At 45.6% G+C, this 72,089-nt stretch overlaps 1 protein-coding gene and 2 pseudogenes across 1 annotated transcript; 1 reads left to right on the forward strand and 2 right to left on the reverse strand.

Moving 5' to 3' along the window:
* Window positions 1-27,928: 27,928 nt before the first annotated feature.
* Window positions 27,929-30,190, forward strand: LOC125537630 (subtilisin-like protease pseudogene; annotated as a pseudogene).
* Window positions 30,191-32,077: 1,887 nt separating this feature from the next.
* LOC125539368 (myricetin 3-O-rhamnoside 1,2-glucosyltransferase UGT709G2 pseudogene) lies at window positions 32,078-34,210 on the reverse strand (annotated as a pseudogene).
* A 138-nt stretch (window positions 34,211-34,348) lies between these two features.
* On the reverse strand, window positions 34,349-38,384 carry LOC125539370 (F-box/LRR-repeat protein At3g48880). Its single transcript, XM_048702811.2, has 2 exons — window positions 37,946-38,384; window positions 34,349-35,046 (listed from the first exon to the last, which is right to left on the reverse strand). Exons 1-2 carry the CDS (start codon window positions 38,299-38,301, stop codon window positions 34,509-34,511), a joined length of 894 nt encoding a protein of 297 aa, XP_048558768.1. The 5' UTR covers window positions 38,302-38,384; the 3' UTR covers window positions 34,349-34,508.
* Window positions 38,385-72,089: the final 33,705 nt, after the last annotated feature.

Raw genomic sequence — 72,089 nt, forward strand, 5'->3', positions numbered from 1 at the left:
TGAGCTCATTATGATGATGCATTACCGAGTGGGCCCAGTGATACCTCTCCGTCATACGGAGTGACAAATCCCAGTCTTGATCCGTGTCAACCCAACAGACACTTTCGGAGATACCCGTAGTATACCTTTATAGTCACCCAGTTACGTTGTGACGTTTGGTACACCCAAAGCACTCCTACGGTATCCGGGAGTTACACGATCTCATGGTCTAAGGAAAAGATACTTGACATTGGAAAAACTCTAGCAAACGAACTATACGATCTTGTGCTATGTTTAGGATTGGGTCTTGTCCATCACATCATTCTCCTAATGATGTGATCTCATTATCAATGACATCCAATGTCCATAGTCAGGAAACCATGACTATCTGTTGATCAACGAGCTAGTCAACTAGAGGCTTACTAGGGACATGTTGGTGCCTATGTATTCACACATGTATTACGATTTCCGGATAACACAATTATACCATCAATAAAAGACAATTATCATGAACAAGGAAATATAATAATAATCCTTTTATTATTGCCCTAATTATCATGAACAAGGAAATATAATAATAATCCTTTTATTATTGCCTCTAGGGCATATTCCCAACATCGGCGCGGCTTCCGGGGAAGGAATCTGAGCCGCATCCTCGGGAGGGTGAGCGTGTTCTTCTTGCCACCCACGTCGACCGTGGATTTTCTCTGCCCCCTCACCCCTTCTTCCAAGGGTTTCTGAACTTCTTTGGGGCACAACTCCACCATTTTACCCCCAACTCAATCGTTTATCTCGCCGCTTTCATCTCTTTGTGTGAGAACTTCCTGGGTTGTCGGCCTCACTGGGGTCTCTTCAAACATATTTTCACTTGTCGCTCCCAGACAATGAAAAAGGCCAATCCGAGTGACGAGAGGACCCAAGTGATCCAGATGTGTGGGGGTCTGGGCATCCAGACGACAGGGAAAAGCTCCTTTCCGGCCATGATTCTTCCCGATTCAGTTCGCGGATGGTAGTCGACTTGGTTTTACTGTAAAGACCAGTCGATGCCAGGGCAATCGACTGGCCTCCCTCCCTTTACCATGGACCGAGTGGAAAAACCCTCCCCTTTGAAGGTGCTCCCGGAGGAGAAGGCGCAGGTGAAGGTGCTGGTAGAGCGAGTGGTCCGGCTTACCCGTGACGGGGTCACCGGTATGGATCTCTTGGAGGTCTTCCTTCAGCGTCGCATCCAGCCCCTTCAAGCTTGAGACCATCCGATGTGGATGTATTCGGGTCTTGAGGACTCCACTCGGATTCATCCAGAGGAGGTCGATGACGACACACTGGAGAAGTGGTTGTCGGGCATGACCGAAAACAAGGACAACCCCAGGGGAGCCAGGAGAGTCCCTCCATTCGACCAGTCTCACGCACCAGAGCAGGTTTGATTCTGAGTTTTACTTGTAATCCGAATTCACTCGCATGGCTGCATGTATCGCGTCGACTGACTTTGATCTACCTGCTTTCTTTCAGGCCATTATTGAGATGTATTCAATGCCTAACGGGGAGTAAGAGCGAGTTCTGGAAGGCGAGGCGAGTGGCGGCAATAGTGGCGAGTGGACTTCTGATGGTGAAGGGGGTGGAGGAAGCAATGACTCAAGTGATGGAGAAGAAGTCGAGTCGCCTCCTCGCAGGGAGAGGCGATCCAAGCTCAACCAAGAACGGCCGAGTGCCTGTGACAAGGCGACTGCTCCGGTTGGTCAGTCTTCGAAGCGTCCTCGGATCTCTTCGCCAACCCCGACTGAGAAGGCGTCAAAGCACCCCAAAGTTGCAGAGCCGAAGACTCAGAAGGCGTTGCCGAAGATCAATATTGATATCCCCGTTGCTTCCGCGTGAGTGTCTCTCTTTGTATTCACTCGACGCTCCGCACTGTTTGTTTTTCTTGTTTTAACTGGACGAACTTTGGAATTGTCAGCGCTGCCACTTCTGGGACCTCAGCTTACAGGGATGATGATGAGGTGATGGAGGATGCGGTCACTTCTCACCCGGGTATGATTTCTGCCATACTATCTTTATTCGGTCGATTCAACTGCAACGTGCATTATTGGGTGACGTGATTTTGACAATTGAACTTTGTACAGCTCCCCACATTATTGACCTCCCTGATGATGAAGAAGAGCCCGAGAGGCCTTTGACGAGGAAGAACAGGCGAGCTCCTGCAAGCGAGGCGCTACAGGCGACGCCGAGGGCGGAACCAGTTGTTCAGGACACTGGCGACGTCAATCGGGGTTCTGTTACCTTCGCTGAGCCGCTGTCGAGTGCCTTGCCTTCTTCGTCGACTGCTCAGGCCCCTGTCGACCCGCCTTCAGTTTTTGCGACCCATCATGTCCCATAGGACGAGGTGAATGCTGCTAGGGAAGCCATACGCCAGGCGGGCATTATGATGGAGAAGATGAAGACGATGCGGAACGCCAGCCAAGCCGCCTATGATGCCAGCTCGGCTCTCCAGAGCAACGTTCAGGTTAGTTGGTCACCGCTTGTTCTGTTAGGATATGCTGACTAAAGATTCTTTCCGAATATCTTTGCATCTGTACACCCACTAGGTGCGTCGATTGAATTTTTGGACTAGTGGGGGCACGCTGAGTGCACCCGCTGGGTGTAGTCCCTGAGACTACGATGGACTGCTGGCAGTCGACTGTAGTCTTTGTATTTTGCCGAATGTATAGTTTGTCTCTTCCACTCGGTCGGGTCGAGTGGGATCAGAACCGGTGGGGGCACGCTGAGTGCACCCACTGGGTGTAGTCCCAGAGACTACGGTGGACTGCTGGCAGTCGACTGTAGTCTGAGTTCTACTTTCTCTCTTCCTTCCTGCCCTTTTTTTGAACTCGACTTCGGCGGGCCGGTCAAGTGGGATCAGAACCGGTGGGGGCACGCAAAGTGCACCCACTGGGTGTAGTCCCCGAGACTATGGTGGACTGCGGGCAGTCGACCATAGTCTTAGTATTTATTGCCTTTGTTGTTTTTCCCTGTAAAATAACTTCTCCCCTTTGACTTCAGAAATCTTGTGATCTTGGAGCTTGCTTTGCTGACTTGGAGAGGCAGCAGATTCAACTGAACCTTGACTTGGAGCTGGCCAGGACGGAACTGCAAAAGGTTAGAGACGGTGCCGCTGGTAAGACGAGTTTGTCGACTGGTCAGTTTTAGGCTCGAGTACTCTTCTGCTATTTCTGAGTCAATCGTTACTTCTTTGCAGAAAAACTGAGAGAAGCTCTAGCGAAGAGGGATGAGGATTTGGCTGCTGCTCGTAAGGAGGCCGACGACCAGACCGCTCTGGCCGAACAGAAGCTGGCTTCGGTCGGCCAGTTGGAAGAAGAGAACACCAGGCTGAAGACCGCTCTGAATGATTCCAACAGGGAGTGCTCGCGCTGGAAGAAGGCGAATCTTGACCAGGGCAAGAAAATGGAAGGCATTGCTCGCAGAAGGGATGATCTGGAGAGCTATCTGAGAAGTCTTGCCAAGAAGTTGTTCATCAAGCTTGAAGGTGCATATTCTGTTCCGACTGATTTTTTGTGTCGACTCAGTGTACGAAAATTAACTTATCCTTGGATCGTGAATGCAGAGTTTTGCCAGAACTTTGAAGAGGAGACTGGGCGGATCGAACTAGGTTTGGATCCAATCAACTCTCATGTGAAAGATGAAACTGCCATAAATCTGCTCCGTCTGGAATCTCACATCGACAGTGCCGTGGACTACTTGGCTCGACTGAAGGTCGCCATGTCTCGGATTGACCCGGCACTTTGGCCAGAGGCTGTGCTCCAAAATGATCTTGAGTCCCTAATGACTCAACTCAATGAAATCCCAGACCGAGTGCAGGAGTGGAAGAAGTCTGCTACTCGGTGTGGCACTGATGTGGCTCTGTCTTTGGTCCGTGTCCACTGCAAGGAGGTGCGATAGGACAAACTGGCAGCAATCAAGGTCGCCAACACCCAGAAACATGACTTCCGAAACTTCATGGAGACTTTCATCACTGCAACCACTCGGATAGCCGACGGCGTCGACCTGGATGAGTTCGTCGAGCCTGCCAGCCCTCCTCCCGCGGAGTGAACAAACTCTTATGTCCCACCTTAAATTTGTCTCGGAATGCCGAGTGGTTTTTGTAACCGTTAAACTTTTTCGGGCTGCGTGCCCGAGTACTTCGATCTGCGATCTGGAACCTTTAGAACTTTCCTGAACTTGGTTTACCGTTGAATATGTTTATGAATCTCCTGCTGAGTGAACCCATTCTTCATTCAAGACAACTTTTGTATTCGCAGTGCAGCTCCGAAGGAGAGAGAATATGTCTTGTATTTGTGGCAAAGCTCCCCAGGAGAAGGTGGCGGCCGACCCACACCCTGTTACTGCAGAGTGGGACGGAGCGCACATTGTATTTGTGGCGAAGCTCTCCAGGAGAAGGTGGCAGCCGATCCACACTTTGTTGCTGTAGAGCGGGATGAATAGCGCATTGTATTTGTGGCGAAGCTCCCTAGGAGAAGATGGCAGCCGACCTGCCCCTCGTCGTCCTTGGGTATTGAGATGTGTTTCGTACTTAGGCGAGTACTGGACTGCAGCTAAGCCCCCGAGTGGGGGGATTGCTCTCCACTCGGTAGGATTTTTTCAAACTTAGGCGAGTGCCGGACTGCAGCCAAGTCTCTAAGTGAGAGAACTTAGGTGAGTACTGGACTGCAGCTAAGCCCCCGAGTGGGAGGATTGCTCTCCACTCGGTAGGATTTTTTCAAACTTAGGCGAGCGCCGGACTGCAGCTAAGTCTCTAAGTGAGAGAACTTAGGCAAGTACTGGACTGCAGCTAAGCCCCCGAGTGGGAGGATTGCTCTCCACTCGGTAGGATTTTTTCAAACTTAGGCGAGTGCCGGACTGCAGCTAAGTCTCTAAGTGAGAGAACTTAGGCGAGTACTGGACTGCAGCTAAGCCCCCGAGTGGGAGGATTGCTCTCCACTCGGTGGGATTTTTTCAAACTTAGGCGAGTGCCGGACTGCAACTAAGTCTCTAAGTGAGAAACTTAGGCGAGTACTGGACTGCAGCTAAGCTCCCGAGTGGGAGGATTGCTCTCCACTCGGTAGGATTTTTTCAAACTTAGGCGAGTGCCGGACTGCAGCTAAGTCTCTAAGTGAGAGAACTTAGGCGAGTACTGGACTGCAGCTAAGCTCCCGAGTGGGAGGATTTCTCTCCACTCGGTAGGATTTTTTCAAACTTAGGCGAGTGCCGGACTGCAGCTAAGTCTCTAAGTGAGAGAACTTAGGCGAGTATTGGACTGCAGCTAAGCCCCCGAGTGGGAGGATTGCTCTCCACTCGGTAGGATTTTTTCAAACTTAGGCGAGTGCCGGACTGCAGCTAAGTCTCTAAGTGAGAGAACTTAGGCGAGTATTGGACTGCAGCTAAGCCCCCGAGTGGGAGGATTGCTCTCCACTCGGTAGGATTTTTTTCAAACTTAGGTGAGTGCCGGACTGCAGCTAAGTCCCTAAGTGAGAGAACTTAGGCGAGTACTGGACTGCAGCTAAGCCCCCGAGTGGGAGGATTGCTCTCCACTCGGTAGGATTTTTTTCAAACTTAGGCGAGTGCCGGACTACAACTAAGTCTCTAAGTGAGAAAACTTAGGCGAGTACTGGAGTGCAGCTAAGCCCCCGAGTGGGAGGATTGCTCTCCACTCGGTAGGATTTTTTCAAACTTAGGTGAGTGCCGGACTGCAGCTAAGTCTCTAAGTGAGAGAACTTAGGTGAGTACTGGACTGCAGCTAAGCCCCCGATTGGGAGGATTGCTCTCCACTCGGTAGGATTTTTTCAAACTTAGGCGAGTGCCGGACTGCAGCTAAGTCTCAAAGTGAGAGAACTTAGGCGAGTACTGGACTGCAGCTAAGCCCCCGAGTGGGAGGCTGGCTCGCCACTCACGTTTCTGGCATGGAATCGATGCAAGCCTTGCTGATAGATGGTCGATCAAATCAAGGCCATTTCTCTTTCTTCTTCTAGGAGGTCGACTGCGTCCTGCCGGGCTTGTTCTGCTTCATCTTCTGAGTAGAGCTCAACTCTGGGAGCGTTGTGAAGCAGGTCGCTCGGTAAGACTGCCTCGGCTCCATAGACCAGAAAGAATGGGGTTCTTCTGGTCGATTGATTTGGGGTTGTCCTTAATCCCCAAAGGACTGATGGAAGCTCGTCGACCCATGCACCTGTCGCGTGCTTGAGATCGCGCATCAATCGGGGTTTCAGTCCTTTGAGGATTAGGCCGTTTGCCCTTTCTGCTTGCCCATTCGACTGGGGATGAGCGACCGAAGCATAGTCGACCCGAGTGCCCTGAGAGGCGCAAAAGGCCCTGAATTTGTCGGAATCGAAGTTTGACCCGTTGTCGGTGATGATGCTGTGTGGAACTCCATATCTGAATATCAACTCTCTGATGAAACTGATAGCGGTGCAAGCATCAAGATTCTTGATAGGCTTGGCTTCAATCCATTTGGTGAACTTGTCGACTGCTACCAGCACATGAGTGAAGCCGCTCCTGCCTGTTCTCAGTGGTCCAACCATGTCCAACCCCCAAACAACGAAAGGCCAGACGAGTGGAATGGTTTTCAGGGCTGACGCGGGCTTGTGCGGCATATTGGAGTAATACTGACATCCTTCACATTTGTCGACTATCTCTTTGGCCATCTCATTAGCTCTTGGCCAGTAGAACCCCACTCGGTATGCTTTAGCCACAATGGTCCGAGAGGACGCATGATGACCACAGGTCCCCGAGTGGATATCGTTAAGGATCATCTAACCTTCTTCTGGTGTAATACACTTCTGGCCGACCCCAGTCGCGCTTTCTCTATATAACTGTCCTTTTATGACTGTAAAGGCCTTGGATCGACGGACGATCTGTCGAGCCTCTTCTTCGTCTTCTGGGAGTTCTTTCCTTAGGATGTACGCGATGTACGGTTCTATCCAGACGGGAGTGATAACCAAGACTTCCATGATCAGGTCGACCACAGCCGGAACTTCAACTTCAGTTGGATCTGTGGCATTTTTTGGCTGCGGGGCCTCCTCAGTGAAGGGATCCTCCTGGACCGATGGTGTGTGGATGTGTTCCAAAAACACATCGCTAGGAATGGCTTCTCTTTTGGAACCTATTTTTGCGAGATCATCAGCTGCTTGATTTTTCAGTCGGGGTATGTGATGAAGCTCTAACCCCTCGAATTTCTTCTCCAGCTTTCTCACTGCATTGCAATAACCAGTCATGGCTGGACTTCTGACGTCCCATTCCTTCATCACTTGATTGACCACAAAATCTGAGTCGCCATAGACCAGGAGGCGACGGACACCGAGTAAAATGGCCATGCGCAACCCATATAAAAGTGCTTCGTATTCTGCCTCATTGTTAGAGGCATCAAAGTGGATTTGAAGAACATATCTGAGTTTATCTCCTCTGGGGGAGACTAGCACCACTCCGGCTCTGGAACCATTTAGCATCTTGGAACCGTCAAAGAACATGGTCCAATGCTCCGAGTGAACCTGAGTCGGCAGTTGCTGTTCGATCCACTCGGCGACGAAATCCGCGATTGCCTGGGACTTGATAGCTTTCTTTGCCTCAAACTTGATATCTAGAGGAAGAAGTTCAATCGCCCATTTTGCCACTCGACCAGTTGCGTCCCTGTTATGCAAGATCTCTAACAACGGAGCGTCGTTGACGACTGTAATGGAATGATCAGAGAAATAGTGGGCAACTTTCTTTGTAGTCATGTAAATCCCATATACGAGCTTCTGATAATGAGGGTATCTTTGCTTCGACGGGGTCAAGACTTCAGAAATATAATACACTGGGCGCTGAACTTTGAAGGTTTTCCCTTCTTCTTCCCGCTCGACCGTAAGTACCGTACTGACGACTTGTCCTGTGGCTGCAATGTAAAGCAGCAAAGGCTCCTTGCTGATTGGGGCAGCAAGCACCAGCTGGGTGGAGAGCAAAGTTTTGAGTTCTGCAAATGCTGCATCAGCTTCAGGAGTCCACTCGAACTTGTCAGACTTCTTCATCAATCGGTAAAGAGGCAATGCCTTTTCACCGAAGTGAGATATGAATCGACTTAGGGCGGCCAAGCAACCAGTAAGCTTCTGAACATCGTGCACTCGCACAGGACTTTTCATTCGGAGTATAGTACCGACTTTTTCTGGATTGGCGTCGGTTCCCCCGTTCGGAAACGAGAAAACCGAGTAACTTTCCGCCAGGAACTCCGAATGTGCATTTTGATGGATTAAGCTTGATATCAAACCTTCTGAGGTTGGCAAAGGTTTCAGCAAGGTCAGTCAGCAGGTCGGAACCCTTCCGTGACTTGACCACAATATCATCCATGTATGTCTCCACATTCCGACTGATTTGGGTGAGTAAACACTTCTGAATCATCCTCATGAACGTGGCTCCGGCATTCTTGAGGCCGAATGGCATGGTAACATAGCAGAAGCACACGAATGGGGTGATGAAAGCTGTTTTGATCTCATCAGGTCCATACAGACGGATCTGATGGTACCCGGAATAGGCGTCTAGAAAAGACAGTCGCTCACATCCCGCAGTCGAGTCGACTATCTGGTCGATGCGGGGGAGAAGAAAATGATCTTTCGGGCAGGCCCGATTGATATTTTTAAAGTCAATGCACATGCGAAGTGACTTGTCCTTCTTGGGGACCATGACAACATTGGCGAGCCACTCTGAGTGGTAGATTTCTCGGATAAACTTCGCCGCTAAGAGCCGAGCTACCTCTTCACCAATGGCCTTTCTCTTCTGGACGACGGACCGTCGGAGATGTTCCTTGACAGGTTTTACTTTTGAGTCGACTCTTAGGCGGTGCTCAGCCAGCTCCCTGGGAACACCCGGCATGTCAGAGGACTTCCATGCGAAGATGACCCAGTTCTCATGGAGGAACTGGATGAGCGCTTCTTCCTATTTGGAGTCGAGTGTTGTCGAGATATGAGTTGGAGCAGTGCTGGGGTCGGTCGGGTGGATATGAGCTGTCTTTGTATCGCTAGTCGACTGAAAAGCTGACTCCGTAGCGGGCTTCTTGGCTCGCAACAAATCACTCGGGTATGCAGTCTTCTGGTATTCCTGCAACTCCACCACTGCCATCTGAGCATCGGCGATCTTCGAACCTTTCTAAAAACATTCTTCCGCTTTCTTCCGATTGCCCATGACAGTAATCACACCTTTGGGACCAGGCATCTTCAATTTGAGATACACATAACACGGTCGGGCCATGAAGCATGCATAAGCCGGCCTGCCCAAAATAGCGTGATAGGCACTCTGGAAGTCTACAACTTCAAATGTCAACTTCTCCTTGCGGTAATTCTTGGAATCACCGAAAACCACATCAAGAGCAATCTGGCCGAGTGATTCGGCCTTCTTCCCAGGAATGAATCCATGGAAACTCATGTTGCTGGCACTGAGTCTGGACATCAGAATGCCCATCCCTTTCAATGTCTCAGCATACAATATGTTCAATCCACTGCCACCATCCATCAGGACTTTGGTCAGTCGAGTGCCTTCAACCACTGGGTCGACCACCAGAGCTTGCCTCCCCGGGGTGGCAATATGCGTTCGGTGATCGGACTGGTCGAATGTGATGGCAGTCTGGGACCATTTCAAATAACTTGGTGTCGCCAGAGCAACCATATTCACCTCTCGGTTAATGTCTTTCAGTCAACTTTTGCTCTCAACATCAACAAAAATCATCAAGGTGGAATTGACTTGAGGGCATCCGTCGTCACTGTCCTCTTTGTCCTCGACTTTGTCCGACTCCTTTTCTTTACCTCTAGGTTGCTTTCCCTGGAACTGCTGGATCAAGAGTCGACACTGTCGAGTGGTATGTTTCGGGTAAATGAAATTACCCTCTTCATCATTCTTCGTGTGGACGAGACATGGCAAGTCCAACACATCATTTCCGTCCTGGTCTTTAACCTTTTTGGGGTTCCAAGGCCCTTTAGGTTTCCCTTTGAACTTTCCCTGAGTTACAGCCAAGGCTTCCCCGGGAGCAGCTGGCTTGGCTTTCCGCTTCTGTTTCCGATTGGAATTTCCTCCGGTTTCTTGGGCGACTGACTTCAGCTTGCCACTCCGGAGTCGATCCTCATCTTCAACATTAGCGTACGATTTCAAACTCAGTTCTCTGTACTTGAGGCCTTCCTTGAAGGCACAAACTGCTTGGTGGTTAGGCACATTTTGTTGGGGAACGTTGCAGAAAACAAAAAATTTCCTACGGTTTCACCAAGATCCATCTATGAGTTCATCTAGCAACGAGTAATCGGATGCATCTACATACCTTTGTAGATCGCGAGCGGAAGCGTTCAAAGAACGGGGATGAGGTAGTCGAACACGACGTGATCCAAAACACCGGAGATCCTAGCACCGAACGGACGGCACCTCCGCGTTCAACACACGTACGGTCAGCGTAACATCTCCTTCTTCTTGATCCAGCAAGAGGGAAGGAGAGGTTGAGGGAGATGGCTCCAGCAGTAGCACGACGGCGTGGTGGTGATGGAGCTGCAGTACTCCGTCAGGGCTTCGCCAAGCGCTATGGAGGAGGAGGTGTTGGAGAGGGAGAAGGAGGCAACCAAAGGCGTGAATCAAAAAGCCCTCCTTCCCCACTATATATAGGAGGGCCAAGGGGGGGAGGCCGGCCTAGGAGATCCAATCTCCTAGGGGGCGGCGGCCAAGGGAGGTTTCCCTCCCCCCCAAGGCACCTAGGGGGTGCCTTCCACTTGTGGGACTCTTCCCCTTTTGGAACCCTAGGCGCATGGGCCTCTTGGGGCTGGTGCCCTTGGCCCATGTAGGCCAAGGCGCACCCCCTACAGCCCATGTGGCCACCGGGGGCAGGTGGCCCCACCCGGTGGGCCCCCGGGACCCTTCCAGTGGTCCCGGTACAATACCGATGACCCCGAAACTTGTCCCGATGGCCGAAATAGCACTTCCTATATATATAATTCTTTACCCCCGAACCATTCCGGAACTCCTCGTGACGTCTGGGATCTCATCCGGGACTCCGAACAACATTCGGGTTACTGCATATACATATCCCTACAACCCTAGCGTCACCGAACCTTAAGTGTGTAGACCCTACGGGTTCGGGAGATATGTAGACATGACCGAGACGACTCTCCGGTCAATAACCAACAGCGGGATCTGGATACCCATGTTGGCTCCCACATACTCCATGATGATCTCATCGGATGAACCACGATGTCGAGGATTCAAGCAACCCCGTATACAATTCCCTTTGTCAATCGATATGTTACTTGCCCGAGATTCGATCGTCGGTATCCCAATACCTCGTTCAATCTCGTTACCGGCAAGTCACTTTACTCGTACCGTAATGCATGATCCCGTGACCAGACACTTGGTCACTTTGAGCTCATTATGATGATGCATTACCGAGTGGGCCCAGTGATACCTCTCCGTCATACGGAGTGACAAATCCCAGTCTTGATCCGTGTCAACCCAACAGACACTTTCAGAGATACCCGTAGTATACCTTTATAGTCACCCAGTTACGTTGTGACGTTTGGCACACCCAAAGAACTCCTACGGTATCCGGGAGTTACACGATCTCATGGTCTAAGGAAAAGATACTTGACATTGGAAAACTCTAGCAAACGAACTATACGATCTTGTGCTATGTTTAGGATTGGGTCTTGTCCATCACATCATTCTCCTAATGATGTGATCTCGTTATCAATGACATCCAATGTCCATAGTCAGGAAACCATGACTATCCGTTGATCAACGAGCTAGTCAACTAGAGGCTTACTAGGGACATGTTGGTGTGTATTATTCACACATGTATTACGATTTCCGGATAACACAATTATAGCATGAATAAAGACAATTATCATGAACAAGGAAATATAATAATAATGCCTTTATTATTGCCTCTAGGGCATATTTCCAACACATTTTCCATCGAGTGATGTAAGGTGATCCACCTCTGGATGTAATCCCTCAAAGTTTCGTTTGGCTTCTGTACACAAGACTGCAGTTTCGTCAGCCCTGCCGGTCGCTTGCACGTGCCTTCGAATGTGGTGATGAACACTCGAGAGAGATCCTCCCAAGTGTAAATGCTGCTAGGCGCTAACTGGTTCAGCCACGCTCTGGCCGAGCCCTCCAACATGAGAGGCGGGTGCTTCATGGCCACTTCATCATTGCCGCCGCCGATATGGACGGCCACTCGGTAATCTTCAAGCCAAGTATCGGGCTTGGACTCGCCAGTGAACTTACTGACTCCAGTCGCCAACCCGAAGTTGGGAGGAATCACAGAGGCCGTGATGGCTCTACTAAAGCACTCTGGCCCCGAAACATGTACTCTGCTGCTGGTAGGTGCATCTCTGTCGTGACCTTCTCAGTGAGCCCTGTTCCTGTCGACCAAACCTTGGACGAGAATGGATCTCACGTCAAAGCCTGGCCCTCTGGGGTCGACTGGAATCCTTCGCCCACCACTATGAGGGCGCCTGTCATCCTGCTGGCGAGGCACATACGACTCGCTCCTCGGGGGAGGCGTGGGCACTCGACGTCGACCGTCACGATCGACTCGGTGTTCAAACTGCTCATGGTTCCCATACTGGTCACGCCGGTCCCCACGTCCCTCATGCCTCGGGGGCGATCTCGGGCTGTGAGCCGACTGGACCGTGTTGCGGCAATGGATCTACTGTGAATCCTGTTCCGCGACTGAGAAACAGCGGAATTCTGATCTCCTGCTGCCTGGAGTAATGCTCTGATCTGCAGCAAGCCTCTGCCAGCCTCCGACTGGGAAGGCTGAATCGACTCCGCTATACGGGCCGCAGCTGCTAAATTCTGAATCGGAGTTCGATATACCTGCGGGGGCGGGAAGAGCTGACGTCGACTGGATTCGGGAACCCGTTGTCGCGCACGCTCGTCGAGTGCTCGCTAGAGGTTTTCCAGTCGAGTGCCCTCGGCTAAGTTCGCCAGGCGCGCGTCCTCCAAGGCGCGAGCCTCGGGGGTTTCTCCAATGATAGGAGTGTGCAGTGCGTCCATGTTCCGGCGGTGAAGTTCTTCTCTCTACGGCGACGTGAGAGGCTCGGGAAGATACTCCTCATGGGGACGTGACGGGTCGCCTCCACCCGCGCCTCCGTCGGTGCGGGGAAAACCGGGAGGACTGGGTGGTCCATCGGCCATCAGAACCTCCGCCGCCGAATCGCTACTGTCGCACTCGGATGCGGTCTCTGTTGGAAATATGCCCTAGAGGCAATAATAAAAGCATTATTATTATATTTCCTTGTTCATGATAATTGTCTTTATTCATGCTATAATTGTGTTATCCGGAAATCGTAATACATGTGTGAATAATAGACACCAACATGTCCCTAGTAAGCCTCTAGTTGACTAGCTCGTTGATCAACGGATAGTCATGGTTTCCTGACTATGGACATTGGATGTCATTGATAACGAGATCACATCATTAGGAGAATGATGTGATGGACAAGACCCAATCCTAAACATAGCATAAGATCGTATAGTTCGTTTGCTAGAGTTTTCCAATGTCAAGTATCTTTTCCTTAGACCATGAGATCGTGTAACTCCCGGATACCGTAGGAGTGCTTTGGGTGTGCCAAACGTCACAACGTAACTGGGTGACTATAAAGGTATACTACGGGTATCTCCGAAAGTGTCTGTTGGGTTGACACGGATCAAGACTGGGATTTGTCACTCCGTATGACGGAGAGGTATCACTGGGCCCACTCGGTAACGCATCATCATAATGAGCTCAAAGTGACCAAGTGTCTGGTCACGGGATCATGCATTACGGTACGAGTAAAGTGACTTGCCGGTAACGAGATTGAACGAGGTATTGGGATACCGACGATCGGATCTCGGGCAAGTAACATACCGATTGACGAAGGGAATTGTATGCGGGGTTGCTTGAATCCTCGACATCGTGGTTCATCCGATGAGATCATCAAGGAGCATGTGGGATCCAACATGGGTATCCAGATCCCGCTGTTGGTTATTGGCCGGAGAGTCGTCTCGATCATGTCTACATATCTCCCGAACCCGTAGGGTCTACACACTTAAGGTTCGGTGATGCTAGGGTTGTAGGGATATGTATATGCAGTAACCCGAATGTTTTTCGGAGTCCCGGATGAGATCCCGGACGTCACGAGGAGTTCCAGAATGGTCCGAAGGTAAAGAATTATATATAGGAAGTGCTATTTCGGTCATCGGGACAAGTTTCGGGGTCACCGGTATTGTACCGGGACCACCGGAAGGGTCCCGAGGGGTCCACCGGGTGGGGCCACCTGCCCCGGGGGGCCACATGGGCTGTAGGGGGTGCGCCTTGGCCTATATGGGCCAAGGGCACCAGCCCCAAGAGGCCCATGCACCTAGGGTTCAAGGAAGGGAAGAGTCCCAAAGGGGGAAGGCACCTCCTAGGTGCCTTGGGGAGGAGGGATTCCTCCCTTGGCCGCACCCCCCTAGGAGATTGGATCTCCTAGGGCTGGCGCCCCCCCCCTTGGACTCCCTATATATAGTGGGGAAAGGAGGGCCTCTCACAACACGCCTTTGGTGCCTCCCTCTCGCTCTCCAACACATCCTCCTCCTCCATAGTGCTTAGCGAAGCCCTGCCGGAGTACTGCAGCTCCATCACCACCACGCCATCGTGCTGCTGCTGGAGCCATCTCCCTCAACCTCTCCTCCCCCCTTGCTAGATCAAGAAGAAGAAGTCGTTACGCTGACCGTACGTGTGTTGAACGCGGAGGTGCCGTCCGTTCGGCGCTAGGATCTCCGGTGATTTGGATCACGTCGAGTACGACTTCCTCATCCCCGTTCTTTGAACGCTTCCGCGCGTGATCTACAAAGGTATGTAGATGCAATCCAATCACTTGTTGCTAGATGAACTCATAGATGGATCTTGGTGAAACCGTAGGAAAATTTTTGTTTTCTCCAACGTTCCCCAACAGTGGCATCATGAGCTAGGTCTATGCGTAGTTCTCTTGCACGAGTAGAACACAATTTGTTGTGGGCGTTGATGTTGTCAACTTTCTTGCCGCTACTAGTCTTATCTTGCTTCAACGGTATTGTGGGATGAAGCGGCCTGGACCAACCTTACACGTACGCTTACGTTAGACCGGTTCCACCGACTAACATGCACAAGTTGCATAAGGTGGCTGGCGGGTGTCTGTCTCTCCCACTTTAGTTGGAGAGGATTCGATGAAAAGGGTCCTTATGAAGGGTAAATAGAAGTTGACAAATCACGTTGTGGCTTTCACGTAGGTAAGAAAACGTTCTTGCTAGAACCCTATTTCAGCCACGTAAAACTTGCAACAACAATTAGAGGACGTCTAACTTGTTTTTGCAGCAAGTGTTCTGTGATGTGATATGGCCAAAGTTGTGATGAATGATGAATGATATATATGTGATGTATGAGATGTTCATGCTATTGTAATAGGAATCACGACTTGCATGTCGATGAGTATGACAACCGGCAGGAGCCATAGGAGTTGTCTTTATTTTTTGTATGACCTGCGTGTCATTGACAAACGCCATGTAAATTACTTTACTTTATTGCTAAACGCATTAGCCATAGTAGTAGAAGTAATAGTTGGCGAGCAACTTCATGGAGACACGATGATGGAGATCATGATGATGGAGATCATGGTGTCATGCCGGTGACAAGATGATCATGGAGCTCCAAGATGGAGAACAAAGGAGCTATGTGATATTGGCCATATCATGTCACTATTATTATTTGATTGCATGTGATGTTTATCATGTTTTTGCATCTTGTTTTCTTAGAACGACGGTAGTAAATAAGATGATCCCTCATAATAATTTCAAGAAAGTGTTCCCCCTAACTGTGCACCGTTGCGACAGTTCGTTGTTTCGAAGCACCACGTGATGATCGGGTGTGATAGATTCCAACGTTCACATACAACGAGTGTAAGACAGATTTACACATGCAAACACTTAGGTTGACTTGACGAGCCTAGCATGTACAGACATGGCCTCGGAACACAGAAGACCGAAAGGCCGAGCATGAGTCGTATAGAAGATACGATCAACATGAAGATGTTCACCGACGTTGACTAGTCCGTCTCATGTGATGATCGGACACGGCCTAGTTAACTCGGATCATGTTATACTTAGATTACAGGAGGGATGTCTATCTAAGTGGGAGTTCATTGAATAATTTGATTAGATGAACTTAATTATCATGAACTTAGTCTAAAATATTTACAATATGTCTTGTAGATCAAATGGCCAACGTAGTCCTCAACTTCAACGCGTTCCTAGAGAAAACCAAGCTGAAAGACGATGGCAGCAACTACACGGACTGGGTCCGGAACCTGAGGATCATCCTCATAGCTGCCAAGAAAGATTATGTCCTACAAGCACCGCTAGGTGACGCACCTGTTCTCCCTGCAGAACAAGACATTATGAACGCTTGGCAGGCACGTACCGATGACTACTCCCTCGTTCAGTGCGGCATGCTTTACAGCTTAGAGCCGGGGCTCCAAAAGCGTTTTGAGAGACACAGAGCATATGAGATGTTCAAAGAGCTGAAAATGGTTTTCCAAGCTCATGCCCGGGTCGAGAGATATGAAGTCTCCGACAAGTTCTTCAGCTGTAAGATGGAGGAAAACAGTTCTGTCAGTGAGCACATACTCACTATGTCTGGGTTGCATAACCGCTTGACTCAGCTGGGAGTTAATCTCCCGGATGACGCGGTCATTGACAGAATCCTTCAGTCGCTTCCACCAAGCTACAAGAGCTTTGTGATGAACTTCAATATGCAGGGGATGGAAAAGACCATTCCTGAAGTATTTGCAATGCTGAAATCAGCAGAGGTAGAAGTCAAAAAGGAACATCAAGTGTTGATGGTGAATAAAACCACTAAGTTCAAGAAAGGCAAGGGTAAGAAAACCTTCAAGAAGGACGGCAAGGGAGTTGCCGCGCCCGGCAAGCAAGCTGCCGGGAAGAAGCCAAAGAATGGACCCAAGCCCGAGACTGAGTGCTTTTATTGCAAGGAAAGTGGTCACTGGAAGCGGAACTACCCCAAATACTTAGCGGACAAGAAGGCTGGCAAAACGAAAGGTATATGTGATATACATGTAATTGATGTGTACCTTACCAGTACTCGTAGTAGCTCCTGGGTATTTGATACCGGTGCAGTTGCTCACATTTGTAACTCAAAGCAGGAGCTGCGGAATAAGTGGAGACTGGCGAAGGACGAGGTGACGATGCGCGTCGGGAATGGTTCCAAGGTCGATGTGATCGCCGTCGGCACGCTACCTCTTCATTTACCTACGGGATTAGTTTTAAACCTCAATAATTGTTATTTAGTACCAGCTTTGAGCGTGAACATTGTATCAGGATCTCGTTTAATACGAGATGGCTACTCATTTAAATCCGAGAATAATGGTTGTTCTATTTATATGAGAGATATGTTTTATGGTCATGCTCCGATGGTGAATGGTTTATTCTTAATGAATCTCGAGCGTAATGCTACACATGTTCATAGTGTGAGTACCAAAAGATATAAGATTGATAATGATAGTCTCACATACTTGTGGCACTGCCGCCTTGGTCACATAGGTGTCAAACGCATGAAGAAGCTCCATGCTGATGGACTTTTAGAGTCACTTGATTACGAATCATTTGACACATGCGAACCATGCCTCATGGGTGAAATGACCAAGACTCCGTTCTCAGGAACAATGGAGCGAGCAACCAACTTATTGGAAATCATACATACTGATGTGTGCGGTCCAATGAGTGTTGAGGCTCGCAGTGGCTATCGTTATGTTCTCACCCTCACTGATGACTTGAGTAGATATGGGTATATCTACTTAATGAAACACAAGTCTGAGACCTTTGAAAAGTTCAAGGAATTTCAGAGTGAGGTTGAGAATCAACGTGACAGGAAAATCAAGTTCCTGCGATCAGATCGTGGAGGAGAATACTTGAGTCACGAGTTTGGCACACACTTAAGAAAATGTGGAATAGTTTCACAACTCACGCCGCCTGGAACACCTCAGCGTAATGGTGTGTCCGAACGTCGTAATCGCACTCTATTAGATATGGTGCGATCTATGATGTCTCTTGCCGATTTACCGCTATCTTTTTGGGGCTATGCTTTAGAGACTGCCGCATTAACTTTAAATAGGGCTCCGTCGAAATCCGTTGAGACGACACCGTATGAATTATGGTTTGGGAAGAAACCTAAGCTGTCGTTTCTAAAAGTTTGGGGATGCGATGCTTATGTCAAGAAACTTCAACTTGAAAAACTCGAACCCAAATCGGAAAAATGCGTCTTCATAGGATACCCTAAAGAAACTATTGGGTATACCTTCTACCTCAGATCCGAAGGCAAGATCTTTGTTGCCAAGATTGGGTCCTTTCTAGAGAAAGAGTTTCTCTCGAAAGAAGTAAGTGGGAGGAAAGTAGACCTTGATGAAGTATTACCTCTTGAACCGGAAAATGGCGCAACTCAAGAAAATGTTTCTGAGGTTCCTGCACCGACAAGAGAGGAAGTTAATGATGATGATCAAGATACTTCTAATCAAGCTCCTACTGAAATTCGAAGGTCCACAAGGACACGTTCCGCACCAGAGTGGTACGGCAACCCTGTCTTGGAAATCATGTTGTTAGACAACGGTGAACCTTCGAACTACGAAGAAGCGATGGTGGGCCCGGATTCCGACAAATGGCTAGAAGCCATGAAATCCGAGATAGGATCCATGTATGAAAACAAAGTATGGACTTTGACTGACTTGCCATTGAGTGGCGAGCCATAGAAAATAAATGGATCTTTAAGAAGAAGACAGACGCGGATGGTAATGTGACCATCTATAAAGCTCGGCTTGTCGCTAAGGGTTATCGACAAGTTCAAGGGGTTGACTACGATGAGACTTTCTCACCGGTAGCGAAGCTAAAGTCCGTCCGTATCATGTTAGCAATTGCCGCATTCTATGATTATGAAATATGGCAAATGGACGTCAAAACGGCATTCCTTAATGGTTTCCTTAAGGAAAAATTGTATATGATGCATCCGGAAGGTTTTGTCGATCCTAATAATGCTGACAAGGTGTGCAAGCTCCAACGCTCGATTTATGGGCTGGTGCAAGCATCTCGGAGTTGGAACATTCGCTTTGATGAGATGATCAAAGCGTTTGGGTTTATGCAGACTTATGGAGAAGCCTGCGTTTACAAGAAAGTGAGTGGGAGCTCTGTAGCATTTCTCATATTATATGTAGATGACATACTTTTGATGGGAAATGATATAGAACTCTTGGACAGCATTAAGGCCTACTTGAATAAGAGTTTTTCAATGAAGGACCTTGGAGGAGCTGCTTATATATTAGGCATCAAGATCTACAGAGATAGATCAAGACGCCTCATAGGTCTTTCACAAAGCACATACCTTGATAAGATATTGAAGAAGTTCAATATGGATCAGTCTAAGAAGGGGTTCTTGCCTGTGTTTCAAGGTGCGAAATTGAGCTCAGCTCAATGTCCGACCACGGCAGAAGATATAGAAGAGATGAGTGTCATCCCCTATGCCTCAGCCATAGGTTCTATTATGTATGCCATGATGTGTACCAGACTTGATGTAAACCTTGCCGTAAGTTTGGTAGGAAGGTACCAAAGTAATCCCGGCAAGGAACACTGGACAGCGGTCAAGAATATCCTGAAGTACCTGAAAAGGACTAAGGAAATATTTCTCGTTTATGGAGGTGATGAAGAGCTCGTCGTAAAAGGTTACGTCGACGCTAGCTTCGACACAGATCTGGATGACTCTAAGTCACAAACCGGATACGTGTATATTTTGAATGGTGGGGCAGTAAGCTGGTGCAGTTGCAAGCAGAGCGTCGTGGCGGGATCTACATGTGAAGTGGAGTACATGGCAGCCTCGGAGGCAACACATGAAGCAATTTGGGTGAAGGAGTTCATCACCGACCTAGGAGTCATACCCAATGCGTCGGGGCCAATCAAACTCTTCTGTGACAACACTGGAGCTATTGCACTTGCCAAGGAGCCCAGGTTTCACAAGAAGACCAGGCACATCAAGCGTCGCTTCAACTCCATTCGTGAAAATGTTAAAGATGGAGACATAGATATTTGTAAAGTACATACGGACCTGAATATAGCAGATCCGTTGACTAAACCTCTCCCTAGAGCAAAACATGATCAACACCAGAATTCCATGGGTGTTCGATTCATCACATGTAACTAGATTATTGACTCTAGTGCAAGTGGGAGACTGTTGGAAATATGCCCTAGAGGCAATAATAAAAGCATTATTATTATATTTCCTTGTTCATGATAATTGTCTTTATTCATGCTATAGTTGTGTTATCCGGAAATCGTAATACATGTGTGAATAACAGACACCAACATGTCCCTAGTAAGCCTCTAGTTGACTAGCTCGTTGATCAACAGATAGTCATGGTTTCCTGACTATGGACATTGGATGTCATTGATAACGAGATCACATCATTAGGAGAATGATGTGATGGACAAGACCCAATCCTAAACATAGCATAAGATCGTATAGTTCGTTTGCTAGAGTTTTCCAATGTCAAGTATCTTTTCCTTAGACCATGAGATCGTGTAACTCCCGGATACCGTAGGAGTGCTTTGGGTGTGCCAAACGTCATAACGTAACTGGGTGACTATAAAGGTATACTACGGGTATCTCCGAAAGTGTCTGTTGGGTTGACACGGATCAAGACTGGGATTTGTCACTCCGTATGACGGAGAGGTATCACTGGGCCCACTCGGTAATGCATCATCATAATGAGCTCAAAGTGACCAAGTGTCTGGTCACGGGATCATGCATTACGGTACGAGTAAAGTGACTTGCCGGTAACGAGATTGAACGAGGTATTGGGATACCGACGATCGGATCTCGGGCAAGTAACATACCGATTGACGAAGGGAATTGTATGCGGGGTTGCTTGAATCCTCGACATCGTGGTTCATCCGATGAGATCATCGAGGAGCATGTGGGAGCCAACATGGGTATCCAGATCCCGCTGTTGGTTATTGGCCGGAGAGTCGTCTCGGTCATGTCTACATGTCTCCCGAACCCGTAGGGTCTACACACTTAAGGTTCGGTGACGCTAGGGTTGTAGGGATATGTATATGCAGTAACCCGAGTGTTGTTTGGAGTCCCGGATGAGATCCCGGACGTCACGAGGAGTTCCGAAATGGTCCGGAGTTAAAGAATTATATATAGGAAGTGCTATTTCGGGCATCGGGACAAGTTTCGGGGTCACCGGTATTGTACCGGGACCACCGGAGGGGTCCCGGGGGTCCACCGGGTGGGGCCACCTGCCCCGGGGGGCCGCATGGGCTGTAGGGGATGCTCCTTGGCCTATATGGGCCAAGGGCACCAGCCCCAAGAGGCCCATGCGCCTAGGGTTCAAGGAAGGGAAGAGTCCCAAAGGGGGAAGGCACCTCCTAGGTGCCTTGGGGAGGAGGGATTCCTCCCTTGGCCGCACCCCCCCTAGGAGATTGGATCTCCTAGGGCCGGCGCCCCCCCCCCCCTTGGACTCCCTATATATAGTGGGGAAAGGAGGGCCTCTCACAACACGCCTTTGGTGCCTCCCTCTCCCTCTCCGACACATCCTCCTCCTCCATAGTGCTTAGCGAAGCCCTGCCGGAGTACTGCAGCTCCATCACCACCACGCCGTCGTGCTGCTGCTGGAGCCATCTCCCTCAACCTCTCCTTCCCCCTTGCTGGATCAAGAAGAAGGAGACGTTACGCTGACCGTATGTGTGTTGAACGCGGAGGTGCCGTCCGTTCGGCGCTAGGATCTCCGGTGATTTGGATCACGTCGAGTACGACTTCCTCATCCTCGTTCTTTGAACGCTTCCGTGCGTGATCTACAAAGGTATGTAGATGCAATCCAATCACTCGTTGCTAGATGAACTCATAGATGGATCTTGGTGAAACCGTAGGAAAATTTTTGTTTTCTGCAACGTTCCCCAACAGTCTCTGCGGAGCCAGTCGACAGATCGAACATGCCGTAGAGGGATTCATCGGGCTCGATCGCCGCGACTTGAGGGGTGGCTGACTGACGTGCCACCGCATGCCTCACCCACCGCTGAAGTCTCGACCGACCGGAGCGCTTGCGCCGGCGGGAAACAGGGAGGGAGGATGACACAGGAGCCGACCGGTAGGGGGTCGACGGTTGCCGCAGGAGAACGCCGCGGACGCACACGCTAAAGTGCGTTGCCCCGCGAGCAGGGAGTGCGTCCACGTCGAGCGAAGCCTCCCGGAGCCAAGCAGAGTCATCGACGATGAACGTGAGCGCGCCGAGACGGATCTCGCGGCTCTCCACCGAAACTCCGCCGAGAACCATGATGATTCGGGTCGGAAAAAAGTCGCAACTTCTCCAACAAACGCTAAAACACTTGCTCCACGGTTGGCGCCAACTGTCGTGGTTCTAAGTCTGACAGTAGTGTAGGGGGGTACGTATGGAGAGGCTAGATCCTAGCTATGGAGAAGTTGTAAGCACACAAGGTTTACGAGTTCAGGCCCTTCTCGGAGGAAGTAATAGCCCTACGTCTCGGAGCCCGGAGGCGGTCGACTGGATTATGTGTGTATGAGTTACAGAGGTGCGAACCCCTGTCTCGGAGGAGGGGGTGGCTTATATAGAGTGCGCCAGGACCCCGGCCAGCCCACGTTACCAAGGGTTCAATGTACATTAAGGCGGGGCGTTACTGGTAACGCTGGTAATAAAGTGCTATGATGACCATAAAAGCTATTTAATGACCGACCGTTAGCGTGCGGAGTGACTTTAGGTCTCCTGGCCGTCGAGTGGTTTGGCCTTGGTCGAGTGATTGCTTCTTGGTCAAGTGTCTTCGAGTCTGTCGAGTGGGACACCTTCAAGCCGATTGAAAGGTGATTTCTTCTAGAGATGTCCTTGGGTAGGGTAGGTAGGACAGGTCCATGACCCTACCCTAGGTACATAGCTTCATCACAAGCTGTCCCAAAATATCTATCCACCTAACGGTCATATCATTGAAGGGCATTTATGTCTTATCATGTCGGGCTGCTCCCTAGGCTATAAATAGTCGCCCCCTACAACCACTAGTCGGTTGGCTGCTCCAAGAGAAACTGACACTTGTCATTTGAGAGCAACCCATCCTCTGAGGACTTTGAGCAAAAATTATCGAGTGAGGAAAAACCCAAAACCCAAACACCTACAAATCCCAAGTGATTGAGCATCACTGAAGAGATTGATTCTACGTGGATCCGACGCTTGTTACCTTTGAAGAATGTGCTTCTTTCAGACGGTTAGGCGTCATGGTCTAGAGCATCCAAGAGGAATTGTGGATCGCCGAGTGACCAAGTTTGTGAAGGTTTGGAAGTCGCCTGAAGACTTACCACGAGTGATTGGGCGAGGTCTGTGTGACCTTAGCTCAAGGAGAATACGGTGAGGACTGGGTGTCCTGAGCTGCGTGTTCAGGACTAGGTGTCCAGGACTGTGTGTCCTCGAGTTTAAATACTCAGCCGCTCCAACCAGACGTACAATTGAGACAGCAGTTGAAACTGGTCTACCAAATCATTGTCTTCACCAAGATTACTGGTTCTATTTTCTCAACTCTTTCATTTCCTCATAACTGTGTTGTGTGCCTGTTCATATCTGTGTTTGAAGACTTTGACTGAAGACTTTCTCAATTTCCTCAGTTCAATTTCTTCAGTCTGTTTGTCTTCATCCTGTGTTATCCGGTGCTTACGCTTCATGTACTCTGTGCCTGTCTTCATTTCATTATGATGACTATGCTTGTATTCTGTTATGTTTACGTTTGAGTACTTATTCCACTGCTAGTAGTTCTTCACTAAGGAATTTCCTCACCGGCAAATTCCTCGGTGAAGAATTTCATAAAAATCGCCTATTCACCCCCCTCTAGTCGATATAACGCACTTTCAATTGGTATCAGAGCAAGGTACTCCCTTGTTCTGTGTGATTTTGGTTTAACCGCCTGGAGTTTTAGTTATGTCGACCGCAGGTATGACGAAAGTGACATGCCCCATCTTTGACGGTCACGAGTATCCCAAGTGGAAGGCCATGATGAAGAAATGCCTCATGGCGATGAACAGCGAGCTGTGGACCGTCACTGAGATTGGTCTGATCGATCTGTGCAAGATGGCAGAAGCTGATGACATTTGCAAGTACACTCTTCTCAACCTCACGGCGAAGGATGTCATCTGCTCCAGTCTGTCACAAAATCAGTTCAAGAATATCATGCATCTCAATCATGCGAAGCTCATCTGGGACCGTCTCTCTGAGGTCTATGAAGGTCATCGAACCTGTCATGATCCTTGGTTTGAGGACTTCAAGGAATCTCTCAAAGCTATGACATTCGAAGCAGAATTATCATCTTCTACATCATGCCTTATGGCAAAAGATGCTGAGGTAGCCGATTGCTACCTATCCGAGTCTAATGATGATGAATCTGGTGATGAATTTGGACCCAGCTATGTCAAACTTGCTTCCCTTGCCACTAAACAACAAAGAGCTTTGGAAAAAGTTCACTACATGCTAAACAAGAGCGATGATATGTTGCGTGAAGAAATGAACCAGTCAAAAGCTTTGGCTGAAAGTCTTCAGAGACTTCATACTAAGTATGACACCCTTCAAGATCAACATAACACTCTCTTATCCGATCATGAGAAGCTTTCTTATGAATTTCTTCAAAGAAAGTAAGACCTTGAAAAGCTAAGGGTGAGTTATGAAGATCTTAAGAAGGAGCGCAATTCATTACTTGCTCAACAAATCAGCGCTTCTCAGGAAGAATTTGTTCCTCCATGCTTGAAGTGCATTGAACGTGAATCTGCTAATTCTTCACCTGAATGTTCAAATGCTGCTAATGTTTCAAATTCTTCACATGCCTCTGCTATCACTAATTCCTCATCTGAGGACATTGCTAGTATCATTGACGATGCAGGGCTGAAGGAATTATACATGACAGGCATGTACAAAATCCTCAAAGGGCATCAGACTCTTTGTGATGTGCTTAAAAAGTAGATCCTCAACAGAAACCCTAGGGAAGAGGGTATTGCCTTTGAGAGGAAACTCAACGCTAATGGTACATATTGGAAGCCTGAGCAGTACCCCAAAACTACATGGGTTGCTGCAAAGGGACCTCTAGTTGATCCATCTAACCTATCTGGATATGCATGTGAATCTCCTCATTCTGATGATGAGTCATTTGCCTCCAACTACAAACTGTTCAAAAATCAGAATGGTGAAGTATTTGCTAGATATGTTGGCACTAACTGCAGAAACGGTCCCCCTATGAAGAAAATCTAGGTTCCCAAAAGATGCCTTGAAAATTTTCAGGTGAATGTCATCATGACGCCACCTGTGAAGAATAGGAACCCCAGATCAAATTCTTCATATGGATCCAAGTCCTCATACGGACCAAACTCCTCACATGGATCAAATTCCTCAAAAGGATCAAAGTCCTCAAATGAACATCATCATGCTAACCCGTCTGTTTCGCAGGGAAGATCTAAGGATTATGGATATGTGCATTATTCTTCAAATTATTATGTCCATAAGTCCTCAAAGAATTTCTCTGCTTACTCTTATGCTTATTCTAACCCCTCTTATGTGAAACGAAATGGACTGGCTTCTATACCATCCTTCTGTATGGAGCTCGTAGAATGATGAACTCTTTGCCACCCCTTCAGATGTGGGTGGTGAAGAAAAAGAACTAATCTTTTCTGCAGGGTCAGGTCTCCAGACGTACGTAATCGTCTAAAGAATTTACTGGAGACCTGAGCATGCCTGACAGGACGCAGGCTAATCATGAAGAAATAAACTTTCATGTCTCACGTCCTCATATTGCTTTATCTGTTCTTTTGCTTCATGAAATTGATCTGATGAATTGATATCATATTCTTCACTGATGAAGTATATGAGTTTGTAAGCTGCACTAATTCATCTGCAGGATGATCAACCCAAAGCCACTGAGTGGGTCCTCGATAGTGGATGTACAAATCACATGACTGGTGACAAGAATCTATTGATGGATGCTCCATTATCTCCGTCGCATCTAAAGCATATCATCTTTGCTGACAAAGGCAAAAGTCAGGTATTGGGTCTAGGTAAGGTTGCAATCACAAATGATCGACACATGGACAAAGTCATGCTTGTTGAGTCCCTAGGATACAACCTTATGTCTGTCTCAATGCTTTGTGATCTTGATATGGACACGGGGGAGAGTCTTCTATCTTGTATCTTCACGGCCCACCAGTCCGGCCCATGCCACGTAGCCCGGATGCCTGGGGACCCCCTAATCCAGGACTCCCTCAACCACCACAATAGCCACCGAAGAAAAGAATGACGGATCACCTCCTCACCCGAGCTCAGCGCGGCTCCATCGCCGATATGCAGCTTTGAGGGCCTACAATGTGGCTCAGCAAAAGTGAAACCATTGCCATTTAACGAATCAAACCGGGGCAACACCTCGAGCACGCCATCGAACTCCAGATCTGACACCCCACCACAACTAAGACGCCGAATGAGGAAACCATACCTACCATCCATGAACCATGAACCCATCACACGTTTCACCTTCCAGATGTCGTCGATGCAGACCACAATCTGCATCCGCTCCTGGATTACCTCCCAAGCTCAACGCTGACGCTGGAGCAAACGTCATTGCAACGGCGGAGCCCGAGGACACAGGTCCATCACGAGGAAGCGGCCGCCACCACGCCATCCTTATTTGAACAGACTAATTTCCAAATCGATCCCCAACCATAGGACCGATGGCCTCTCGTCGGGGAAGGATCTGAAGAATCTTTATTCAGCATTGTCATCGTCGCTTTGAAGCGAAAACGATGAACAGCCTAAAAGCCTAGACTACACGGGAGTAAAAATGATCCACACGCATAGATCCGGCGACCCCACAAAGAATTTGTTTGTTTGTTTTTTCACATATCGCTTGTAACATGTACGCATCCTTTCCTTCATAAAAACCGTACGCCTGCATCATCTACGCGCATGTATGCTCGATTTCTAGAAAAACAAATAGCTATGCCACGTCATCGTCGAATCGAACTGCATGTTATACACATCATCTCATCAAAAGAAAAACAAAAAAAAGATCGATGCATGCAGCAAATTTGTTTCTACAAACTGCTGAGTTTAACAAATTTGCTCCGCCGAATCAAAGGGCCATAGGCAGCAACGAGCTTTGCTCATGGCAGCCGTTAATTTTTTAAAACAATGTCAGTGCTCGCAGTTCTTTTTTCCCCGGGAAAGTCCCCATAGTTCTCTGAACATGCACTTATTTCACAAGCCAAAGCTCACCCCATCTAAACGTGGTCTTGTACAATATCCAGCCATGGCAAAAATACTACTACTCCACTAGGCCAGTTGAAGGAGTCAGCCTGCTGCCTGCACAAGTAGCTTATATGCGAATTAATCAGTCAAGTGTGCCGCACTATGCTGGCGCACATACGTACATCGCCATGTCAGTGCTGGTTCTGGCTGTCGACGTCTAAGTGGAGGCCATGGTAACTTGTCCGCGACGAAGAAGAACCGATGAGCCATAGCTCACGGTGGATGTTTCCTGTTGCCATCTATCTAGCAATAGCAATAGCGATAGCGAAACAGGCGGCTGCCGCGCCGCTCCTACAGCTAACTCCCATCAGTTCTGGATCGCCTTCTGCCGCCGGCCGTGCGTGCGGCAATTCCCAAGCGACCCAATCCATGTTCATGACCCGGTCTTGTCGTCCTCACGCGCAAGCATGCATCTGCTAACACTTGGACTGCTCCAAAGCTCCAAACTGCCTCGGATAAACAAAGCCGGCCACTGCCTGCAGGCTGCCCCAACGACGGAAGGGAAGGATAATCTAACGGGAACCGGCATGTATAAATTGCCATGCACGCGCACGTACCAGATAACCAGATAACCAGAGCAGAGCAGCAAACCAGCCATGGCAGCCTTCAGGATCGCCTCGCTCTCCCTCCTCCTCGCCCTCGTCGCCGCGGTGGAGGGCGCCGGCGATGAGCGCAGCACGTTCATCGTGCACGTGCAGCCCCAGGCGAGCCACGTGTTCGGCACGGCCGACGACCGCAAGGCCTGGTACAACTCCTTCCTCCCCGAGAACGTCCGGCTCCTCCACGCCTACCACCACGTCGCCAGCGGCTTCGCCGTCCGGCTGACGCGGCGGGAGCTCGACAAGATGTCCGCCATGCCTGGGTTCGTTGCCGCGGTGCCCGACCGGGTTTACAAGCTGCACACCACGCACACGCCGCGGTTCCTCGGGCTGGACACGCGCCAGGGCGGCAGGAACTACTCGGCCGGATCCGGCGATGGCGTCATCATCGGGGTGCTCGACAGCGGCGTCACTCCCGATCACCCGTCCTTCAGCGGCGATGGCATGCCGGCGCCGCCGGCCAAGTGGAAGGGGAGGTGCGACTTCAACGGCCGCTCCGTGTGCAACAACAAGCTCATCGGCGCTCGCGTTTTCGACACTGCCGTCAGTTCTGGGAACCGCACCACCTCTACCGGTGCACCGCTGTCGCCGATCGACGAGGATGGGCACGGCACGCACACGTCGAGCACGGCGGCGGGAGCAGTCGTGCCAGGCGCCCAGGTGCTTGGCCAGGGGAGGGGCACCGCGTCCGGGATAGCGCCCCGCGCGCACGTCGCAATGTACAAGGTGTGCGGCCTGGAGGACTGCACCAGCGCCGACATACTCGCCGGCATCGACGCTGCCGTGGCTGACGGCTGCGACATCATCTCCATGTCCCTCGGCGGGCCGTCGTTGCCGTACCCCGAGGACAGCATCGCCGTCGGCACGTTCGCCGCCGCAGAGAAGGGGATTTTCGTCAGCATGTCAGCCGGCAACTCCGGCCCAAACTACACCACGCTGTCGAACGAGGCGCCCTGGATGCTCACCGTCGCCGCGAGCACCATGGACCGTTTGATCCGCACCAGGGTGCGCCTTGGGAACGGTCTCTACTTCGACGGCGAGTCCGTGAACCAGCCAGACGCCGCGTCGACCGTCTTCTACCCGCTGGTCTACGCCGGCGCGAGCTCCACACCAGACGCGCAGTTTTGCGGCAACGGCTCGCTGGACGGCTTCGATGTCAAGGGCAAGATAGTGGTATGTGAGCGCGGCAATGACGTCGGTAGGGTTGACAAAGGCGCCGAGGTGTTAAGAGCCGGAGGCGTCGGCATGATTCTGGCCAACCAGGCCATTGACGGCTTCAGCACCATCGCCGACGTGCACGCCCTCCCTGCGTCGCATGTCAGCTACCACGCCGGAGACGCGATCATGAACTACATCAAGTCGACGGCGAGACCGATGGCGCAAATCATGTTCAGGGGGACGGTCCTCGGCACGTCGCCGGCCCCGGCTATCACTTCCTTCTCCTCGCGCGGGCCAAGCTTGCAGAACCCCGGCATTCTGAAGCCCGACATCACGGGCCCCGGCGTGAGCGTGCTCGCGGCGTGGCCATTCCAAGTAGGTCCGCCCTCGTTGGCCGGGGAGCACTCCGGACCGACCTTCAACTTCGAGTCCGGGACGTCCATGTCAGCGCCGCACCTCAGCGGCATTGCCGCGTTGATCAAGAGCAAATACCCGGACTGGTCGCCGGCGGCGATCAAGTCCGCCATCATGACAACGGCCGACAGCACGGACCGCTCCGGCATGCCGATAACGGACGAGAAGGGGACGGCGGCGGACCTCTTCGCCCTTGGTGCCGGCCATGTCGACCCGGACAAGGCCATGAACCCCGGCCTGCTGTACGACATCACCCCGGCAGATTACATCGGCTTCCTCTGCGGCATGTACACGGACAAGGAGGTCTCCGTGATCGCGCGCCGTGCCGTGGACTGCTCGGCCGTCGAGGTGATCCCGGACCGCCTTCTGAACTACCCGTCGATCTCCGTCACGTTCCCCTCGTCGTGGAACCCGATGAATCCGATGGTGGTGACACGCAAGGTGACGAACGTCGGAGAGGCGCCGGCGGTGTACTACCCACAGTTCGACCTGCCGGAAAACTCCATGAACGTCACCGTCATGCCGAGCTCGCTGCGGTTCACTGAGGCGAACCAGGTGAAAGATTTCAAGGTGACCGTGTGGCCGAGGACCAGCGGCGATGCAGTGGTGGTGCAGGGGGCGCTCCGGTGGGTGTCGGACAAGCACACCGTGAGGAGCCCCATGTCCGTCGCCTTCGCCGGACACTAGAGCACGATCAGCTTGACAATTTATTTTACTATACGCCAACCTTTTTTTTTGCGAGAGTACTATACGCCAACTTGATGCTACCATTTCCCCGAAAAAAAACCCTGATGCTACCTTTGTTTGTCAGGTTTTTGCTTCTTATGGGTTAGTTCGACATGATTGGGTTGACATGATAATGTAATGGTGCGTGTTTGACATAATTTGCTGTGAATTATAGCATGTTTGCGTTACCTATTTTATTAAAATTATCTCACAATTTGAAGGATTTGGTTACTTAATATTCGATTGAAATGGATATACAATAATTCTAAAAGAACAAATTTTATTTATATTCCATAATCATATCTAGTTTCACTCTAAAAATATATCTGAAAATTGTTGGAGTGAGAGATTCAATTAAATCATCCGGTAAAGAAAGTACCCATGCTTGCGAGTACAAATTAATATTCTGAGCTTTTCTACCACATTGGTATGCATGCTCAAATTTGTTATGGCGTAGTGTGTGTTCTTGGAATGGACATGACTAATTCCGTTTAGAAGTCAATAGTGTCTTTAATCACACATGGTTCAAAGATATAAAAATGTTTTCTAACATTATTATTAGATACTTGTTCGTGTGTTGTAAGGAGCATAAATATTCTAGTAGGTTAGCGTGTGATTTATTTGCCCATATTATTTGATTGTGTAAAAGCAATAAAATTAAATATTTGATAAACACTTGTTTGGTAAGCACTTGTTGATTTATCAAAGAAAACAAAATTTTATTTGATAAGTACATAAGAGATGGGGCACTTGAGGCAGTTTTCATTGAAAAAACCATATGTGAGCAAAAAAAGAGTAGAGAGGGAGGATGAACTATGTAAGGTTGGACAAAGGAGAAGGGGATGACAGAATCATACATTCTTTTTAAGTAAGATAAGTGCATGCCGGATCGGTGAGACCCATGCCCGGCAGGCGTCCTGGATAGGATCTCAGGTCTTAGATGTTAGGTTTGGCTGCGATGTCTGTTTGGTATTAGGCTCAGGCTATCTGCGCCTCTTCATCAGCTGGATAGAGATGCTTAGACGACGGCTTTTGTCTTACTGTTGTATTACTTTGTAAGGTCTTATGAGAATAATTAATAAAGTGACCGTATGCATCGTCCAGATGCAGAGGCCGGGGATCATCCTCCTTTTCTAAAAAAAAAGCTAGATGAAACCAGACATGGCCTCCAGATGCTCCATATCTCTCCCTCCCATGGCCTTCTGCATGTCCAACACAATCCCAAGTATGCAAAGAAAACACAAAGCCCAAATTTGAACAAATCGTATATGTGATTGAGTAAAGAAGAGGGGTAAGAATTGGATGACATATGTGGTCGCTACTGAGGTCGACTCTATAGAACTGCTCATGGACGAAGTGGGAGAAAGAAGGACAAAGGGCGTGTATGGGTTTCACATTTTATTTTACCCTTATTGCTTATATAGTTTTCGGCCCAGTTTTTCTTATAAATGAGGTCAACTTGTTTATGTTTTTTATCTGGTTTCCCTTACAAACTGAAACAAGAATTTCTTTGAATGAGATCAAATTCAGGTATGGACCTCTCTGTTGACTGTGAAAAAAAATAGTGTAATTTTCACAATCAACTACTCCCTCCATTTCTAAATATTTGTCTTTTTAGAGATTTTAAATGGACTATCACATACAGATGCATATAAACATATTTTAGACTATAGGTTAACTCATTTTGCTCCGTATGTAGTCACTTATTGAAATCTTTAGAAAAACAAATATTTAGGAATGAAGGAACTATAATTTATGCACATAATGTTCAATATTTGTCCATTCATTGCAGCGAACCTCCAGTGGACACGGCAAGGAGCAAGGGTGTGGTTAGATCGACTTGACGAAGTCTCAGTCAAGTGATAGAATATATATAAAAAGAAGGAAGAAAAATTTATACAATCTTCACATAAGATGTAACGAATATAGCATCGACTGGGTCAATTAAGATTTAGCAATCCCGTTTCCGGATCAAAGCTGCACAGTGCTATTTGCGGTTGCACCGTTGGCGGTGAGCTCCTTGATAAAGCCCACGAGCCTCTCGAATTCCGACGCCGAGGAGCCCCCTTCGGCGATGTCCGTCCTCACCTGCTGCGCCAGCGCCTGGGCCGACCTCCTTAGCTCGCCGGACTCCATGGCCTCCCTCACCATCCGTTCCACGACGGCCCTCTCGCACACGTCCTTCATGTCCAGCCCCGCCCCCCACACGGCGGCCGTGAACCGGCTGTTGATCTGCTGGTCCGCGAAGAACGGCCAGCACACCAGCGGCACGCCCTCGGCGATGCCCTCCAGCGTGGAGTTCCACCCGGCATGCGTCAGGAAGCACCCCACGGCGCGGTGCCGCAGCACGTCTCGCTGCGGCGCCCAGTCCACGACGCGCACCTTGCCCTTGCCCGCCGCGTCCACGGCTTCCTGGAGAGCGGCGCTCTGGCTCGCCCCGACCATGTCCGGCCGGAGCGCCCACATGAACGCGTAGTGGGCGCTGACGAGGCCGGACAGGAACTCGGCGAACTCCTCCCGCGAAATGGTTGCGAGGCTCCCCAAGCTCACGTACACGACGGACCGGTCCGCGTGCCCATCGAGCCACGTCGTACAGCCGTCGTCCTCGCGCCACAGGCTGGTGGCCGACGCCGGCGCGGCCGAGATGGCGTGGAGAGGGCCTATGGCGAAGACGTCGCGCATGTGGGGCGCGATGTGTGCGAGCGCCGACCGCTCCAGTGAGGCGGTCGTGTTGAATATGAGCGCCCGAGCCTTGCAGCTGTGAGCGGTGTACTTGGCGAGTGCCTGCAGCATGGGGTCGAGCTCGTCGGCCTCGGCGCCGTGGCCGCGGCAAGAACTTGGAAGATCTCGCCGCCGCAGGAAGCCCTCCATCCCCGGAACGCCACGGACCGGCTCGTCGAGGTCGGCGCCTACAGGGATCGGAACCTCGCCGAGCTCCACGAGCCTGGGCACAGAGAGGTAAGCCAAGATGCTGCACGCGCTCTCCGTGCGGAAAGCGAGCGCCGGCACGCCGAGCTCCTCGGCGATGTCGATGGCGAACGGCAGCAAGCCGTCGGCCACGACGCACGACACCGGCGGGAACCCGCCGTCGGCGTGGCTTCTAGCGGAGAGCGGCGGGGCGAGCAGGGCACGGTAGGCGGCGCTGGCGCTCGGCCTCAGGGACCTGCCGATCTCGCCGAGGTGGGCGACCGAGCGCGGGTGGTCGTCGGGGAGACCGTCCGGCACGGACGCGAAGCGGAGGCGTGGCGAAGCGGCGCGGTCGACCCGGCGGAGGTTGTGCTCCGTGTGCAGGAAGGTGACGTGGACGCCGGCGCCGAGGAGGCCCGCGAGGAAGGGGAGCATGGAGTTGATGTGGCCCTACAGCGGCCAGGGGAACACCAGCACGTGCACCGGCGCCATGTCCGTTGGCCTCTCCTCCATCGCCCGGTACTGCTTCTTCTTACCGCTGCGCGTCAAGTGCGTTCCGTCAAATCCAACTCAGCAAGCGCCGGAGGTTTCAGCTTTTCATGTTGATAAAGTATTTAATCGGCGAGCTGTTGCTGTGCCTGCTCTTTTGTTTGTCTGTTTTTTTTTCAAGTGGGAGCATCGCATTCCAGTTTCTGCTATACTTTACTCGCTGAAGGGCGAGCATGACCGCCGGCTCCTCCTTTTTCTTTTCCTTCGAATCCGCTGAAAGAGGCCGGCTAAGAATTACATACGGAATATATACTGATCAATTGACGGAGTTAATAAAATTGGAGAAACTATTACAAACATCACGTTTAGCTAACTTTGCTGAGTTCATGGGCAACAAGATTTGTTTCTCTAAAACAGTGCTCAAAACTATCGCCCAAAATTGGCATGCGATATGGTAGCCAGGAGAATTCACCAAAATCTTGTTGCAACCAGCTGTTTGCGCAAGCGACAGTCCAAATCGATGAGCAGTTGATTCAGCCATTAGAGCGCTTGCACTCCAATCAATCTTATAATTACCAGCCGCAATAAAAAAAAAACTCCTTTGAGTTTCTCAGTACAGCTACAATTGCAGCCTGTATTATAAAGTACATACACTGATTGATTAATTTTAGATTTGACCATCATGCCCTTCAAGCCGAAGAGGGGGGACTCAGACACCGTTCATAGAAAAAACAGGCAGACAAGCAAACAAAATGTCATATCGACTATGCAGTCGAATGTACCATCCATTACATTGTACTACGACCAACTCAAACTTATTTAGAATTTTCGAACAGGAAATTATAATTAGTTAACAACAGAGACTACACATGCATGCCCGGTGTCAGGCAGTTTGCGATGGCCCAGCCAGCCAATCCATGACTTTGTTATCCATGGTGCACTTACAGGGCTCCTGAGGATTAATGTTGTGTTCTCCACAATTTGAGCAATCCATGAACTCGCCGAGCTCAAACTTCGAGTTCCAGATAAAGGCCTTGAGCCGTGAAGCTTTATGAAGCACGCTGCTTGAGATGGCCGAGGTCTCATAACCTGATATATCCAGATACTCAAGCTCCTCTAGGCAATCCAGGAATTTTACTATTGCAGCACAGGACATATCAGAATTTGGTATCTCGAGCTTCTTCAGCCGCGGAAGGGACTCGCAAATTACGGAGGCCATATCTTCATCCACATAGAGAGCAAACACTTTCAGCTCCAGAAAATCTGGGCAACACTGGTGCACATGGAGGAGGACTTCATAATTAACAAGACTCTCATCCACCGCCATGCCTTTAAGTGACTGAAGTTTGCTGATCACCTCACAGAAGTCATCAGAAGTCACACATGTGGTAGGAAAGCTGAAATAGTGCAGGTTTGGGCTCCTGTATAAAACATCCGGAAAGGCATTTAGCTGCAATCAGATTTCGTAACGACCATAAGCATGCCCATAAAAATTTCCGTGTCAAACAAATGCCGTACTGCCACATATAAATTATATACCATAATACAACATACAGTCAGCAGCCTTGACGTGGCGGCTGACTGGATGCTGACTGGGCTGTTGACCAGTAAAAAAACAGTCCAGGGTTGTTTCTTGTCCGGTTTTGAAAGTTCAAGGTTGTAAAGTAGACAGTTTCATAGTTCAGGGTTGTATATTAGACTTTGGTGGTAGTGCAAGGTTGTAATATGGACTTTTCTCAAAACCAAATACACCTGAGTTTACAAAAATCATGTTAAATCAGTTTTGCAAGTTTGCGGGCTTTTCCACTGAAAATATCACAACCACAAATAAAAATGCACTAACAAATATCATTCATTAATGAATCCTTACCAGATTGTCAAAAGATGACATCAGAAGCAGTTTATAAACATCAAGAACCAAATAATCAACTGACCAAGTAAAACTTCTGACTAATATCTAGATGAACTGCATAACCATGATATGTCTCATTGTTCCAAAAAGTAGATTACATGTGTACAGTAGGTGTGACTTGAATGTACATGTCATGCGACCAACCATTAATTCAAGAATATTGTTCAAGACAAAACAAACTTATAAGAATACCAGGGCATGAAATAAATGATAGGAACCAAACAAATTGCAAGAAGAAAAAAATAAACTTAACATATTAAAAGCTGAGAACACTGGCTTCTTTTGTGATTTGCAAAGCGGAATCACCTTAACATGTTGTATGATATACTGTAATAACTTAAGAAGTCATCAATTATTCAGTTCTCACGGGGAAATTTAATTCATGAAACACAATATTCACACCCCTGCTTCTCTTTCTTACTTTCAGTTATTTTCTAAAATGTACCAAACTAACATTGCATGTGCACAATAGGAAGATTGCCTAGGATGGTTGGTTTACCATCAATCATGATATGCAAATGTATAGATGACTTCCAATGACAAAGAAGCAAGCTGTGAGGATGGTTATAAGGAAAGGCAAGGGATACAGAGTCAACAAGTAGGAGGTGGTGAGAAGGCGAACCGTAAACAGCAAGCCTGAGCTGGTGAGGTGCAGCAAGGATGTAAGTATGCAGCTCAGTACTTCAAGAATTTATCAAGGAGTGCTAGAATGGAACACATAGAATGGACGAAACATGTCAAGCAAGGGGGTAGGAGACAATTGCAGTTCAACAGCGTCATCTAGTAAAATGCAAGCAGTGGAATCCCACAGGGGACAGCGTCATGTAAAACCATTCGAATAATGACAGATACAACATGCGTTGTAAGGCTCTCATATTACTGAGTAAAAACAGATATGTTGAATAATTAACAAGAAATACATCAGCTTAAAACATCTACTAATAACAAATCTAAAAAAATGGCATGCTAGCTTCAGCGTTACAGCCACCACGTGCCACATTGACTGGCATACCTCATCTGTAAAACCATCATCCCTCATCTTTCATGTAACTGATTTATTAACTTATGATAGTTAAAGGACCACAATTTTCAAATACAAGTCCAAGAACTTAATTGGCAATTGAAAGCTGTAACTGCCAGAAGCACTTCAATTTCATTATGATTCACCAAAACATTGTCAACAAAAAAGAACATAAGTTTATTATGAGTCCATTGGGAACGATTATTTTCATTGTTCGAATCATGTAAACTGCAGATCCCTCTTCAATTGCACTTTTATCCCTATGGTAACCTAATATTCCCGGTGGCAAATTCCCTCTTCAATTTCACTATTACCACTGCCAGTGGCACTTCATTTTCATCATGATTCAACAAAACATTGTCAGTAAATAAATACTCCCTTCGTCCCATAATGTAAGACGTTTTTTGACACTACACCAGTGTAAAAAACGTCCTATATTATGGGACGGAGGGAGTAGAAGTTTATTATGAGCCCACTGGGAATGATAAGTTTCATTATTCGAATCATGTAAACTGCAAACTCCCTCTTCAATTTCACTACTGTCCCCTCTGGTAACTTCTACACATATGAGGTAGAAAAACAATACCAACATAATAACTACATAAACATAGCAATTGAAATAAAAGCTGTCTATAAGATTGTGTTCCAGAGCATTCGGGGTTCTACAGACTAGGTTACAAAGTATCAAATTCACTTGGATACTTGAAAAAAAATCTTTGTTAAAAAAGGATTAGTTAAATTTAAACAAAAATGTGTGAAAACCTAAAAAAATATCACAGAAATTAATAGCAATTTCACTCCATTCAAGTTTAATGACATGACACTACACCATTCGAACTGACAAAACAATCTAAAAATGAAATATCAGTAGCTACTCCATAAGAATAAAAATTCAAACAAGAAACTCATCACGTTAATATGAATTTGATGGTAATGTTGCCAAAGTTCTATAAAATGAACATTCAGAAACTTGGAGGCCCCTTATGGATTTACACCTGAACAATCATAATCCTAATTAGATCATGTCAAATCCTATGGAGTAGTGCTGACCCATAAAAAATGCTGGGAATTAAAAGAGACATTTTGCGCAAACACGCATTACACAGCTACGTTACTAGAATCCTCAATTGCAGTACAGAAAAATGTGATTAGTACAAATTTACAGGCAAAGTTTCACTTTATCAGTATAGTTATATTTAGTTCTACACGGATCAACCGATCATATGAGTTATCACAGAAAATAACAAAATTAATTAGTTAATCGAATACAAGAAGGTATGGCAGTAGGATAACCTAACCAATTTTGTGCAGTAAATGACTACAGCGGAATGAACATCACAGGGACCACGCAAACAAGATTGCAGGAACAAGGACAAAGAAGCTTCACCTCTCGGCGAGGAACATGAGGTGCCCTTCATCGGCAAACTCCGGGAGGAGCACAGCCTCCATCCGACCATCTGCCCGCGTTGCGGCGACCTCAAGGTCGCCGGTGAGAGCGTCCTGGACGGAGATGCTCCCTCTGGTGGCACCGGACCCAGCCGCGCGCCGGGCGGAGGTCCGGGCTGTCCAGTCCCGGAGATCAACGCGGCGCCATGCGAGCGGGTCGCGAGCGGCGGCCCACCACGCAGAGCAGGTACGGGGTGCGCCGCCAGAAAGTAAATCGGGGGCGCCCACGCGGGACATAATCGCCACAAGGAGGTCGTGCTGCAGCTCCCCCCACGACCGGACCGCCGGCGGCGCCATGGACGGTCGGAGAGCGGTAGGTTTCCTTTTTCTTTCGCAAATGGAGAGGTAGGTTGTGGGGGTGTACCAGCAAGAATGCCGACCGTGCCTAAGTTTTCCTTTTACAAATATAACCTTAGAGCATCTCTAGCACATCCCGGCCATCCGGTATAATAACCGCCGAACGAAGGCAATTTTGCCGGCTAGATAGATCTCGTATAATTGACCATTTCGAAAAAAAGTTACGGATTTTGTGTACTTCGTTCGTTTCCGCCATATTTACAAGATTCACCCTTGTTTTTGTCGGATCCTCTCTCCTTGGCACGAACCAACTTTCATTCCCGCCTCCCGCGCCGCCGCCACCGCCTCTAATCTTGTCTTCGACCTTGTTGTCCGGCCACGTGACGCAGGAAACCAACCGGATGGAGTACCCGCAGCCATCGAGTGCCCCTTATCATGCGCCGCTGCCACCTCCAAAGTTGTCTCTTCATCCGCCCGCGCTTTCCACGGTCGTTCATGTCGGCGCCGGCGCGGCTCCACCCTCTTTCGGCCTCGGTCTGATTCCTCCTGTCAAGGCCGACGGTGGGAGGAACAAGACCGACTGCACCGGCCCAGCCGGTGCATAGGTGAAGCCCCCGAGGAAGAAGGTGATCGCGACAAGAGGCCGAGCTCCTCCTACACCTCCGACTGACCAAGTTCTCCCCAATCACAACCACTCCACAGGATCACGCCCACCATGTGTTCGATGAAATGTCTGGGACGTACATTTTTTTCTTTTGCTTCATTTTGCTTTCGTGATCTTTGCTTTGAGTTTGAAGCACTTGTTTGAGCTTTGCCCGTTGAATTTTATAGCCAAAGCATGCACTCACCATATCCTGAAAAGTTGATCGGGCATTTGTAAGGTTAAACTTGTTACCTCATATTTTGTGCATGATTTTGGATGTGATAAACTAGTATGATGATAAACTAGTGATGTATATATAAATTTTGTGTACTCATATGCAAGCACTTGTCAATATTTGTCGTATGAGTTTTTTTGGGGTATCGCGAGGCCTCCGGTGCGGAACAGATCCCGTAAACTCGTCCTACAAATGTTTTGCAGGACGGGTTTACGTTCCACCGAAGGGCTCGCGGTACCACAATTTTTTTTACAGGCGCCCATAAAGGATCTTTGTGGGACGGAGGTGTACCGAATCTGCTAGAGATCCTCTTAGGGCATCTCCATTGCGGACCCTCAAACCGTCTGTGTCCGTCCGGACGCACGATTTTTGCCATCCAACAACACTAGTATGTATCTGTCCACGGCCGGTCCGAATGTCTATTTCCCACAAACTGGAGGCAAACTCGGGCGTCTTTGCGGGAGTCCATACACCAATCACGTAGGACTCCGACATCTTAGGCCCACTGAAATCCCCTTCCCGATCCCCTTTTATTCCAGTCCACCACTTCTTCCCCTTCCCTTCATCTACACCTCTGTCATCGGTAGCCGCCGCTATACCTTTTCGTCCACGTCCCAGCCATCCTCAGGCATCCACAGACCCCGCCCACAAGACTGCCGGCCTTGGACGACACCGTTGTCCACCCAGGAATCCCTGCAGTCAGGTACCCTCCGCATCCCTGTCAACACCGTTCATAGCGGACACCCCATCCGACAGGTGTTCTATCAAATGCCATTGAGTTTTTTTTGAACTTCTTATTGTTCTAGAGAAGGACGATAGCGGGGTACTCGATGTACGAGGATGAGTTGTTGTGCGATGCGTGGTTGACCGTTTTTAGGACTTTGTAGGCATGAACATTGGCCCCGCCTTTGGGCAAAGCGTGCATACTTTGTTTCATGGGAGAAAGAACTCCCTACAACATGCACGTCATCCATGCATGCAATGTGAAGTCGGTAACGCATCGATGGCACACCATATGCAACTCTGTCATGAAGTTTTGGCGGTGCAATTCACCAAGTGGAGACAAGGTGGCAATTGGGCACGTGAGCCATTGAGAGAATAAGTGTTGCTTTCTGTTACTCTACACGTTGATTAATTCATTCATTCACTTAATGTTGATGTACACGTTGTATAGCCTGCTCATGATGCCATGACGTACTATAGGACCGAGGGCAGGCCATTCGTGTACATATATCGTTGGATGAAACTCAAGGGGTACTTTATGTGGGACGACATGTGTCGGTTCTGGCACCCAATTATCTCATTGAAGTTGAAGTATTGTTGTACTAGAGATATTTGAACTAATGTTGTACTAGTGTTGCGGGCTATTTTTTATAAATTATATATGAATTTTGCTTAATTTCATCATGTTTGCATGAATTTCATCTAGTTTGTTGAAATCCACTTTGAAACGTATGCGGCTACAGTTAGATGACCAATTCTCACATCAGTGTTCACAGACTGGTCCCCACTAATTCGTGGACGAATAAAGTATCCAGTTTGAAGGCCATCGTTGGAGATGCCCTTATGCCTATTTACATGTTAAAAATACCCACTCCAAAATTGATAGCCACGAATGCCTTAGCATCTCCAGCCCATCCCATATAATTTAACTCTTTAGGTCTCCTTTGATTCATAAAATGAGAATATCATAGGAACAGGAAACCCATAGGAAGTGAGATGGCATGTATTTTATTGCGTACATGGAACGGGGAATAAGATGTCACTTGATTCATAGGGTAGGAATTTAGGGCATCTCCAACGGCAACTCGCAAATTTTCTCCCGCATCCGTCCGCGGACAGGGGGGACAGCCCGCAGACACGGATGCGGGAGGCAGCCATCCAACCATAGCGGCATATATTTTTACAATAGTTCGAACCAGCCGGACGAGATTCGTGCAAACCGAGCGAATTTTGATATAAACACGACGAATTTCATTTGAAATAGGATAATTCGTACATAAAATTGGACGATATTTCATTCGGTGAACTAAAAGCCTTAAAATAAATTTCTAATCTACCTTATACTTGACGGTGACCTCATAGGGTATGTCGGGCTAGCCGGCGGCTCCTCCTCCGTCATGGTCGCCCGATTCGGCGTTGGAGTCGGGCTTCGGGCGGCGGCATTGCGGCAGGGCTTTGGGTGGCGAAGAGCGCTAAGGGGATGCTGGCTCCGGCTTCACAGGAATGAGCATCCCCAGTGGTGGAGCCAGGCCATTGAGGTGGGGCACGGAGCGACGGAGCATCAGCTCCATCTGTCCCTTGTACTCCATGTCGGTGGCGGCATACACCTAGCCTACCACCGCTGACGGGGCGGTTGCTGGTGCTTCGGCGGCTGGCCCTCCTTGTCGCCGGAAGATATGACGATCTCCGCCTTTGTCGAGGAGCCGCCTGGCGATGTGGATGACGGCCCTGGAGTTCGAGGGCGGCGGCGCCACATTCCGCCTGAGCCCACCCCAAAACGGTCACCTGCCGGCGTCGATGCCCATGACTTACCCATCGCCGAAGTTGTGCAGGGAAATGGGCAGGAAGAGGAGAGGAGGAGGAGGATAGTTTGCGATGTGGACGGCGCTGGAGCGCGGCTTATATAGCCGCGACCAGGCCATGCGAAGGGCCGGTCAGCCGCTTCAACGTGGCGCAACAGCCAGATTCTGTTCCTCGGGAAGCTGCATTCGCATTGAAGCAGTAGCTTCCAAGAGGCCGCGTCAGTCAGCGCCGCCTCCCTCCCTCCAGCCACATCATGGCATCAACACCGGCCACTGCGTGCTCTGGGCCGACATGAATGCGGCGTGGTAAGCGTCGCGTGCATCAGAAGGAGAGGCCAAGAGGTGTGGGTGGGGGTTTGGGGGGGCCAAGGCTGTCAGAAGTGGGCATGGCAGCGGACCTGACTCCCACAAAGCCCTCCCTGATAACCCACAAGTATGGGGGATCGCAACAGTTTTCGAGAGTAGAGTATTCAACCCAAATTTATTGATTCGACACAAGGGGAGCCAAAGAATATTCTCAAGTATTAGCAGCTGAGTTGTCAATTCAACCACACCTAGAAAGTTATTATCTGCAGCAAAGTGTTTAGAAGCAAAGTAATATGATAATTAGCAAAAGGTAACGGTAGCAAAAGTAATATTTTTGGTATTTTGTAGTGATGATAACAATAGCAACGGAAAAGTAAATAAGCGAAGAACAATATAGGGAAAGCTCATAGGCAATGGATCGGTGATAGAGAATTATGCCGGATGCGGTTCATCATGTAACAGTCATAACCTAGGGTGACACAAAACTAGCTCCAATTCATCAATGTAATGTAGGCATGTATTCCGAATATAGTCATACGTGTTTATGGAAAAGAACTTGCATGACATCTTTTGTCCTACCCTCCCGTGGTAGCGGGGTCCTAGTGGAAACTAAGGGATATTAAGGCCTCCTTTTAATAGAGTACCGAACCAAAGCATTAACACATAGTGAATACATGAAGTCCTCAAACTATGGTCATCACCGGGAATGGTCTCCCGATTATTGTCACTTCGGGGTTGCCGGATCATAACACATAGTAGGTGACTATAGACTTGCAAGATAGGATCAAGAACTCACATATATTCATGAAAACATAATAGGTTCAGATCTGAAATCATGGCACTCGGGCCCTAGTGACAAGCATTAAGCAGCAAAGTCATAGCAACATCAATCTCAGAACATAGTGGATACTAGGGATCAAACCCTAACAAAACTAACTCGATTACATGATAAATCTCATCCAACCCATCACTGTCCAGCAAGCCTACGATGGAATTACTCACGCACGGCGGTGAGCATCATGAAATTGGTGATGAAGGATGGTTGATGATGACGATGGCGACGGATTCCCCTCTCCGGAGCCCCGAACGGACTCCAGATCAGCCCTCCCGAGAGAGTTTAGGGCTTGGCGGCGGCTCCGTATCATAAAACGCAATGAATCCTTCTCCTCTATTTTTTCTCCCCGAATACGAATATATGGAGTTGGAGTTGAGGTCGGTGGAGCTCTAGGGGGCCCACGAGGGAGGGGGCGCCCCCCCACCCTCGTGGCTAGGGTGTGGGGCCCCTGGCCTTGATTCTTTGCCAGTATTTTTTATTATTTCCAAAAATAATCTTCGTGGAATTTCAGGTCATTCCGAGAACTTTTGTTTCTGCACATAAATAACACCATGGCAATTCTGCTGAAAACAACGTCAATCTGGGTTAGTTCCATTCAAATCATGTAAGTTAGAGACCAAAACAAGGGCAAAAGTGTTTGGAAAAGTAGATACGATGGAGACATATCAACTCCCCCAAGCTTAAACCTTTGCTTGTCCTCAAGCGATTCAGTTGACAAACTGAAAGTGATAAAGAAAAACCTTTACAAACTCTGTTTTGCTCTTGTTGTTGTAAATATGTAAAGCCAGCATTCAAGTTTTCAGCAAAGATTATGAACTAACCATATTCACAATAACTCTTAGGTCTCATGTTTACTCATATCAATAGCATAATCAACTAGCGAGCAATAATAATAAATCTTGGATGACAACACTTTCTCAAAACAATCATAATATGATATAACAAGATGGTATCTCGCTAGCCCTTTCCGAGACCGCAAAACATAAATGCAGAGCACCTTTAAAGATCAAGGACTGACTAGACATTGTAATTCATGGTAAAAAAGATCCAGTCAAGTCACACTCAATGTAAACTAACAGTAATGAATGCAAATGACATCGGTGCTCTCCAACTGGTGCTTTTTAATAAGAGGATGATGACTCAACATAAAAGTAAATAGATAGGACCTTCGCAGAGGGAAGCAGGGATTTGTAGAGGTGCCAGGGCTCGATTTTGAAATAGAGGTGAATAATATTTTGAGCAGTATACTTTCATTGTCAACATAACAACCAAGATATGGCGATATCTTCCATGCTACACACATTATAGGCGGTTCCCAAACAGAATGGTAAAGTTTATACCCCCCTCCACCAAGAAGCATCAATCCATGGCTTGCTCGAAACAACGAGTGCCTCCAACTAACAACAGTCCTGGGGGAGTTTTGTTTGCAATTATTTTGATTTTATTTGCATAAAGCATGGGACTGGGCATCCCGGTGACCAGCAATTTTCTCGTGAGTGAGGAGCGGAGTCCACTCCTCTTGAGAATAACCCACCTATCATGGAAGATACGGACATCCCTAGTTGATACATGAGCTATTCGAGCATACAAAACAGAATGTTTATTTGAAGCTTTAGAGTTTGGCACATACAAATTTACTTGGAACGGCAGGTAGATACCGTATATAGGTAGGTATGGTGGACTTATATGGAATAACTTTGGGGTTTATGGGATTGGATGCACAAGCAGTATTCCCGCTTAGTACAGGTGAAGGCTAGAAAAAGACTGGGAAGCGACCAGCTAGAGAGCGACAACAGTCATGAACATGCATTAAAATTAATCAACACCGAATGCAAGCATGAGTAGGATATAATGCACCATTAACATAAATATCGTAGAGGCTATGTTGATTTTGTTTCAACTACATGCGTGAACATGTGCCAAGTCAAGCCACTCGAATAATTCAAAAGAGGATACCACCCTACCATACCACATCACAACCATTTTAATAGCATGTTGGCACGCAAGGTAAACCATTATAAACTCCTAGCTAATTAAGCATGGCATAAGCAACTATAATCTCTAATTTTCATTGCAAACATGTTTATTCATAATAGGCTGAATCAGGAACGATGAACTAATCATATTTACAAAAACAAGAGAGGTCAAGTTCATACCAGCTTCTCCCATCTTAATCAGTCCATCATATATCGTCATAATTGCCCTTCACTTGCACGACCGAATGATGTGAATAATAATAGCAGTGCACATGCATTGGACTAAGCTGGAATCTGCAAGCATTCAATAAACAGGAGAAGACAAGGCAATATGGACTCTTGGTTAAATCAACAATAATGCATATAGGAGTCACTTCAACAATTTAATTATGGTCTTCTCCTATCGACCCCCAAATAAAAGAAAAGAAATAAAACTATTTACACGGGAAAGCTCCCAACAAGTAAAAGAAGAACAGGAAATCTTTTTGAGTTTTCTTTTTAATTACTACTACAAGCATGGAAATTAAAGCTAGCTAAAAGCTACAACTTTTTTTTTGTTTTTCTTAAGGTTTATCAAACACACAAGAAGAAAGCATAAAAAGGAAATAAACTAGCATGGATATTACAATGAAAAAGTATGATCACCGACAACTAGCAATGAGTGTGTGAACATGAATGTAATGTCGGTGGGAAATACGTACTCCCCCAAGCTTAGGCTTTTGACCTAAGTTGGTCTAATGCCACGGACGGCCTGGCGGATATCCAAAGTTGTAGTTGGGGTCATACTGAGATGCAACAGTCATTGCATCGTGGGTTGCATCTTGGAGGCGAGCTATCTCAGCCCTCCTCTTATACTCTTCCGCCTCCTCTCTGGTTATAAAATATCTCCCTTTTGTCTGAAAGTCAAAGAAAGTAGAAGCAGTGAGAGCGACGTGATAGGTGCGTCGTCTGTCAAAGATTAGTCGGTACTGGAGGAACTGATCGTTCCTCTCAACAAAATGATGACGAACCATAGCCTCATAATCCAAATAAGCAGGAGGCAACTCAATATCATCCTCACGTATGGTTATACCAAGAAAATTACCTATATGGGTTGCATAAATTCCACCAAAGAAATCTCCATTAAATCTATTATGATGCAACCTACGTGCAACAATGGCTCCCAAATTATAAGATTTATCTCCTAACACAGCACTCCTAAGAATACTGAGGTCAGGGACACACATATGACATGCTTCATCTTTACCATTTATGCACCTACCTATGAAGAGAGCAAAATAATGTATAGTGATACGTCTCCAATGTATCTATAATTTTTGATTGCTCCATGCTATATTATCTACTGTTTTGGACTATATTGGGCTTTATTTTCCACTTTTATATTATTTTTGGGACTAACCTATTAACCGGAGGCCCAGCCCAGAATTGTTGTTTTTTGCCTATTTCAGTGTTTCGAAGAAACAGAATATCAAACGGAGTCCAATCTGAATAAAATCTTCGGGAACGTGATTTTCTCACCGAACGTGATCCAGGAGACTTGGACCCTGCTCCAAGGAACAAAAGAGGCGGTCACGAGGGTGGGGGGCGCCCCCCCTAGGGCGCCCCCTGCTCGTGGGCCCCTCATTGCTCCTCCGGCGTACTTCTTCCCCCTATATATACACACATACCCCCAAAAGATCAGAACGGGAGCCAAAAACCTAATTCCACTGCCGCAACTTTCTGTATCCATGAGATCCCATCTTGGGGCCTGTTCTGGAGCTCCAACGGAAGAGGTCCGTCATCACGGAGGGCTTCTAGATCATCATAGCCTCTCCGATGAAGTGTGAGTAGTTTACCTCAGACCTTCGGGTCCATAGTTAGTAGCTAGATGGCTTCTTCTCTCTCTTTGAATCTCAATACAAAGTTCTCCCCCTCTCTCATGGAGATCTATTCGATGTAATCTTCTTTTTGCGGTGTGTTTGTTGAGACCGATGAATTGTGGGTTTATGATCAAGTCTATCTATGAATAATATTTGAATCCTTTCTGAATTCTTTTATGTATGATTGGTTATCTTTGCAAGTCTCTTCAAATTATCCGTTTGGTTTGGCCAACTAGATTGGTAGTTCTTGCCATGGGAGAAGTGCGTAGCTTTGGGTTCGATCTTGCGGTGTCCTTACCCAGTGACAGAAGGGGCAGCAAGGCACGTATTGCATCATTGCCATCGAGGATAACAAGATGGGGTTTATTTCATATTGCATGAATTTATCTCTCTACATCATGTCATCTTGCTTAAGGCGTTACTCTGTTTTTAACTTAATACTCCAGATGCATGCTGGATAGCGGTCGATGAGTGGAGTAATAGTAGTAGATGGAGAATCGTTTCGATCTACTTGTCACGGACGTGATGCCTATATACATGATCATGCCTAGATATTCTCATAACTATGCTCAATTCTGTCAATTGCTCAACAGTAATTTGTTCACCCACCATAGAATACCTATGCTCTTGAGAGAAGCCACTAGTGAAACCTATGGCCCTCGGGTCTATTCTCATCATATCAATCTCCATCACTTTAATCTTGCTTTGGTTTTTTACTTTGCTTTTACTTTTTACTTTGCATCTTTATACCAAAAAAACCAAAAATATTATATCTATCAGATCTCACTCTCGTAAGTGACCGTGAAGGGATTGACAACCCCTAATTGCGTTGGTTGCGAGTAGCTATAGCTTTGTACAGGTACGAGGGACTTGAGCATGGCCTCCTATTGGATTGATACCTTGGTTCTCAAAAACTGAGGGAAATACTTACGCTACTCTGCTACATCATCCCTTCCTCTTCGGGGAAAACCAACGCAAGATCAAGACGTAGCAAGAAGGATTTCTGGCGCCGTTGCCGGGGATTCTACGCAAAAAGTCAACATACCAAGTACCCATCACAATCCCTATCTCTCGCATTACATTATTTGCCATTTGCCTCTCGTTTTCCTCTCCCCCCAATTCACCCTTGCCGTTTTATTCGCCCTCTCTCTCTCTCTATCCTCCCTCTCTATTTGCCTGTTTTGCCCGCTTGCTTTTTGTTTGCTCGTGTGTTAGATTGCTTGTTTGTCGCGATGGCTCAAGATACTACCAAATTGTGTGACTTCACCAATACCAATAATAATGATTTCCTTAGCACTCAGAATGCTCCTCTTACCAATGCTGAATCTTGTGAAATTAATACTGCTTTGTTGAATCTTGTTATGAAAGATCAATTCACCGGCCTTCCTAGTGAAGATGCCGCTACTCATCTGAATAGCTTTGTTGATTTATGTGATATGCAAAAGAAAAAAGATGTCAATAATGATGTCGTTAAATTGAAGCTATTTCCTTTTTCGCTTAGAGATCGTGCTAAAGCTTGGTTTTCGTCTTTGCCTAAGAATAGTATTGATTCATGGAACAAGTGCAAAGATGCTTTTATCTCTAAGTATTTTCCTCCCGCTAAGATCATCTCTCTTAGAAATGATATTATGAATTTTAAACAACTTGATCATGAACATGTTGCACAAGCTTGGGAGAGAATGAAATTAATGATACGTAATTGCCCTACTCATGGTTTGAATTTGTGGATGATTATACAAAATTTTTATGCCGGATTGAATTTTGCTTCTAGAAATCTTTTAGGTTCGGCCGCGAGAGGACTTTTATGGAAATCACTTTAGGAGATGCTACTAAACTCCTAGATAATATTATGGTTAATTATTCTCAATGGCATACTGAAAGAACTTCTAATAAAAAAGTGCATGCGATAGAGGAAATCAATGTGTTGAGTGGAAAGATGGATGAACTTATGAAATTATTTGCTACTAAGAGTGTTTCTTCCGATCCTAATGATATGCCTTTGTCTACTTTGATTGAGAATAACAATGAATCTATGGATGTGAATTTTGTTGGTAGGAATAATTTTGGTAACAACGCTTATAAAGGGAATTTTAATCCTAGGCCATATCCTAGTAATCCTTCTAATAATTATGGGAATTCCTACAACAACTCTTATGGAAATTATAATAAGATGCCCTCTGAATTTGAGAATAGTGTTAAAGAATTTATGAATTCACAAAAGAATTTTAATGCTTTGCTTGAGGAGAAATTGCTTAAAGTTGATGATTTGGCTAGAAACGTTGATGGAATTTCTCTTGAGGTTGATTCTTTAAAGCTTAGATCTATTCCTCCTAAACATAGCAATGAGTCTCTTAAAGCCATGAGAATTTCCATTGATGAGTGCAAAGAAAGAACCGCTAGGATGCGTGCTTCCAAAGATGCCTTTATTAAAGCGTGTTCTTCCAATTCCTATGAAAATAGAGATGAGATCTAAAAGTTATTGATGTGTCCCCTATTAAATCTTTGTTTTGCAATATAAATCTTGATGAAACTGAATATGATCTTCCTTTACCTAGAAGGCGTTCTAAAAATTCGGAGTATTTAGATCTTAATAATGAAATTGATGAAAGTGGGATTGAAAGAAATAAAAATCTAGATGTTGCTAAACCCACTATATTGGATTTCAAGGAATTTAATTATGAAAGTTGCTCTTTAATTGATTGTATTTCCTTGTTGCAATCCGTGCTAAATTCTCCACATGCTTATAGTCAAAATAAAGCCTTCACCGAACATATTGTTGATGCCTTGATGCAATCTTATGAAGAAAAACTTGTGTTGAAAGTTTCTATCCCTAGAAAACTCTATGATGAGTGGGAACCAACTATGAAAATTAAAATTAAAGATCATGAGTTTTATGCTTTGTGTGATTTGGGAGCTAGCGTCTCTACTATTCCCAAGACTTTGTGTGATTTGCTAGATTTCCGTAATTTTGATGATTGCTCTCTAAACTTGCATCTTGTGGATTCCACTATTAATAAACCTATGGGAAGGATTAATGATGTTCTTATTGTTGCAAATAGGAATTATGTGCCCGTATATTTCATTGTTCTTGATATAGATTGCAATCCTTCTTGCCCTATTATTCTTGGTAGACCTTTCCTTAGAACGGTTGGTGCGATTATTGATATGAAGGAAGGGAATATTAGATTTCAATTTCCATTAAAAAAGGGCATGGAACACTTTCCAAGAAAGAAAATAAAATTACCATATGAAACTATCATGAGAGCCACTTATGGATTGCCTACCAAAGATGGCAATACCTAGATCTATCCTCGCTTTTATGCCTAGCTAGGGGCGTCAAACGATAGCGCTTGCTGGGAGGCAACCCAATTTTATTTTTATTCCTTGCTTTTTTGTCCTGCTGAGTAATAAATAAATTATTTAGCCTCTGTTTTTGTTGTGTTTTTTGTGTTTAATTAGTGTTTGTGCCAAGTAGAACCGTTGGGAAGACTTGGGGAAAGTCTTGTTGAACTTGCTGTAAAAAACAGAAACTTTAGCGCTCACGAGAACTGCTGTCATTTTTATTTGAAGAGTGATATTTAGTTACTTCTTTTTTCATATGATTAATAGATAAATTCCTCACGTCCAGCAATTTATTTTAGAATTTTTGGGGTTTCATATCTTGCGCTAGCTACAGATTACTACAGACTGTTCTGTTTTTGACAGATTCTGTTTTTTGTGTGTTGTTTGCTTATTTTGATGAATCTATGGTTAGTAAAATAGTTTATAATACATAGAGAAGTTGGAATACAGTAGGTTTAACACAAATATAAATAAAGAACGAGTTCATTACAGTACCTTGAAGTGGTCTTATGTTTTCTTTCGCTAACGGAGCTCACGAGTTTTCTATTTTGAGTTTTGTGTTGTGAAGTTTTCAAGTTTTGGGTGAATTATTTTGATGGATCATGGAACAAGAAGTGGCAAGAGCCTAAGCTTGGGGATGCCCATGGCACCCTCAAGATAATCCAAGGACACCAAAAAGTCAAAGCTTGGGGATGCCCCGGAAGGCATCCCCTCTTTCGTCCACTTCCATCGGTAATTTACTTGGAGCTATATTTTTATTCACCAACATGATATGTGTTTTGCTTGGAGCGTCTTGTATTATTTGTGTCTTTGTGTCTTAGTATGCCACAATCATCCTTGCTGTACACACCTTTTGAGAGAGCCATACATGAATTAAAATTTGATAGAATACTCTATGTGCTTCACTTATATCTTTTGAGCTAAGTAGCTTTGCTCTATGTGCTTCACTTATATCTTTTGAGCTAGATAGTTTTGCTCTATGTGCTTCACTTATATCTTTTGAGCGTTATAATTTTGCTCTATGTGCTTCACTTAGATCTTTTAGAGCACCTTGGTGGAATTGTTTTAAAGAAACTATTGATCTCTCATGCTTCACTTAAATTATTTTGAGAATCTCTTAATAGCATGGTAATTTGCTTAATAATAATATGCTTGGTATTCAAGATTTGTGAAACTTTCTTTTGAGTGTGTTGAATACTAAGAATAGATTGAAGCATGATAATTGTTTTGAGATATGGAGGTGATAATATTAAAGTCATGCTAGTTGAGTAGTTGTGAATTTAAAGAATACTTGTGTTAAAGTTTGTGATTCCCGTAGCATGCACGTATGGTGAACCGTTATGTGACGAAGTCGGAGCATGATTTATTTATTGATTGTCTTCCTTATGAGTGGTGGTCGGGGATGAGCGATGGTCTTTTCCTACCAATCTATCCCCCTAGGAGCATGCGCGTAATACTTTGCTTTGATAACTTCTAGATTTTTGCAATAAGTATATGAGTTCTTTATGACTAATGTTGAGTCCATGGATTATACGCACTCTCACCCTTCCACCTTTGCTAGCCTCTCTAATACCGCGCACCTTTCGCTGGTATCATACACCTACCATATACCTTCCTCAAAACAGCCACCGTACCTACCTATCATGGCATTTCCATAGCCATTCCAAGATATATTGCCATGCAACTTTCCACCATCTAGTTCATCATGACATACTCCATCATTGTCATATTGCATATCCTGGTACACCACCGGATGCATTCACATAGAGTCATATTTTGTTCTAAGTATAGAGTTGTAATTGTTGAGTTGTAAGAAAAATAAAAGTGTGATGATCATCATTATTAGAGCATTGTCCCAAGTGAGGAAAGAATGATGGAGACTATGATTCCCCCATAAGTCGGGATGAGACTCCGGACGAAAAATAAATAAAAGAGGCCAAAAAAGCCTAAATAAAAAGAGGCCATAAATAAAAAAAGAGAAGAGAAAAGGCCCAAACAAAAAATATATAAATAAAAAAATGAGAGAAAAAGAGAGAAGGGACAATGTTACTATCCTCTTACCACACTTGTGCTTCAAAGTAGCACCATGTTCTTCATATAGAGAGTCTCATATGTTATCACTTTCATATACTAGTGGGAATCTTACATTATAGAACTTGTCTTGTATATTCCAATGATGGGCTTCCTCAAATTGCCCTAGGTCTTCATGAGCAAGCAAGTTGGATGCACACCCACTTAGTTTCTTTTTGAGCTTTCTTATACTTATAGCTCTAGTGCATCTGTTGCATGACAATCCCTACTCACTCACATTGATATCTATTGATGGGCATCTCCATAGCCCGTTGATATGCCTAGTTGATGTGAGACTATCTTCTCCTTTTTGTCTTCTCCACAACCACCATCCTATTCCACCTATAGTGCTATATCCATGGCTCACGCTCATGTATTGCGTGAAGATTGAAAAAGTTTTGAAAAAGTTAGAGTATGAAACAATTGCTTGGCTTGTCATCGGGGTTGTGCATGATTTAAATACTTTGTGTGGTGAAGATAGAGCATAGCCAGACTATATGATTTTGTAGGGATAACTTTCTTTGGCCATGTTATTTTGAGAAGACATAATTGCTTGGTTAGTATGCTTGAAGTATTTTTTTATATGTCAATATAAACTTTTGTCTTGAATCTTTCTAATCTGAATATTCATACCACAATTAAGAAGATTTGCATTGAAATTATGCCAAGTAGCACTCCGCATCAAAAATTCTCTTTTTATCATTTACCTACTCGAGGATGAGCATGAATTAAGCTTGGGGATGCCTGATACGTCTCCAACGTATCTATAATTTTTGATTGCTCCATGCTATATTATCTACTGTTTTGGACTATATTGGGCTTTATTTTCCACTTTTATATTATTTTTGGGACTAACCTATTAACCGGAGGCCCAGCCCAGAATTGCTGTTTTTTTGCCTATTTCAGTGTTTCGAAGAAACGGAATATCAAACGGAGTCCAAACGGAATAAAATCTTCGGGAACGTGATTTTCTCACCGAACGTGATCCAGGAGACTTGGACCCTGCTCCAAGGAACAAAAGAGGCGGTCACGAGGGTGGGGGGCGCCCCCTGCGTCGTGGGCCCCTCGTTGCTCCTCCGGCGTACTTCTTCCTCCTATATATACACACGTACCCCCAAACGATCAGAACGGGAGCCAAAAACCTAATTCCACCGTCGCAACTTTCTGTATCCACGAGATCCCATCTTGGGGCCTGTTCCGGAGCTCCGCTGGAAGAGGGCCGTCATCACGGAGGGCTTCTACATCATCATAGCGTCTCCGATGAAGTGTGAGTAGTTTACCTCAGACCTTCGGGTCCATAGTTAGTAGCTAGATGGCTTCTTCTCTCTCTTTGAATCTCAATACAAAGTTCTCCCCCTCTCTCTTCGAGATCTATTCGATGTAATCTTCTTTTTGCGGTGTGTTTGTTGAGATCGATGAATTGTGGGTTTATGATCAAGTCTATCTATGAATAATATTTGAATCTTCTCTGAATTCTTTTATGTATGATTGGTTATCTTTGCAAGTCTCTTCGAATTATCCGTTTGGTTTGGCCAACTAGATTGGTAGTTCTTGCCATGGGAGAAGTGCTTAGCTTTGGGTTCGATCTTGCGGTGTCCTAGTGACAGAAGGGGCAGCAAGGCACGTATTGCATCGTTGCCATCAAGGATAACAAGATGGGGTTTATTTCATATTGCATGAATTTATCTCTCTACACCATGCCATCTTGCTTAAGGCGTTACTCTGTTTTTAACTTAATACTCTAGATGCATGCTGGATAGCGGTCGATGAGCGGAGTAATAGTAGTAGATGCAGAATCGTTTCGATCTACTTGTCACAGACGTGCTGCCTATATACATGATCATGCCTAGATATTCTCATAACTATGCTCAATTCTGTCAATTGCTCAACAGTAATTTGTTCACCCACCGTAGAATACTTATGCTCTTGAGAGAAGCCACTAGTGAAACCTATGGCCCCCGGGTCTATTCTCATCATATCAATCTCCATCACTTTAATCTTGCTTTGCTTTTTTACTTTGCTTGTACTTTTTACTTTGCATCTTTATACCAAAAAAACCCAAAATATTATATCTATCAGATCTCACTCTCGTAAGTGACCTTGAAGGGATTGACAACCCCTAATCGCGTTGGTTGCGAGTAGCTATCGCTTTGTGCAGGTACGAGGGACTTGAGCGTGGTCTCCTACTGGATTGATACCTTGGTTCTCAAAAACTGAGGGAAATACTTACGCTACTCTGCTGCATCATCCCTTCCTCTTCGGGGAAAACCAACGCAAGCTCAAGACGTAGCATATAGCAGGAAAATGAATGCTCCCTATGGTAGCTTGTGCTATATCTCTAGATTTCCACACAGTTATACTAGCAAGAAAATCTCTAAATAGGTTCACTAGCACTACCCCATTGTGGAAGTTTGCAAGCAGTGGTAAAGTCCTCTAAGTCCATAGTATAAGAATTTTCATAGAGATCAAACATGACAGTTTGAGAATTGCGTGAAGATGAAAATTCAAACCTCCTCACAAAGGAACTAGTGAAATAGTGGTACTGACGGCACTTTTCTGCCTCGAAGCTCACAAGACCAGCGTTACGCAAATATGCGTTAAATTCTTCCTTAATTCCTGCTCGATCTATGAAGTCCTCTGAAGGCCATTCACAAGGCCGCACTGGAGCGTCCCTTGGTGGCTCATCATCAGTATCACGCATTGCAAGCCTGGGTCCTTGTTTCCTTGAAGAACCACCTTGGTACATTTTCCTAAGCATATTTTTTCCTCTGAAAAATTTCTGAAAATTTTAGTAACTTCAAATAAAAGTAAACCAAACTCAACAAAATTGATAGCAACTACTCCTACAAGTGCCTAGAGCCTATATCATGCATTAGAACTACTTGGAATCATATAAATTTGACATGCAAGCTCAAGAACATGGTCACCTAGGCAGCACAAATTTGCAATGAATAAAGCACTAGAACAAAAACTAATTGGACCAATGGAGGAGTCACATACCAGGGAACAATCCCCCAAAGCAGTTTTGTGAGAGGTGCTTTGAGCAAAGAGATCGAAAATCGCAGCAAAATGAGGTAGAACTCATGCTTGAGCTGGTTAGTGGTGTTTGTGAGAGGAAGAAGGAGTGTGTGGGTGTAGGAATAAGTGGAGGGGAGCCACCATGGGCCCATGAGGCAGGGGGCGCGCCCAGGGGGGTGGGCGCGCCGTGGACCCTCGTGGCCAGGTGCTTGCTCCCCTGCTGTGTTCTCAGTGCCAGATATTCTCAAATATTCCAGAAAAAATCATATTTAAATTTCAGGGCATTTGGAGAACTTTTATTTTCGTGGTATTTTTATATTGCACGGATAATTCATAAAATAGACATAAATTATTATTTTTGCTTTATTTAATATAAATAGCAGAAAGTAAAAAGAAAGAGGGTACAGAAGGTTGTGCTTTCTAACTTCATCCATCTCATGCTCATCAAAAGGAATCCACTAACAAGGTTGATCAAGTCTTGTTAACAAACTCATTTCGAGTAACATGAAACCGGAGAAATTTCGAATAACACTAGGTTACCTCAACGGGGATATGCACATCCCCAACAATAAGAATATCATATTTCTTCTTGATAGTAGGAAAAGGAAATTCAAAACCTCCAAAAATAATCGATGGAATTTTTCCAATAGAATTGATACTGTGGACTTGAGGTTGTTTCCTCGGGAAGTGTACCGTATTCTCATTACCATTAACATGAAAAGTGACATTGCCTTTGTTGCAATCAATAACAGCCCCTGCAGTATTCAAAAAAGGTCTTCCAAGAATAATAGACATACTATCGTCCTTGGGAATATCAAGAATAACAAAGTCCGTTAAAATAGTAACGTTTGCAACTACAACAGGCACATCCTCACAAATAACGACAGGTATAGCCGTTGATTTATCAGCCATTTGCAAAGATATTTCAGTAGGTGTCAACTTATTCAAATCAAGTCTACGATATAAAGAGAGAGGCATAACACTAACACCGGCTCCAAGATCACATAAAGCAGTTTTAACACAGTTTCTTTTAGTGGAGCATGGTATAGTTGGTACACCGGGATCTCCTAGTTTCTTAGGTATTCCACCTTTAAAAGTATAATTAGCAAGCATGGTGGAAATTTCAGCTTCCGGTATCTTTCTTTTATTAGTAACAATTTCTTTCATATACTTTTACATATACTTAGCATAATGATTCATTTTAAGCATATCAGTCAAACGCATATGCAAAAATATAGGTCTAATCATTTCAGCAAAGCGCTCAAAATCCTCATCATCCTTTTTATTGGATGGCTTAGGTGGAAAAGGCATGGGTTTTTGAACCCATGGTTCTCTTTCTTTACCGTGCTTCCTAGCAACAAAGTCTCTTTTATCATAATGTTGATTCTTTGATTGTGGGTTATCAAGATCAACAGCAGGTTCAATTTCTGTATCATTATCATTACTAGGTTGAGCATCAACATGAACATCATCATTACCATTATCACTAGTTTCATGTTCATTACCAGATTGTGTTTCAGCATCAGAAATAGAAATATCATTGGGATTCTCAGGTGTGTCAATAATAGGTTCACTAGAAGCATGCAAAGTCCTATCATTTTTATTTTTCTTCATTTTAGAAGGACTAGGTGCATCTATATCATTTCTCTGAGAATCTTGCTCAATTCTCTTAAGATGGCCCTCAGGATACAAAGGTTCCTGGGTCATTTTACCACCTCCAGTCATAACTCTAACAGCATTATCATTTTTCTTACTATTTAATTCATTGAGCAAATCATTCTGAGCTTTAAGTACTTGTTCTACTTGAGTGGTAACCATAGAAGCATGTTTACTAATGAGTTGAAGTTCACCTTTAACTCTAGACATATAATCACCCAAGTGTTCAAGCATATAAGCATTTTGTTTCAATTGTCTACCAAAATAAGCATTGAAGTCTTCTTACTTAACCATAAAGTTATCAAACTCATCAAACATTGGCTAGCAAACTTAGTAGGAGGGATTTCACCTTTATCATATCTATAGAGAGAATTTACCTTTACTACCTATGTTAGGTTATCAAGACCATGTGTTTCTTCACTAGGTGGTAAATTAAGACCATGTATTTCTTCAATAGGAGGTAAATTCTTAACATCTTCAGCTTTAATACCCTTTTCTTTCATGGATTTCTTTGCCTCTTGCATATCTTCAGGACTGAGAAATAGAACACCTCTTTTCTTCGGAGTTGGTTTAGGAATAGGCTCAGGAGTTGGCTTAGGAAGTGTCCAATTATTTTCATTTGTCAACATATTATTCAATAGAATTTCAGCTTCATCTGGTGTTGTTTCCCTGAAAACAGAACCAACACAACTATCCAGGTAATCTCTGGAAGCATCTGTTAGTCCATTATAAAAGATATCAAGTATTTCATTTTTCTTAAGAGGGTGATCAGGCAAAGCATTAAGTAATTGGAGAAGCCTCCCCCAAGCTTGTGGGAGACTCTCTTCTTCAATTTGCACAAAATTATATATATCCCTTAAGGCAGCTTGTTTCTTATGAGAAGGGAAATATTTAGCAGAGAACTAATAAATCATATCCTGGGGACTACGTGCACAACCAGGATCAAGAGAATTAAACCATATCTTAGCATCACCCTTTAATGAGAACGGAAATATTTTAAGGATATAAAAGTAGCGAGTTCTCTCATCATTGGTGAACAGGGTGGCTATATCATTTAATTTAGTAAGATGTGCCACAACAGTTTCAGATTCATAACCATAAAAAGGATCAGATTCAACCAAAGTAATTATATCAGGATCAATAGAGAATTCATAATCCTTATCAGTAACAAAGATAGGTGAAGTAGCATAAGCGGGACATATTTCATTCTAGCATTCAGAGTTTTTTTGTTTAAGCTTAGCTAATAATTTCTTAAGATCACTTCTATCATTGCAAGCAAGAAAATCTCTTTTAGTTTCTTCATCCATAACATAGCCCTTAGGCACAACAGGCAATTCATATTTATTAGGAGAGCCTTCATCATCACTTTCATCAATATTATCAGTTTCAATAATTTCATTCTCTCTAGCCCTAGCAAGTTGTTCATCAAGAAATTCACCAAGTGGCAGAGTTGTATCAAGCATAGAAGTAGTTTCATCATAAGTATCATGCATAGCAGAAGTGGCATCATCAATAATACGTGACATATCAGAATTAATAGCAGAAGCAGGTTTAGGTGTCGCAAGCTTACTCAAAACAGAAGGTGAATCAAGTGCAGAGCTAGATGGCAGTTCCTTACCTCCCCTCGTAGTTGAGGGATAAATCTTGGTTTTTGGATCTCTCAAGTTCTTCATAACGATAAGTAGATATAAATCCCAAGTGACTCAAAGAATAGAGCTATGCTCTCCGGCAACAGCGCCTAAAAATAGTCTTGATAACCCACAAGTATAGGGGATCGCAACCGTTTTCGAGGGTAGAGTATTCAACCCAAATTTATTGATTCGACACAAGGGGAGCCAAAGAATATTCTCAAGTATTAGCAGCTGAGTTGTCAATTCAACCACACCTGGAAAGTTAGTATCTGCAGCAAAGTGTTTAGAAGCAAAGTAATATGATAATAGTGGTAACGGTAGCGAAAGGTAACGGTAGCAAAACTAATATTTTTGGTATTTTGTAGTGATGATAACAATAGCAACGGAAAAGTAAATAAGCGAAGAACAATATAGGGAAAGCTCGTAGGCAATGGATCAGTCATAGAGAATTATGCCGGATGCGGTTCATCATGTAACAATCATAACCTAGGGTGACACAGAACTAGCTCCAATTCATCAATGTAATCTAGGCATGTATTCTGAATATAGTCATACGTGCTTATGGAAAAGAACTTGCATGGCATCTTTTGTCCTACCCTCCCGTAGCAGTGGGGTCCTAGTGGAAACTAAGGGATATTAAGGCCTCCTTTTAATAGAGTACCGGACCAAAGCATGAACACATAGTGAATACATGAACTCCTCAAACTATGGTCATCACCGGGAGTGGTCTCTCGATTATTGTCACTTCGGGGTTGCCGGATCATAACACATAGTAGGTGACTATAGACTTGCAAGATAGGATCAAGAACTCACATATATTCATGAAAACATAATAGGTTCAGATCTGAAATCATGGCACTCGGGCCCTAGTGACAAGCATTAAGCATAGCAAAGTCTTAGCAACATCAATCTCAGAACATAGTGGATACTAGGGATCAAACCCTAACAAAACTAACTCGATTACATGATAAATCTCATCCAACCCATCACCGTCCAGCAAGCCTACGATGGAATTACTCACGCACGGCGGTGAGAATCATGAAATTGGTGATGGAGGATGGTTGATGATGACGATGGCGACGGATTTCCCTCTCCGGAGCCCCGAACGGACTCCAGATCAGCCCTCCTGAGAGAGTTTAGGGCTTGGCGGCGGCTCCGTATCGTAAAACGCGATGAATCCTTCTCCTCTATTTTTTTTCTCCCTGAACATGAATATATGGAGTTGGAGTTGAGGTCGGTGGAGCTCCAGGGGCCCACGAGGCAGGGGGCGCACCCCCACCCTCGTGACTAGGGTGTGGGACCCCTGGCCTTGATTCTTTGCCCGTATTTTTTTTATTATTTCCAAAAATAATCTTCGTGGAGTTTCAGGTCATTCTGAGAACTTTTGTTTTTGCACATAAATAACAACATGGCAATTCTGCTGAAAACAACGTCAGTCCGGGTTAGTTCCATTCAAATAATGCAATTTAGAGTCTAAAACAAGGGCAAAAGTGTTTGGAAAACTAGATACGATGGAGACGTATCACCCCCCCCACCACGTTTGTCTTCGGTCTGTGGGAGAAAACGCGTCTGGACGGCCCTGCGGACCGATACAAGCCCGCATTGGATGGCTTCCGATGCTCGGACTTATGCGGGAAGTTTGCGGGTCAGCATTGGAGATATAAAAAGTGGAGAAACAAACAAACATGTACAACTATATTTCAAATTTTAAAAAATACAATATAAAAAGTGTACAACTATATTTGCGCATCAAAAAAATTTAATATAAAAAACCCAAAATCTAAAAATGCGCGCGCACCATCTAGCAGAAACAGGCGGCCGCGTCCTGGCCGCATGACCGCGCCACGGATCGCGCCTGCGTGGGCCAGGTGCCACCTAGTCGGGATTGGCCCCGCCCGCGGTCGTGGGTGGTTTTGTCCTCATCCGGATGTGGGGAGGCCCACCTGTAAGCGATAGAAGAGGGAGGAGAAGGGGTCGTGGGCGGCGGTTTCGAAATTGGTGCCTGAAATCCCTCGCGTCGGTGCTCTCTTCCCATTTCAGTTTAGTCTTCGTCCTTGCCAGGCCTCTCCACCGAACGGGCCACGATACGAGGGAGGCGTGACGGAGTCCTCAAGTCGGCGGCGGGCTTGCGGGTGGCTCTCCACGGAGGGAATCGCTGGTGCTTGTCGGCGTTGGAGGTATGCTTTGCTTCTCCTTGTTTGTCCTTCCTCTCTCTATCTCGGTGGGGCACATATTTTACCGGACTGTGGGGGATGCTTCCTAGGATTCGAACAGCGTGAACTGCTCCCATTTATGGTCAATTTATCACATCTCTCCCTCTGATGCGGTTGAGCCTTTTCTCTGGCAGCACACCCCTAACGGTGGTCGGGATCTATGGCACAGGTGTAGTTGGGTAGGGCACGGGTACTAGTTTCGCTACGGTGTTCGATAGCTAGCAGGGGATGCACGTCCACGATGCCTGTTGTGCGATTTTAGGGTGATGGGTAGCGTTTGTTTGTTGTCCATGTTGTTGATGTTAAGGGGCAGGGGTTTGAGATTTGTTCATGATTTCTCCTAGTCCTTCTCCAAGTTCTATTTTGTTTGTTGTTAGATGTGCGCAATGCAATGACTGATTGAACTTGTTGTATAGAGATTTTTGATTAGTTGCACAAAATTCTACCCAGTTGGCTGCGTCCATATAGTAGTTGGCTGTCCATATGTTCTACAGTTGCACCAGTTGTCTTGCTCAGTTGGCTTACTGTTTGTACTAGTTGGGTGTCTATACGCTGTTCAGTTGCACAAGTTGCCTGCTCAGTTGGCTGCATCACTATACTAGTTGGCTGTCCATATGTTCTACACTTGCACTAGTTGTCTTGCTTAGTTGGCTTGCTGTTTTGCACTAGGTTAGCTGTCTATATGTTGTTTAGTTGCACAAGTTACCTGCTTAGTCGGCTGCATCCATATACTAGTTGGCTGTACACATGTTCTGCATTTTTGCACTAGTTGTCATGCTTAGTTTGCTTCCTGTTTTGTACTAAGTTGGTTGTCTATATGCTGTTGAGTTGCACAAGTTGCTCTGCTTCCGTGTTCGAGTTGCTCCCGTAGGTGCCCTGCCGGCGCACCTACTTGTCATATATTCTACTTGGCTATGCATTTCTTTTGTCCTAGTCCTTCTTTTGTTTGTCCAAGTTGCACAACTTATCATACTTAGCTGGCTGCCTTTAGTTAACTATTTCCTGCCTAGTTATTACTTGCCTTAGTGAAACTAGTTGGCTTATATGCTGTCCAGTTGCACAAGTTGACTGCCCAGTTGGCTGCATCACTGTAGTAGTTGGTTGTCCACATGTTCTACCGTTTTTGCACTAGGTGTCCTGCTTATGCGTGGAGGTCTGTAGATCAAAGAAACCTTTTATGTTTTTCCTAGTTTGCTTGCGCATCTTCTAACTATGTTTTTTTCTTGTATTTCCCCCGCAGGCTAAAAATAGTTATAATAGGAGGAGATGCGGATGGCAATGAAGAGGATGTATTTTTTTTCATTTTTTCTGTGTCTTTGAGTTTTTTCTCAACTTATCCATGTATGCTCATATCCACTTTTTTAAGTTTTTTTCGCTTGCTTATTTAGGGTTCTGGAAATCGGCCCCTTCGCCGGAACTCGAAGCGTGCCGCTGATCACCAGCCACGCTCTGCGCGTAGTGATCAGTAGGGAAAGGAAGTTGAGGTAAGTGTCATGTGATGACACAAGCACCTTATTCTGGTTTTGTGGGTCATATAATAATTTTTTTATTTTTTCCCATGCCCATGTTTTTTATTTTCTTAGGGTGTTGATTAGTTTCGGGTTGTAACGCGGACTAGACATGCAACAGTTGCAGGGGGAGCTGAATCATCTACTAAGGTAAATAAATCCTTGAATATGAGTGTTTCTCACTTTTTAGATGCTAATGAAATTACGTAGCCGTTGGCACCACTATTTGTTGTAGTTGCACAATAACCATATTGTAGTTGACATCAGTGGTCATCTTGATCTAAATACAGTTTTCCCAGAAGTTGACATGAGTTGGCATGCTCTGCTTTTCATTGTTGTAGAGTGTTTTTTTGTATTTAGTCGGTATGCTCCTTGTTTTTTACATGTGATCTTTTCTATACCACCATGTGTGCAGGCATGAGTTGCTGGAGGAGCTGCCTCATCTTTCGCAGCAGATGCTGAGGTATGTGGGCATTTTTTGGGTTAATGAGCTATTGAACGGTTTCTTGCAAACTTTTTTTAGTTGATGTTATCTTCTTGCAATATCATGCTTATAGTTGCACATCCCCTAGCTTTGTACTCCCTCCATTCCAAAATATAAGTATTTGTAGGGGTTCCACTATGGACCACATACGGATGTATATAGATGCATTTTAGAGTGTAGATTCACTCATTTTGCTCCGTATGTGATCCATAATGGAATCTCTTCGAAGACTTATATTTAGGAATGGAGGGAGTAGTTGTTAGGTCAAGTATATTTCTTAGTTTTTTTGCAGGTTGCACACTGGTAGTTTGCAGTTATCATCATGAGCTTTCATAGTTGCACAAGAACGTCATATTAGTTGGCATCATCCATTTTATGTTTATATAGTTTTAGCCAAGTAGTTGGCCCTCCTTTTTTCTGCTATACTGATCCAAATGATCATTCCTAGTTTTTTTCAGTCCAGTTTTTTTGTTTTTTGTTTAATGTTTTTATTTCCTCATCAATAGGGCAGCGGTGAAGGAGTTGAGGTGGGTGCAGGGGAAGATGTGGAGCGACCATCACAAGTGGGCAGGATAAGGTCATCACCAGGGCGGTTTGCGAAGTTCAACAGATCACTATCCCCATTGTAGAAGTCCGAGTTAGTTTCAAGGTTGTTTGGGGGCCTCTTGAACTTATCAGAGACACTTCCAACAGATCTCACGAAATTCTTGGTGCAGTCCTAGCAGCCAGAGAGCTATGAAATGGTGTTCCCAGGCAGGGAAGGATCCGTGTCGATGCTGACAGTGTTCACAGGGTATTTGATCTCCCAAACAGAGATCAAAAAATCAGATATGTAGTTGACAAGGATGCAACTAGGAGATTCAAAGAGGCTTTCAACATAATTGGAAATTCTCATCCCTAGATCAGTACATGGTGCAAGATGATTAAGGATATGGCAGGAAAAACGGATGACACATTATTTATGGTCTGGCTTGCGGTTGCATTCAACACCTTTCTAGCACCAGCCATGACACTGAAGCTAAGCCCAAAGTGCTACGGACTTGTGCTAGATCATTAAATGCTCAAGAACACAAACATCTGCCTCTTTGTAGCAGAACACATAAATGAAGCTTTCCGGAACATGGACCAGGAGAAGCAAACCGTTTGCTGCTGCTTGTATCACTTGATGGTGTGTGAAAACGAGCAATTTCATGTGTTTTTCTTCTTTCTGGAGTTATAGTTTTTGAAATTCTCCTCATAATTACGGAAGTTGGGTTTCCTTTTTTGGTTCTACGGTAGATCCTATACCTTGATGCGCTCATTCACGATATCCCAGTAAGCAACTGGGCCATACGAGCAAATGCATGGGATAGTAGCCTAATTGCCAAGGTGATCAAGAAGGACTCGATCTCTCTTGGTGTGTTCGGCAAATTACAAGTGAGTTCTCTTTGTTTTTTTACAACAGGGGCTCTTTATGTTCTATTCATGTTTGCTTAGTTTTTAATTCACTGGTAGCTACACATATGCTTTGAGATCAGCTTTTGACACTTTTTGGTAGTTGCACAAAAATTGTGATCAGTTGGCACAACAATGCCTGTAGTTGCACAGCTTGTAGCTTTTGTTTGGCAGCTACACACATGTTCATTTTTAATTGGCACATCATCTATTTTAAGTTGCACAGTGTTACTTATGTTGTTGCACAGATGTTGACATTAGTTGGCAGAAACATTTTTTGTGTCTCGTGGGTTGCATAGTTTTTATGGTTTGTGCAGTTGCACATATGTAGAATCCAGTCTGCCCAGCATTTTGTTGTAGTTGCACAGGTTATAACAATTGGTTTTCATTCAACACAAAATCTGTTTGATAACCTTGTTCTTTTCCTTTTCTCCTTTTCACATCAGCTTAAAGAGGAGTATATGGGCACGGAGCGGACATAAGTGTTTGGTGGTCTTTTGCAAGCTGAAGCATTTGTGGCATCCAAGTTACCACTAACCTACAATCCATAGGTAAATATTTTCATAAAGGAGTTTGGACTAGTTACCAACATTTTCTTTTTAAGATGTTTTCTAATTAAATCAGTACAGAAACTTTTTTGTGCTGATGCAGAAAAAGGCAAAGATTGCCAAAGTGGTTAATGACCAGTGCAAGGCAGTAACTGAACAGGTTGGCACCTTCATTGAAGCAGTTGCCAAGATCGATGACGAGGAGCCGGATATTGATCCCTACATATAGTAGCCATCAATGGAAACCGGCATGTCACGCTGTGTTCCGATAAGAAAGTGATGGGTTTCAACTATACAAGAAGAGGAAGAGTTTGTTGAGGAGGAGTTAGAAGAAGATGATTAAATGGAAGTAGCGCAAGATGTTGAAGATGATGAGGACACATATGAGGATGAATCATAGGAGGAGGACAAAGAGGAGGATGACAAAGAAGAAGAAGAGGAGGAGGAGGAAGAAGAAGGGGAGAAAGAAGGTGAGGAGGACAAAGAAGAAGAGGAGAAAGGAAGGAGGAGGACAAAGAAGAAGATAATGAGTCAGAGGAGGAGAAAGAAGAAAAGGGAGGCAAAGAGGGTGATGTAGACAAAGGTGCAGGAGTTGATGGCAGTGAGGTGGAAGGAGATGATGAGGATGTTGATCGTGATGATCAAGGGGGATCCAATGGAGACAGTGACAGCAGCGATGATGATGGTGACAAGGGCCATGGTTCTGGGGGTACAGGCGGTAACACAACCAGGGGGACTAGCAACACTGTCAACCCTAGCAGCAGCAACAACTCAATGAGCAGCAAGAGCACACTACAGATGTGGATGGACAAAACTTGCTGGAAAGATGAGCATTTTCGGAAGTCAAAGAAAAATGACGAAGTGGAGTCTCAGGGGAGCATTGATATGTTCAAGCTATGCAACTTGAAGCCAGCTTTGCCAACCACTTTCCTTGTCCCAGACTTACCAAGAGATGTGTCAGAACATCGATTTTTCCATTGATCAGAAGCTATTCTTATTAAGTGAGGCTGAAAAGAATCAAGTTGACATGGAGGAAGCAGGGAAGGGTCTTGACTGGATTCATTCGAAGGCAAAATACAAGGAATATTTGAAGAGCATTCCAGATGTAAGCTCTAGCAAGAGCAAAGGCAACATCCGTGGCAAACCCTCATGTGGTCTAGAAGCGCAAGGCAATTTCAATGAAGAAAAATCTAAAGTTGCCTCAAACCAAGCAACAGATGTTGAGGGCAGATGCTGAAATAAATGTGGAGAAGGAAGTTGTGGTGCCAACTATTGTGTCAACTATTGTGAGCAGAGAGCCAACTGAAGGAAATATGCCCTAGAGGCAATAATAAAGTTGTCATTTATATTTCCTTATATCATGATAAATGTTTATTATTCATGCAAGAATTGTATTAACCGGAAACTTAGTACATGTGAGAATACATAAACAAATAGAGTGTCACTAGTTTGCCTCTACTTGACTAGCTCGTTGAATCAATGATGGTTATGTTTCCTAACCATAGACATGAGTTGTCATTTGATTAATGGTATCACATCATTAGAGAATGATGTGATTGACTTGACCCATCCGTTAGCTTAGCACGATGACCGTTTAGTTTATTGCTATTGCTTTCTTCATGACTTATACATGTTCCCATGACTATGAGATTATGCAACTCCCGAGTACTGGAGGAACACTTTGTGTGCTACCAAACATCACAATGTAACTGGGTGATTATAAAGGTGCTCTACAGGTGTCTCCGATGGTACTTGTTGAGTTGGCATAGATCGAGATTAGGTTTTTTCACTCCGATTGTCGGAGAGGTATCTCTGGGCCCACTCGGTAATGCACATCACTATAAGCCTTGCAAGCATTGTGACTAATGAGTTAGTTGCGGGATGATGCATTACGGAACGAGTAAAGAGACTTGCCGGTAACGAGATTGAACTAGGTATGAGATACGGACGATCGAATCTCGGGCAAGTAACATACCGATGACAAAGGGAACAATGTATACCATTATGCAGTTTGACCGATAAAGATCTTCATAGAATATGTAGGAGCCAATATGAGCATCAAGGTTCCACTATTGGTTATTGACCGAAGACGAGTCTCGGTCATGTCTACATAGTTCTCGAACCCATAGGGTCCGCACGCTTAAAGTTCAGTGACGATCGGTAATACGAGTTTATGTGGTTTGATGTACCGAAGGTAGTTCGAAGTCCCGGATATGATCACGGACATGACGAGGAGTCTCGAAATGGTCAAGACATAAAGATCGATATATTGGAAGCATATATTTGAACATCGGAATAGTTCTGGGTGAAATCAGGATTTTACCGGAGTACCGGGAGGTTACCGGTACCCCCCGTTAAAGGTATGGGCCTTATTGGGCCTTGGTGGAGAGAGAGAGAGAGGAGACCAGGGCAGGCCGCACGCCCCCTCTCCCTCTAGTCCGAATTGGACTAGGAGGGGGGCGGCGCCCCCTTACCTTCCTCCCTCTCCCCCCCTTCCTTCTTTCCTAGTCCAACTAGGAAAGAGGGGGAATCCTACTCCCTGTGGGAGTAGGACTCCTCCTGGCGCACCCTGCTAGGGCCGGTCGGCCTCCCCCTTGCTCCTTTATATATGGGCGCAGGGGGGCACCCCAAGACACACAAGTTGATCAGTTGATCTTTTAGCCGTGTGCGGTGCCCCCCTCCACCATAATCCACCTCGGTCATATCGTAGCGGTGCTTAGGCGAAGCCCTGCGTTGGTAGCATCATCATCACTGTCATCACGCCGTCGTGTTGACGGAACTCTCCCTCAAAGCTCTGCTAGATTGGAGTTCGTGGTATGTCACCGAGCTGAACGTGTACTGAACTCGGAGGTGCCGTATGTTTGGTACTTGGATCGGTCGGATCATGAAGATGTACGACTACATCGACCACGTTCTCATAACACTTCCACTTACAGTCTACGAGGGTACGTGGACGACACTCTCCTGTCTCATTGCTATGCATCACCATGATCTTGCATGTGCGTAGGAAATTTTTGAAATTACTACATTCCCCAACAGTGGCATCCGAGCCAGGTTTATGCGTAGATGTTATATGCACGAGTAGAACACAAAGGAGTTGTGGGCGTGGGTATATACATATTGCTTGCCGTCTTGATTCTTGATTTGGCGGCATTGTTGGATGAAGCGGCCCAGGCCGACATTACGCGTACGCTTACGCGAGACTGGTTCTACCGACGTGCTTCACACACAGGTGGCTAGTGGGTGTCCGTTTCTGTAGCTTTAGTTGAATCAGATTCAATTAACATGGTTCTTTCAGAAGATCAAAGAGCAATCACTATACCTCGTTGTGGTTTTTGATGCGTATGTAAGAACGGTTCTTGCTCAGCCCGTAGCAGCCACGTAAAACTTGCAACAACAAAGTAGAGGACGTCTAACTTGTTTTTGCATGGCATGTTGTGATGTGATATGGTCAAGACATGATGCTAAATTTTATTGTATGAGATGATCATGTTTTGTAACACAGTTATCGGCAACTGGCAGGAGCCATATGGTTGTCACTTTATTGTATGAAATGCAATCGCCATGTAATTGCTTTACTTTATCACTAAGCGGTAGCGATAGTCGTGGAAGCAATAGTTGGCGTGATGACAACGATGCTTCGATGGAGATCAAGGTGTCAAGCTAGTGACGACGGTGATCATGACAGTGCTTTGAAGATGGAGATCACAAGCACAAGATGATGATGGCCATATCATATCACTTATATTGATTGCATGTGATGTTTATCTTTTATGCATCTTATTTTGCTTAGATTGATGGTAGCATTATAAGATGATCTCTCACTAAATTTCAAGGTATAAGTGTTCTCCCTAAGTATGCACCATTGTGAAAGTTCGTCGTGCTGAGACACCATGTGATGATCGGGTGTGATAAGCTCTACATTCACATACAATGGGTGCAAGCCAGTTTTGCACACGCAGAATACTCGGGTTAAACTTGACAAGCCTAGCATATGCAGATATGGCCTCGGAACACTGAGACCGAAAGGTCGAGCGTGAATCATATAGTAGATATGATCAACATAGTGATGTTCACCATTGAAAACTACTCCATCTCACGTGATGATTGGACATGGTTTAGTTGATATGGATCACGTGATCACTTAGATGATTAGAGGGATGTCTGTCTAAGTGGGAGTTCTTAAGTAATATGAATAATTGAACTTTAATTTATCATGAACTTAGTACCTGACAGTATTTTGCATGTCTATGTTGTTGTAGATAGATGGCCCGTGCTGTTGTTCCGTTGAATTTTAATGTGTTCCTTGAGAAAGCAAAGTTGAAAGATGATGGTAGCAATTACATGGAGTGGGTCCGTAACTTGAGGATTATCCTCATTGCTGCACAGAAGAATTACGTCCTGGAAGCACCGCTAGGTGCCAAACCCGCTGCAAGAGCAACGCCAGATGTTTTGAATGTCTGGCAGAGCAAAGCTGATGACTACTCGATAGTTTAGTGTGCGATGCTTTATGACTTAGAAACGGGACTTCAACGACGTTTTGAACGTCATGTAGCATATGAGATGTTCCAGGAGTTGAAGTTAATATTTCAAGAAAATGCCCGGATTGAGAGATATGAAGTCTCCAATAAGTTCTATAGCTGCAAGATGGAGGAGAATAGTTCTGTCAGTGAGCATATACTCAAAATGTCTGGGGTATAACAATCACTTGATTCAACTGGGAGTTAATCTTCCGAATGATATTATCATTGACAGAATTCTTCAATCACTACCACCAAGCTACAAGAGCTTCGTGATGAACTATAATATGCAAGGGATGGATAAGAAAAATCCCGAGCTCTTCGCGATGCTAAAGGCTGTGGAGGTAGAAATCAAGAAGGAGCATCAAGTGTTGATGGTCAACAAGACCACTAGTTTCAAGCAAAAAGGGTAAAGGGAAGAAGGGGAACTTCAAGAAGAACAGCAAACCAGTTGCTCCTCAAGTGAAGAAGCCCAAGTCTGGACCTAAGCCTGAGACTGAGTGCTTCTACTGCAAAGGGATTGGTCAATGGAAGCGGAACTGCCCCAAGTATTTGGCGGATAAGAAGGATGGCAAGGTGAACAAAGGTATATGTGATATACATGTTATTGATGTGTACCTTACTAATGCTCGCAGTAGCACCTGGGTATTTGATACTGGTTCTGTTGCTAATATTTGCAACTCGAAACAGGGGCTACGGATTAAGCAAAGATTGGCTAAGCACGAGGTGACGATGCGTGTGGGAAATGGTTCCAAAGTTGATGTGATCGCAGTTGGCACGCTACCTCTACATCTACCTTCGGGATTAGTTTTAGACCTGAATAATTGTTATTTGGTGCCAACGTTGAGCATGAACATTATATCTGGATCTTGTTTGATGCGAGACGGTTATTCCTTTAAATATGAGAATAATGGTTGTTCTATTTATATGAGTAATATCTTTTATGGTCATGCACCCTTGAAGAGTGGTCTATTTTTAATGAATCTCGATAGTAGTGATACACATATTCATAATATTGAAGCTAAAAGATGCAGAGTTGATAATGATAGTGCAACTTATTTGTGGCACTGCCGTTTAGGTCATATTGGTGTAAAGCGCATGAAGGAACTCCATTCTGATGGACTTCTGGAATCACTTGATTATGAATAACTTGGTACTTGTGAACCATGCCTCATAGGCAAGATGACTAAAACGTCGTTCTCCGGAACTATGGAGCGAGCAACAGATTTGTTGGAAATCATACATACTGATGTGTGAGGTCCGATGAATGTTGACGCTCGCGGCGGGTATCGCTATTTTCTCACCTTCACAGATGATTTGAGCAGATACGGGTATATCTACTTGATGAAACATAAGTCTAAAACATTTGAAAAGTTCAAGGAATTTCAGAGTGACGTGGAAAATCGTCGTAACAAGAAAATAAAGTTTCTACGATCTGATCGTGGAGGAGAATATTTGAGTTACGAGTTTGGTATTCATTTGAAACAATGCGGAATAGTTTCGCAACTCACGCCACCCGGAACACCACAGCGTAATGGTGTGTCCGAACGTCGTAATCGTACTTTACTAGATATGTTGCGATCTACGATGTCTCTTACTGATTTACTGCTATCGTTTTGGGGTTATGCTTTAGAGACGGCTGCATTCACGTTAAATAGGGCACCGTCTAAATCCGTTGAGACGACGCCTTATGAACTGTGGTTTGGCAAGAAACCAAAGTTGTCGTTTCTTAAAGTTTGGGGCTGCGATGCTTATGTGAAAAAGCTTCAACCTGATTAACTCGAACCCAAATTGGAGAAATGTGTCTTCATAGGAAACCCAAAGGATACTATTGGGTACACCTTCTATCACAGATCCGAAGGCAACACATTCGTTGCTAAGAATGGATCCTTTCTAGAGAAGGATTTTTTCTCGAAAGAAGTGAGTGGGAGGAAAGTAGAACTTGATGAGGTAACTGTACCTGCTCCCTTATTGGAAAGTAGTTCATCACAGAAATCTGTTCCTGTGACTCCTACACCAATTAGTGAGGAAGCTAATGATGTAGATCATGTAACTTCAGATCAAGTTACTACCAAACCTCGTAGGTCAACTAGAGTAAGATCCGCACCAGAGTGGTACGGTAATCCTGTTCTAGAAGTCATGTTACTTGACCATGACGAACCTACAAACTATGAGGAAGCAATGATCCCAGATTCCACAAAATGGCTTGAGGCCATGAAATCTGAGATGGGATCCATGTATGAGAACAAAGTGTGGACTTTGGTTGACTTGCCCGATGATCGGCAAGCCATCGAGAATAAATGGATCTTCAAGAAGAAGACTGACTCTGACGGTAATGTAACTGTCTACAAAGCTCGAATTGTTGTGAAAGGTTTTTGACAAGTTCAAGGAGTTGACTACGACGAGACCTTCTCACCCGTAGCGATGCTTAAGTCCGTCCGAATCATGTTAGCAATTGCCACATTTTTTCATTATGAAATCTGGCAAATGGATGTAAAGACTGCATTCCTGAATGGGTTTCTGGAAGAAGAGTTGGATATGATGCAACCTGAACGTTTTATCGATCCAAAGGGTGCCAACAAAGTATGCAAACTCCAGCGATCCATCTATGGACTGGTGCAAGCATCTCGGAGTTGGAATAAACGTTTTGATAGTGTGATCAAAGCATATGGTTTTATACAGACTTTTGGAGAAGCCTGTATTTACAAGAAAGTGAGTGGGAGATCTGTAGCATTTCTAATATTATATGTGGATGACATATTGCTGATTGGAAATGATATAGAATTTCTGGATAGCATAAAAGGATACTTGAATAAGAGTTTTTCAATGAAAGACCTCGGTGAAGCTGCTTATATATTGGGCATCAAGATCTATAGAGATAGATCAAGATGCTTGATTGGACTTTCACAAAGCACATACCTTGATAAAGTTTTGAAGAAGTTCAAAATGGATCAAGCAAAGAAAGGGTTCTTGCCTGTTGTCGGT

This window comes from Triticum urartu, chromosome 2A (assembly GCF_056163025.1).
Source record: "Triticum urartu cultivar PI428250 chromosome 2A, HENAU_Tu73, whole genome shotgun sequence".
Taxonomy (NCBI): domain Eukaryota; kingdom Viridiplantae; phylum Streptophyta; class Magnoliopsida; order Poales; family Poaceae; genus Triticum; species Triticum urartu.

Excerpts from the sequence above, each read along its gene's own strand:
- LOC125539370 (XM_048702811.2), bottom strand. The coding sequence starts at position 38,301 with ATGGCGCCGCCGGCGGTCCGGTCGTGGGGGGAGCTGCAGCACGACCTC. Across the intron at positions 35,047-37,945 it reads CTCATGTTCCTCGCCGAGAG|GAGCCCAAACCTGCACTATT; the intron begins GTGAAGCTTCTT and ends TGTTTTATACAG.